General features: G+C 39.2%; 2 protein-coding genes and 1 pseudogene across 3 annotated transcripts; all 3 read left to right on the top strand.

Moving 5' to 3' along the window:
• The first annotated feature begins 8,418 nt into the window (after window positions 1-8,418).
• On the top strand, window positions 8,419-12,063 carry LOC122671722 (uncharacterized protein At3g27210-like). 2 transcript variants are annotated; one of them, XM_043869109.1, is made up of 3 exons: window positions 8,419-8,715; window positions 10,959-11,039; window positions 11,451-12,063. In XM_043869109.1, exons 1-3 carry the CDS (start codon window positions 8,532-8,534, stop codon window positions 11,915-11,917), a joined length of 732 nt encoding a protein of 243 aa, XP_043725044.1. In that variant the 5' UTR covers window positions 8,419-8,531; the 3' UTR covers window positions 11,918-12,063. The 2 variants fall into 2 exon arrangements, with proteins under 2 accessions (XP_043725044.1, XP_043725043.1); XM_043869108.1 differs by having other exon boundaries at window positions 10,956-11,039.
• Window positions 12,064-15,518: 3,455 nt separating this feature from the next.
• Window positions 15,519-31,962, top strand: LOC122671167 (triacylglycerol lipase 2-like). Its single transcript, XM_043868269.1, has 6 exons — window positions 15,519-15,728; window positions 29,775-29,891; window positions 30,455-30,595; window positions 30,681-30,791; window positions 30,883-31,026; window positions 31,885-31,962. The coding sequence occupies exons 1-6, from the start codon at window positions 15,519-15,521 to the stop codon at window positions 31,960-31,962; spliced, it is 801 nt and encodes a 266-aa protein (XP_043724204.1).
• A 15,781-nt stretch (window positions 31,963-47,743) lies between these two features.
• LOC122671721 lies at window positions 47,744-51,992 on the top strand (annotated as a pseudogene).
• Window positions 51,993-54,464: the final 2,472 nt, after the last annotated feature.

Genomic DNA, 54,464 nt, shown 5'->3' with positions numbered 1-54,464 from the left:
AAAATAATTTGTGTGAGAAGAAACTCCACATTGGCATCATGACAATTTTTTCCCCATATATTATATACACATACAAGCATACGGCTTCGACCAGCCTTATCAATTGGTCTAGTAGGTTTCGACCTTTTTTGGTTTCAATCCGATTAGTTCAACCAATCCAGCCTCATTTTTAGCATTCCTAAACAGGTATACGAAGGAAGACATACCCAAGATCCTGGACAACCGGTGTGGAGATATAACTTTAAAGGGAAAAAGAACTTTGTTCGCGAGTGTGGCCTATACCAATAGTCCCACAAGTCTATCTCTCTCCTCCTCATATAAAAAGACACCTCTACCCCACTGTTTTGAGGAGGAGAGATATAGACACATGGAAGTGCTGGTGTAGACCACACTCCTGGACAGAAAACCGCTTTCCAACTTTAAAACTCCTATCAACCCAAAAGAAGAGGGTTCTTGACCTGATAGCGTAGCTTCTGTGCCAGTGCATGGACCAATCACAGCACGCACTGGAGTATCCACAAGAACGGAATTTTTTTATTTCATGAGTGGCATAGTGGTCATCAATGGGGAGGGGATTTTGTTTTTTTTTTTGCTTCTTTCTTTCCTAATTTCAATTTCTATAGATTCCAGCCAATTCTGATCAGAATCACTGGAAACTGATGTACCTCTGATTCCAAATTTATAAACCTCACGTGAGACCACCTCTTAGAGGCATCATTGATAATTTAATCTCTACTGCAGTTGTACTGTTGCTGAAAGACAGAAGGGAAGTGCAGACACTGGACCGACCATCCATTAAAGCTAGCCTTGTTACAGTTGTTAGAGATCCGTGGCTGAACAGGAACTCTTCCTTTTTATGATGTAACTTTTAAATTGAATTCAAATGGGGTTACAGGTTTTAGGTTTAGTTTCCCTTCAAATCTTGAAGATTTCAATCTCCATTCATTGCTCTTTGCTTGCTGGGATTTGGTATCCTCTTTGTCCTCTTCACAACATCATCATACTTGCAAAGATTTCACAAGGAAAAAAAATAAATAAATAAATGAACTTGCAAAATTTAGAGAAAATGTTATGATAACTTTGCCCAAGTAGATTTGGTACTTAGAACTTTTTTTAAATGGTAAAATCTCCTTTATATAAAAGCTTTAGTAAGCTATTCATTTTTTTATCCAAAAAACAAAAAAATGAATTAATCATTTTCAATGCATGTGGATTTTTTATTTTTATTTTTATGTTTTATGTGTGATAATCACGAATTTTTTGGAAAATTGATTGAATTGTTATCTCAATCATATGACTCACTATTTAAAAAACCCTGGTAAAGACATTGGATTATTGTGGTGAAGTTTTGGAATTGAATCTTGTTTTACCGTTTTTTAGGACTGTAAACGTATCGGATTCGGCTCGGATAGTGTTATATCCACATTCGCATCTGATTAGCTATCGGACAGATTCAGATAGTGCTAAATGGGTACATATACGGATTGAAGATTTTATCCGTTTACATGTAAATATAGCTTTTTCGGATAGCTATAGCCTACCCGTATCCGCATCCGTTTAGCTTTTGGACGGATTCGGATAGTGCAAAACAGATACGGACATGGATACGGAAACGAATTTCGGCTATTCATTTACACCCCTACCGTTTTTTCCCCCTTCATTCCTCCACCGCATATTTCTCTAAAAAAAAGCATAGAGGTGATATATTGCCACTATTTGAAGTGTGTTCATCAAATCCATTTTATGTGTTTTAATTCTTATTGATTTGCATCTTATCATGGGTGGTCGTAGTTCATATGTTTTAACTTTTAACATAAGAGTGTTTGCAACTAGGATAGAATTGGTCATTCTATTCTAAGGATTGTCACATTGTATATTTTTGAAATGTGATTTCAAAATATAAATATAAGCATTCATATTGTATGTATGTCTTACGCTCAGAGTCGTGTATGGATTACCATCAATTTTTTGCAACGACACTTTATGATAGGTTTTTTTATCTCCAAACCTGAAAGGTCCTTATCGTAATAGTTGGACATTGTGGTGTACCAAAAATTGATATCTGTATTGACTATATATCAGTGCGTTGGATTTAAATTATTCTCCTGTTAATGGAAATGATGCTCAACATGAGATCCACCTATTGATCAAGGAGAATATCTTGAAAGCGGGCAGTTTCATATAAGGTTCGAGAGTTGATTCCTTCAACTAATGGTCCCTCGGAATCTATTTGCAGCTAGAGCTACTAACCGACTGTTATAGCAGTTATCTTCATAGTTGCACCCAATTTGACTTGTACCCTTTCTCTGATTATGTTATATAAAACTTTGAAGTTACCCAATCATATCCTTCATCATTTGCTCTATGGACCTACATATATTGATAAAAGAATTAATCAAATATTCCTTTTATTTTATTGATGAATAAATAAACGTGTTTATACTTAAGGAGCAAGGGTTGGTCACGCCTTCACCTGGTGGTAGAATAACACGGATCTTTATCCCCTCTAGTACCCTGTCTAGCCCAGTTCATCAGTTCCTCTAACATGGGAGATGGAATGACCACCCTATCCTTGCCCGAACACTCTATCTAGGTGGGGTCTGCCACCCTCCTATTAGAGGAACTGGGGAAGTGGGCCGGACAGAGAACTGGAGGAGATAATTTTCCAGAATAACACCCTCTAAGAACTGCTACTTTTTGGACTTCATACAACAAGAGGCGGGAGTTAATGATGAAACTCACTGCCCAAGATTCCAATTATAAGGTCACATTATGAATAAAAAAATGTATTTATATTTAAGAAAAAAATTTCCCACAATGTCATGATACAATTTCTCTTTTACATGTATTTTTTTAATAAAGTTTCCTACTCTGAATAAGTGAGTCCCATGTGAAAGATACTTTTTTATTTTTTTTTATTTTCAGAACAACCATTGGTGTGACATTCAAATTCCTTCTTACATTGGTACCGTGGGAATATTTATGAGTTTAAGATAAGATATCTAATAAGTTGCAGAGTACAAGTTATTACTAAACCTCTAATGAGCACCATTTCTTGCTTATGTTGCACGCCATCCTATTAGTACACCACAAAATCCTCACATTCCGAACTTGTAATCTTTTTCGAGAATTTTTCTCAATTCATTTGCTTAAGGTACACGAATTTTTTCTCATGTAAAATGTATCTATTTTTTTGATCCCTTTTTTCCATTGTATGTTAAAACAAAATTGAAAAATCCTATTTTACAAGGAAACAAATGAGCATTAAAGTTTCATTTCTGGATAAAGCAAAACTTAAAAAAAATTTCAACCAATTGAAGGCATCTAGCATATTTTTTCACAGGATTGCTATATTATCATAGGCATTTTGGATGGTATATGAGGTAGGAAAACTTTGATATATGAGCTTTCTATATTAGATACTTAACCCAATTTGAAAATTTCAAGAATATTGACCAAATTGAAATAAAAATATCTAAAAAATTCATATTTTTAAATTGAAAATGTTTTCACAAGATAGATATTTTGATTTTTTAGTTGAAACTCAAAAAAATTGATTCGAACAAAACAAAATTACAACTTAGGCTCGACTACTTTTTCTATCATATGCTCACAATTTTCTTAGATTGTTACACACAAACACATTCTAAGAAAGATTTCAATTCAAGTTATCATCCTTGTTTTCACTATCACCAATATGTAAGGCGTGTAACTTACTTTACTTCCCCACACTATTCCAAACAACTAAATAGATTAAGTTCGGGTAAACAAAAGGGAGAAGGATTTTTTTTTTTTTTTTTTTTTTTTTTAAATCTTAATATTTTATTTTATAATTGATTTTTAATAATAAAAAAAAAACAAATTAAAAAAAATAGAAAAATATTTACAATATTCATCACTACTGTATCTTACCTGCATTGAATCCTAACCCTAATTGCTAACTTATAAGTTACAGAAATCCATTGTTGATCCTTTTTAATAGTAGTTATAGCCCCAAACGTAGTCATAATGTTATGAATATCATACAATAAAGAGAACATATCTCAAGGCCATCCTGCTTTAGTACCATGCAGTAACCAAGTCACCAGTTTTTCAGTATCTGTCCAGAGTCAAGGCCTTTATTTTTTCCCATCCTTGCTCCTTGACCCTTTGCAAGTCGTACGAAATGTCCCCACCCTACAAGTCATGAGCACATCCTGTAATTCCAAAGTTCAAATTTGCATGCTTATTTCATCAAAAAAAAAAATTTTCATGAAAAAACTCAGAGTTAAATAAGACAACAGATCCCCAACCAACCTCTCATAATCTAGGTTTGAAATCGCCAATTACATATAATTCTATGTCAATCCACGTATGAGAGTCTCTGGTATGCATTACAGGGAAGAAATGGGAGAAGCAAAAAAAAAAAAAAACTGGGTCATTGAGCTCGGCACCATTGGATTTAACTTCTTTCACGTGTCAAGCTCTCGATTGAGCTCGGCACCATGGATTTAACTTCTTCCACGTGTCGAGTTCTCAACCCTGAACTGCGATTTTTAATCTGAATGTCTTACGTGTTTTTTTTATTGTTTGGCCGAAGTGATAAAGAGTGCCCAGGCACATTCAGATTAAAAAACTTAGCTATTCGAACTTTAGTTGCAAGGCCCCAATTATATAGTTTAAATTTCTGAAGAATTTTGAGACCCCAAACTCTTTTCCAAAATTTTATATTAGAAGCTCACTCAAGCAACTCCCCTTGAGAGGTAAGTAAAACTTTGCAGCCACATTAGTAGTTAGATTCTCATTTAGTTAAAAGGAAAAATCCAAATCAATAAAAAAAGAACTCCTACTTAAGGCAGTACTGGTACTAGTAATAGCTTTCACAACTGAATAGAGGAAAACAGAAAAAAACAACAGCACAATTCCAGTCACCCACATGAATTAGCTCACTAACATTAAAAAATAAAGTATAATTAGAAACAAACAAAGGTATATGATAGTTATCGAGAGAAAGAATCCACAGATACTTCCAAATGGATGTACTTTTGCCATCATCAACTTTTCAAAGTAAAACTTTAGGGAAACTATTCTAAATTAAATAATTGATTTATATATGTTTGTCCTGCTCAAATAGGCAATGATCCTTGTGAAGTGGTATTTCACCCATAAAAATAAAAAAAAAAACCTTGTGAAGTGGGCAACTTGGTGGTGTTTCCTATACCCTCTCATAGGGTACCATGAGATGACCCCTCTGTCCCTTGGGTAGATACCCAGACGCTTGTGTAGAGACCATGAAATCAAGTAGAGATCTCTTGCCCTAACTTTTATATGAGAAAAGGATGGGCATGTTGCTCACAATACACACTGCTCACAATGAGATATATTTTTTCGTTTTTCTCCTTAATAATCATGTGGGTTATCCTGTATGATGAATCGACATCTACCAAAATAGACACATTTTTTTTTTTAAAATCTCTCATTGGCTTAATGTGCAAAATGCCAATGCAGTCTACCCATGTAATGATCCCACCCTTTAGGGACGACATTCATACTATCCGTCAAAGATATGAACATTATCGTAACTTTAGAACTGGGTAGTTGTCCCCATCTTCTGTGACTTGTAATTCTCTAACATGGTTTTAGTATATGGTATCGACATCGGTATCGATTCCACTGATACCAATACCCATATGTTTCACCGGTATCAATTCAATATAGAATCAAAAGCTCATTTATTTTTTTTTACTTAAAATTTAAGGTTCATAGTCATTTCACCAATACTTAGGGGTGTCAAAATTTGGCTCGTACCATGCAGTAGGCCCTGAATCAACTTGTTGAAGCTCAAGACCGGCTCAATTGATTACTAAATGTATCGGGCTCAAGCACCGACTGATTAATAATCGGGCATTTCTGGTGCCAGGTAGTGGTCTGGTGGTCTGCCGACTAGATATTGTGATCGATCGATAATCGACCATTTAAGCACATTTAGCCCGTTTATGGTCTGTTTTGAGGACAATTTATAGCCCAATTATTCAACTATTTAAAGTCGGATTATAACTTGAACGCCCAATTATGGATCGATAACCGATCAATCGAAGGGAAACATGTCCTTACCGTAGTCTATGAGGTTTGAAAAATAATTATCACCTCCAATTCGTGGGCACCTCCAATTCCTCCAATTCCTCTAATAGGGGGAGTAGACCCCATCTTGGACAGTGTTTTCGGGAAGGGGATAGGGTGGTCATTTCCACCCTATGTGAGGAATTGGAGGAATTGGAAGGGGCAGCGAATTGGAGGGGATAACGATTCAGGTTTGATTACCTAATCGGATAGAGGCAATGTGTGGCCTTAAATTGGTAGGGATAGATTAGGCTCGATCGAAATTGACCAAGCTTGACTGATTGACTCCCCTATACGATCTAGTAATTGTATCGGTTGGACCGATATGGCCAATACAATATCGATAACTAAAACTGAGTTCTCTAAGGGAGGTAACAAAAATAAAAATAAAAAAATTCAATATAGGTTTTGTAATTTTAAATTGTAATAAACAACTCAAAATCTGGCTGACTAGATGAGTGATAGTATGAGTACCTGGCCATGGGATCTTTTTACTATACTATTGGATATTAAATCTGTAATTTTAAATTATTTTCTAAAATTTGTGTGGTTAAATAAAATAGGGATTTAAAAAATCTTTTATTCTTTTTCTCTTCTTGGTATTTCCCTGTTCGCGCAGGAGATCACAGCCCAATTGCATGGCCTTGCACCAATGTGTGACCAATAAGAACCCATGCAAGAGCATCAACATATATGAGATTTTTTATTCCACGGGATTGGGGTGTGATGGTAATTTCTCATGCTCCTATGTCTGAAAGTTGCTCTTATTTGATGGATGTGTCTAAGTCGAAAGAAGCGGTTCTACAAGGGTCGAAGTGATCGGACAACCTTTTTAGGAGAAATGTTTCTTGTGGAGGGAGTGTAGCGCCCACGACTAGACACATGGGGTGAAATGACTGTCTAATAACCCATGAAAGATGAAAATGCTGTCCTATTAATGCCTTCACATGCTCCCACTAACCGGAACCCGTGTGTGTAGGGATCATGCTCGGTGCTCCCATGGTTTTAGTGCACGGTATCGGATCAGGTATCAGACACCTACAAAACCATATAGTATCTGCACACGGCACAGATAAGATTAGACAAATTTGCCCATGATTTCCCTTGAAAGTGGTTTTTTTGACTGTCTTACCCCATTGTCCATACTGTATCATTGGAGACCAACAAAACCAATATGGACAATACGATATCGATACCGATACCTCAAACCATGCATGCTCCTTGTTAAGCATATGGTAGGAAGATATGCAATATTGAATTGAATGGAAACTTGTGTGTATCTTCCATTGATATGAGGGGTAAATATATACATGATTACAAGGGATCAATCATCCCAAATTAGAGACTAGTTACTTTCTAAGATAGCACTGGTTATAATGGAAAGAATCAAAGCAGGATCAATCAAGATCAATTATCCTAGGCAATATATGTACAATATATGAAAACTCATATGATAAGGCTCCCCATAGAAAAACTTTTCCAAAAAACTTTGTAAGAAACAAGTGAGACTTGAGAGCATGGTTCTAAGTATCAGTATTGTATCACCCGTATTGGACGATACGTATTGATTTTGCTAGTCATTGATACCGATATCGTGTCGATAGCATGGTACGGACAATGAGTTAAATGGTCAAAAAACTCATTTTTTAAGGAAATTCAGAAGCATTTATGTCTGATACAGCCGATCCATGCTGATATCATATCAATATCATATTGATTTTGCGGGTCACCGATACCCGGTCCGATACCGTGCACTAAAAGTCTAAAACCATGCTTGAGAGTGAATTACCAGGATAAAAAAAAGCCTCGAGAAGGAATTAGGGAAATGTAGACAGCAGAGTTGTAGAGCGGAAATAGGAAACGCCAAATAAAAGCGAAAGCCACAGCCGCCTTGCGCATGAGAGCGCAGAGCCAACCCCAAAAAAGCTGCTTTTCCTCCTACTGTTTCCTCAAGTCAAAAAATTTACATATCTTTTTTAGTGTAATTGCCACCTAATCATAAAGTTTAATCAAACAAAAGATACTCTATTAGTCTATAATCCCAAAATGAAAACAAAAAATCATAGATTACCTCCTTTTAAAGAGAACGACCCTAGTAGGTATTATAAATGTTTGTTGGGTTTAATTGATAATATTTTCTTCACCGAGCCCCACTTTCCTTAAATACTATAAGAGATATATGACTTCGCTTTCAAGGCCAATCTCCAATCCGTGCCCAGATTTTCTTTGAAGCGATTCTCTTCGTTTTCCAGCTCATAAATCCTGAAATCCTAATAATAAAAAGAACCCCTCGTCCCCTGTTCTTCTTCTTCTTCTTCTGCTCCCAGTTCACTCCTGTGTGCGTCTGCGTGTGAGTGAGATGCTCTGTACTAAACAGCAGAGAGGTCCTCGCCTTCGACTTCAGGTTTGATAAGAAAGGTTTCTGCTTCAACATGGGTTCTTGTGCTTCAACCCATAAGAACCCAGATTCTACCATGAAACTTTTCTCGATTACTTCTAAGGCTGATAAGATATTGATCCCTTCATCTACCGAGGAGAAACCCGTAAACGGCGAACTGGGTTTCAAGTCGCAGTCTTCACCGCGCCAGCCCTCCTTGACGAGTTTTAGGGATTTTGGTATGATCTAATTCTGCTAATTTATAGTAGCTGGATGCATTTAGTTTCTTCGAATTAGTATTTTATGTTATATAAAATTGTTCTTTGTACGTTTAGTTTGATCTTCTAGTATCATTAAAATAAACCTTGAGAAGGGTCTTTCATTTTTGTGTTTATGGTTGACAGCTTCCTTTTCTTTTTTTAATTTATGGGGGTCCCCATTGATTTTATAATCCTTGTTTCTTACGATGCTATTATTATTTTTTCCCATTTTGAAGTTTTGATGATGATCAAATTTTTGTTTCCTGTTTCCCTGCATATTCACTGGACTTGTTTGTATTTCTTTCATTATACGCATCTAACGTAACTGCAAAGTTTCATTAGCAGTATTCTGGTATGATGAGCTGAATCTATTCAATCTCAAGAAAGTATCCCTGAATAACAGACGTCATGAATCATTTATTGATTGAATTTTATTGCCTTTTCGTTGTTAAGGTCTTTGATTTACCATCAAAATTTTGCAGTTTGATTTGGGTCTTCTAGGTGAGGATTTTAGAATAGAAATTACGGCTCTATTTTCGCAGATAATAATTTAACTTCATTGGAAAATGAAGATTGTGTTTATTGTCCGAGAATTCATCTAATTTTTAAGGAAAAAACATTTCCTTCAACGGTGGCAAAGGTGCCCTCATTGTGTCCTTTTACTCGTGGCTACACCTGCTACGTCGAGGTTTTGGTTTTATTGTTCTGACCATTCCATAGATTGTGTATCCTCCCCTAAATTTTCACTTTCCTAAGAAATGAACTTTTCAACCAAATTTCAAACGTTATCTTCTGATATATCATAAATGGTGACTTGGGTTGAAACTTATCGCATCTCTAGAGGGTGACATGGACAATTGTCCAGGAAGTTTTTGCGCCAGAACTGCCAGCCTCATTTTAATTGCTTTTCTTATGGATTGGATGAGTTGACGAAACACAGTTTCTGCAGCAACACAGTTAGTTGAGATTCTACCCAAATGTGATCAGTCTGGGTATTCCTCATTTTTCCTTTTCCAAACCCTGCCCACAATTGTTAAGCCTAATCTGTTCTTAAGTATTGTTTGTTCTAATATTTTTAGCTCACTATATTTTGGAAAATCAAATTAAGAAATGCCTCTCTGGATTTCTGATTACAATTCAGGCTTGATCGCCATCTTTTGATTTTGCAATCAAATATATATTTTGATTTCTTTTGCACAAGTATAGGGGTTACATTTTTCTGTTTTGGGGAAAAAGATAGACTCAGGTTTACTTTTTTCTAGCTTCATGGCCTAAGTTTTCTTTAAGGCTCGTGAAGATTCAATGGCTTTGCTAAGTCTTACTTGGGAAATGGAGACCAATTTGTGGGTTTATGTGAATTCTTTGGAATTCTGTCCTTTATAAAAATATCAAATCTCACTGTCACTACACCTCATTGAGGTTTTCTTTTATGTAAGCAGTAGCAAAAAGTTGGTCTGAATTTCTCCATGAATTCCAGTTATTACTTCACTGTACCACAATTACCAGGCTGGAGATGAAAGGAACACCCTTTTGTCGAAGAGAGATGAATTGCAGAAAATGTGAAGTTGATTTGGGGGTTACTATTATGAGCTATCAGGAAATATGGAAATGAAAAATATCATGTTTTGGTTTTGAAAGTCCCCGGCTCCTTGCAATTACACTGTCAAATGCCTAGTAGTATATATCGTGAATCTGGCACAGAGTAAACCTACATTTGATGTTGCAGAATGTAATTATGGTTCTATTTGGCATATAAGGACAACTGATTCCCATGCAGGACTTCAGAACTCACTTTTTGATAGTTATTGTGACTTTTGCAACATGATATGCTCCATGTGGCGTAGTTTATTATTCATGGTAATCACCACAAAGGGTGATCGGGGATTCAAGATATGGCAATTCGGCCTACAGTAGAATATCTGTTGGTGTGATTGTCTGTAATGGTTTTCATGTCCAATTTCTGAATTCTTTCCACGAGAAACTGAGGTTTGCTCCTTGAACTGGGATCTTCAATATGTAGCAGTCCCTTTAAACATCTGCATCATCAGATTCTATCCTTAGTTTTTAATTCTTATCCTTTTCCTATTCCTTATCCTGCAAAAGACATCATCTGCATCCTATGTGAAGTGATTCATGCTATCAATGCCTTAATGTTTTCTTATTCTTTCTCTTTGATCATGTGTGGTTCTTCCATTTGAAGTATATCCTTTTTCTTGTAGCAGGTAGTAAAGAGGAAAACTTTTTTGATTCCCAACCTTGGTTAGAGTCAGATTGTGAAGATGACTACTTCAGTGTTAATGGTGGTAAGATGGTGATGATTTGAACTTTTTTTTTGCTTCTTTCATTTTGTTGTCTTGCATGGAGTTATATTTTGCGAGGTATCAGCAACGAAATAAATTTTCTGTCTCTTTATTTTCAAACTGTAAAAGAAATGCCCCAAGAATCAATTAAGACCATTTATTGGCCGGCCTCCTTTTTAATGGCCTTTTTGGCTGGGAAGGGTACCAGTCAGATGAGCTTAACTGTCTCACCTGGAGCTAAACTTGGACAGATGGAAATGTTTATCTGGACGGTTGTAATTGTTTGATAGCTATGGCTTTTGCCAAGGGATTGTCCAAGTCCAAGTTACGGGAAAATGTGTTTGTTTACCATTCTTTAATCTTTTTGCTGGGATTTCAAATCAGTTTTATACAAGGTATTTTGATTCTATGCAGATACCCCATCTCGTGGTAATACTCCAAAGCATCAGAGCGGCTTCGTAGGAGCACAACTACTAAATAAACCCATTTCTATGGATGGAGCTGCTGGAACCAGAACTGAAACATCTCCAACTGACAAGAAAAAGAAACTAGCTGAGCTCTTTCGTGAGAGTTTTTCGGATGATCAGGATGCTGTCAACCAAAGTATATCTAATGGAATACTAAAATCTAAACCAATCATCTTGGATCTCCCTCCCAGATCTTCTAATGGAACCCCAGATGTGTCTGGATTGAATTCGGTTGGCAGTAGTGAGAGAACTCCAGATAAAGATTTTAAACTTGATAAGGAGAAATCGGCCAGGGTTGCACAGTGTTGCCTCCCAAGTTTTGTTCGGAGCCGTAGCTTTAGTGATAGGAAGAAGACATTGAGCCCTGGACCCAATGGTGGAGGGCAACAAAAGATTTCCTCTAAATCCTGCTGAAGTATTCACTTTCTATTCTATGTAAATGGACAAAGCTATCAGGAATCTCCAGATTTACAAACCTATGTATGCTTCCTTTTGGCAGAGTTTCACCCTAATGCATGAAAAGCATGGTATTTGTCAGCAATTTCTGTGAGCCCTCAAGAGATGTAAACTGAGAAAAAGAAGCGGGGTGGGTTTGCTCTGTGCTATATTCTCTCCATTGAAAATGCTAGTCATTACAGTTTTTTGGGTGAAGCTGTTGTATCTTTTGAAATTGATGTGTATTTACCCTGTCAACATACTATTGAGGTACTTGTAATGTAGGCAGATGCAAGTATGACAAACAACTATATATACGGGAAGTATGCAAATTCTCAAATACATGCTTTTCCATGATTTGAACCTTTAGTAGAACATATAATTATACTAGGCTTCAGTGTGTGTGTGTGTTTTGATTCTTAATGGAATGCAACATATGGTTTTGTTTTTGTCAGTGTGTCAGGTTGTATATTGTACTTCATGTTTTTTTGGATCATAGATGAAAATTCTTGTTTCTGATCCAAATTGCTGACTCTGTAACTTCATCACCATTATCCCATTTGTGTGCCGTGTATTGTTAGGAAGTAGCACAAAGCTTTGTGGTGTGGCAGAGCAACAGTCAAGAGAGATGCTAATCACTTATTTGAGTTGCTGCTGCTCCTGTTCTCCCAACTATAATCTTATGAATGAAACTGCTTACCTTTCTGTCTGTTAAGCAATGGTTGTGTCTCCTCTAGGGCCATGAAGGAGAATTTGGTATCATAAGCTTTGATCATTCATCACAAGAACTGCTTTGGTTGCTTGTCCTCTAGGACCATGTAGAGGGATTTGCCATCGAGAGTTTTGATCATTCATCACAAGAGCTGCCTTCACTCATGGGAGGATATGATGGTATTGACAATGCCAACTGAAATCGAAGAATATGGTGTGATAAACTAGAGAGGAAAGACAAAGGAGAAACCCTAAATAACATTAGGGGGAAAATTTTATTCACTGTGGGTTAAGATAATCTAGCCATTGGGTTGTCATTACTCAGTACTCCTTTGTCCTCCTATTCTACGATGTCTAAAATGCCCTTGACACTATTCCAGAAGTCTCATCCAACCACCAGAACCTATGGATTAAGAGTATCTCTATTCATCGTGGGTGAAGGAAAACTCGGTCCAACATGGGCAGCTTAATTTTTTCTATTTTGATCAGTCTGAGACCTTCCATATAAGGTGGAATTTCATTTCGAACGGTTGCCGGAGACCTTACCACCAGGCCAAGTGTGGCATGGCACCTCATGTAACACCTTAGTTGGCTCTCAAATATTTTGGCATTTTTTTCATCGTTTGACTCACTACACTGAGGCCTCACCATTGGGCTTTTTGTGTAGGCAGTTCATGGACCGGCCCATGAAATTTCTTACATAAATCCAAATTTCACTGGGCTAGGAGTAAGACTGTGCTTGGAATATATAGTAGAAACTGGTTTTTTGGAGAAATTACTATTTACCTGAACTTACAATCTATTTTACAATAAGCTTGAGGCATTCTTTCATTTTGAGAAGTCTCTGTCTAGTTCTAGTGTCTACTGTATTTTCTTTGTGGAAGAGGGTTCTCACTTCTCACGCTGTCACTATAGAATGAATTTCCCACACCACCAATGACAGTGCATAGAACAGTATCGTCCATATAGGGCTCACAATGGTCAGAGAGCACAAAGAAAATGAATAAAAAAAAGTCTCGGAGAGGCATAAATGCATAATACCTTAGGAAGATAGCGTGGGAATCTTTCGCCCTTTATTACTTGTCATAAAATTGGTTGTTTTTTCTTTTTTGGGGGTGTGGGCACTGGGTTGGTTTAGGAAAATTATCTTCTGCGATACTCTGTCTGGTACAATTCTCTAGTGTCTCTAATAAGAGGGGGGGGGGGGGTGTGAACCCCACTCAGCCAGTGTGTTCAGGCAATTGATCGATTCCGACCAATCTGAATCAGAATTGGCCGAAGCTGATTCTGATTCCGATTCAGACCTGTCATCCTATACGGAAACTGAGGTTGTGGTGTTTTTCAGCCAATATCCACCGATTCTAGACCGATTCCAACAATTTCCTATGTACCAATCCAATTGGCATCCCCACATGAATATTGTCAAATTGATCATGTTGTCCACTATTATAAATTTAATTTGAACTTCTGAAAAATATTCAATTTTTTTAAAAGTATATACTTGATTTCTCTCTCTCTCTCTCTCTCTCTATTTTATTTTATTTTTTTAAAAGTTTTCTCGCTAGTGATCAGGTGGTAAGCTTTATAATGGATCAAGTGGCAACTTTGATAGAAAAGAGAGGAAGGATAAATAGTGAGGGTGGAATTGATACGTTGGCTATTTTTGGGAGACTACTTCTATAAAAAGGTGATTAGTGTGATTTTGAAACAATAGGACTGAGTTTTCCTTCAGCATGGTGAAAAGAAAATCTCTTAATCCATGGTATACACTTTGATTAGAAGAAAAAGGATTTTGGAGTGATGAGAGTTAATGATGACATTTATTATTCAAGGATTACAATCAAAGCGTCAAAACACCAAGACTGAAATGATTCTCTCTTCATCTAGGGTCATGGTTCAAAGTATCAGTATTGAATCGGCTGTATTGATCAATTTGTATCGATATCAGTTGTGATCGATTTGTAATTTTGTGAGCCCTATATGGACAGATATAGGACGGTGATCAATTTTTTATTTCATAGGGGGCGGGGTGATAATTTTGTGGGTCAATCCAATATTACCCCACAGTAGGCACCTAGACACAAGATCCCACAAAATTACGGATCTGGCTCCTCTCCAGGGAGCTCGACGCCCAAGGAGTGCCCAGGAGGCATCCAAGGGTTGGGCTGTGCCGCACACATCTCGGTGCATGCCTAGGGATGTATACGGCACAACCCAACAGCTGGATGCTCCCTAGGCGTGTTGGGCTCCCTGGATAAGAGCTCAATCCCAAAATTACTACCCTGCTCCTATAAAATAAAAAATCCCGTCCATGTTGATGCCCTGCACCCACTTTCATTGGCCCCTGTGTTGATGCAAGGGCCACACGACCAGTCAGCGATCTTTTGCCTTGGATCAGGTTCTCGCACGAGAATCATTTTCGTGCGCCAGATCTGCACAGATGGATTAATCAAAGAGAGTGGGCGGTTAGAGAAAGATACTGACCTTGAAACTGATCCATTTACCTTTTCCTTGGGAGGTTTTAGTTTTTACTTCATACCCATTTTGGGAGATTCCCAGAAACATAGCTTTGAACTAATCAGAGACGCTATATATATCCATTTCTTCTTTTTTTCTTAGTCAACGTGGTTACTTATTATAAGCAAGAAGAAAAAAAATTAAAACCATTTTATTCATTCTTAAATTCCTCTCCTTTCATTTGCCGCAGGCACCGGCCACCCATGAAAGCTAGAGAATACTGTGCCTCCCCTCCCTTCCTTATAAAAGAAGAACAAACCAAGAGAGTCTCTCAGTTCTGCTTTCCTCCCATCAAGAAATTACTTACAGTAATATTAAAAAAAAACAGAAAAAGAAAAACAAATAGAAATTAATGGGTTCATTCATGTTGATCAGATGGGTTGCTTTGAGGGTTTGTTTCATAGTTCTTGTGGTACTGGAGCTTCACTTGGCCTTGGGAGGGGCAGATCAACAGCCCTCCAATTTCCTCGGTGGTGGTGTATCACTGGATAAGCCGCCTGTGTGGGAAGGATTATGCAAAGCTACCGTCATTCCACATGGTTATAAATGCGAGGAGTTCCATGTACGTACTCTTTTAGATTGTCTTTGGTATGCATTCTCAGAATAGATTTTGAGTCTAAAATGTATTTTGAAAATAAATAAATAAATAAAGAAGAATTGGATTTCAGAATGCATTTTCAAGAACCAAAATCTATTATGAGAATGCATATAAACCAGAGTCTTAGGCAGTGTTTGGTATGCATTCCAAGTCAATTTTGCATTCTCAAGAGTTATTTTTATCATCCGAGAACGTGAAATCGATCTATAATGCATACCAAACATAGCCCAAATTAATTAAACCCATTCATTCTCATGCATGAAGACATCTTCATAATTAAAACATAATATGTGTTTAGGTAACAGGCAGAGATGGATACATTATTGGGCTTCAAAGGGTGCCAGAGGGTAATTCAGGCAGTGGTGGTGTTTCAAAGAATAAACCACCTGTTATAGTACAGCATGGTGTATGTCTGGTATGTCAAATCTTCATTAATTTTACTTGTGTCATTCCTCCTTAATTAATTTCTTTTCGTTTCTTTTCTTCTTTAATTTCCTTCTTTATCTGCAGATGAGTTGAAGGCTGTGTTTGGTATATGCATTCTTAGAATGGTTTTTGGGTTTAGACCACATTCTAACCCAAAAAAAAAAAAAGAAAAAAAAAAAGAAAGAGAAAAATCAGGTTTCAGAATACAATCTAGCTAGACCCAGAATCTATTCCTAAAATGGATTCTAGATCCGGACTCCCGGTGTACGGAGAATGCCGCCGATTCAGATTAAGGATTTGGATCACCTAGTTGTATGAGTATGCTGGACGTATGGTTAGGTGATCGATGATGTTCATGCATGCGGTATATGTGGAGTGTAACGACTCTTCATGTACAATTTCGTGACATCATCTATGTTCTTGCATGCAACATTCGCGGAGTGTAACGACTCTTCATGTTCGGTTTCAAGTTGTCACGAAACCTTTTTCCTTCACGTAGAGACCCACAACCCTCTTTTTATTGAGCCTTTTCCTTCACTTTGTATTCAATCATGATCAATCAACATCATGGTCCTCTACTAAAAGGTGTACCCTATGCACAAGCTCCAGCCATTGCGGGTTTAGAGAGGATCATAGTGTATGCAGCCTTACCCCTACTTTGCAGAGAGGCTATTTTTTGAAACTGATTACTGATGAAGCTAATTACCAAAGTTGTGAACAGCCACTAGTTCAGTTGGCTGGAGGCTTACCGCTTTAAGTTCATGCCCCCCCCAGGAGGTCATGGGTTCGACTCTCCTAGTCACATTTGTGTCATATTAAGATCCCATTTCTCCTCCCCTCCCCCCTTGGTGGTTGTACACTTGTACATCTGTTGGCCCTTGATTAGGGTAGTCCAGAAATTTTTTTTTTAACCAGAATCCACGCATAAGCCAAGCATGTGAGTTTAAACCAATGATCAAATTGACATGTGGCAAAAAAAGACCTAAGGACCCCACCCACTACCTACAGATTTTTCTCCAGTGAGGTGGGGTTGCTGAGGTCATCAAATCCTGATCTAGAGAGAGAGAGAGAGAGGAGATTAATATATATATATATATATATATTCCTTGCTTTTTCTCGGCTACAATTAAGTTAATGTATCATTTAATTTGGTAACAGGATGGGATGTCATGGATGATAGGCTCAACTGAACAATCCTTGGTGTTTTTATTAGCTGATAGCGGGTTTGACGTATGGATCACTAACACAAGAGGGACTAGATTTAGCAAGGGCCATATATCTCTTAATGAAAGGCAACCGGTTTGTAACACTTCCATCTCTATCTCTCCCTTTTCTTCTAAACTACTTGAATTAATTTCTGCAAATATTCCTGTTTTGATGATCTTAATTAATGAAAACTCACAGGAGTACTGGAATTGGTCATGGGATGATGTTGCCAACAATGATATTCCTGCTATAGTTGACTTCGTAAACCAACAAACAGGCCAGAAGCCCCATTATATTGGCCATTCCATGGTAATAATTAATAATTAATAATTAATAATTAATAAGAAGAATGTTCTTTGTGTCAGGCACATGAGCCTGTCACTCAGGGGGCAGGGTGATCATTGCGCCCACCCCCATGTACCCAGGCACAGCCTGTGCTGCGGCACAGAGAACATCACCCCTAATTAATAATTCCTTCTTCTTCTTCTTCTAATGAATGGGTTAATATTGGTCTTTATTGATAGGGAACTACAGTTGCAATGGTGGCCTTATCAGAAGGGAAGTTGGTGGACAAGTTGAGCTCAGTTTCCTTGCTTTGTCCCATTGGTTACTTAAACCGTATGACCACTCCAATTGGCATAGTCGGTGCCGAAACCTTCTTGGGAGAGGTAACATGATTAAACCCAAAATTTCCTTATCCATGCCCTTCAGTGATGCCATTAAGAGTGTTTAGAGAGGCATTTTAAAAAAAAAAAAAATAGTGTACATAAAGGTTGTTCCATTGTGATCAAGTGGTCATAGGTTCGAGTCTGGAAACAGCCTAGACCCCGCAGTGGCTGGAGCCTCGTGCATTGGTATGCCCTAATAGCCACGAAAACAATGTCACAAGTAGATGATTCTATTTCTTCTAATTTTCCTTTGCCTGGCTTCTAACCAAACAGGGCCTCAGGCTTACCAACGAGCTATAATATTCGACTGCAAAAAAATTTTGTGGACAAATAGATCCCTAAGATCCCCTATCCAATTAAGTTCCATGTAGTTGGCCACATGGTAAAGCAAAGCATTGAATAAGTCCAAGAGGGCACAAGGGACTATGAGGTGCATGGACGTACTTGGAAGAATATTTGCGTTTAGACAGGAGGCTGTTTGATTGAATTTGAGATTGAAATTTGATATATGGTCAATCTAGACTAGGGTTCAAAAATCCGGATCGTATGAAAGTTGTTAGAATTGGCTAGGAACAGACAGAGCCCGGCCAGAAAACTGTACAGAGAGACCAATTTGAATTGGTGGGAATCGATATTGGTCACGAACGATTCAACCGGTCCAATTCTGATTTTTAAATCTATGATCCAGACCATTCCCCTAACATCTAATTGTTGAAATAGCCATACATTTTTCACCGTGTTTGTGTGGCAAAATTAGGGGCATCATGTGGAGAATCTCTCCATCATGCCCATTTAGGAAAATAGTTGCAAAAAAGGATAAAAAAAGAGAGGGGTTTCATAAAAAAAAAGCTTTATACATTAATAGCTAATTGATTCTATTAGCTGGAGATAGATGCTCTGGGCAGATCCTGTTTTAGGATTTGCTATTAATTTTTAGTGTTTGGCGGGTCGTTTTTCCTGTTGATGGCCATGCTGTAGGTGAGAATTTTGACTTTGCTTCTTGTTTATATTTATTTTTTGATTCCCTGTTTCTTATCTTCTGTTTGTATAATTGTTTTTAATTTTTTCTTAATACAAGAAATCTTTTAGCGAAAATAAAAAACGTTAATTGATTCTATTATATGTTTTTAACTTGGGCAGTTAAGTGAAAAGCTGGGATTAAAGGAGTTCGATCCAGGCGCAGTGCTAACTTTTGGAAAGTTTTCGCCCTACGGGTATTAAGACTACCCTGAACTTCTACTAAATAGTACTAAAAAAAGATGGTTAAGTTATTTCTTTCTTGTTATTTTTCGTCTCTTATTGTTTTTTCACTTGGTGTGAAACAGGGAATTTGCTGCTGCAGTCTATATAAGAGTGGCCAGACGTTTTGGGATTGATTTGCCTGCTTTACAGGCGAAATTTATTGGTACTAATTCTCATTTTGTATATATATATATATATATATATATTTGATATGTATTCTTAGAATAAATTTTGGGTCTAGAATAAGGGTTTTAAACTTAGAAATGAGGATCTTATCAATCATTACTTATTCCGAATCGGTCTCAAAATCCTAGAATTGGTTCACAGTTATGAAAACCCAACGATCCAATCCCAAAAAACTCTAAAACCAATTGAAACGGCTAGAATCGAGATTCAATCATGGCCGATTTTGATCCAAGTTAGCCCCCCAAACCCTAGAGTAGACCCTTAGATTTGAAAACCCAACGATACTGTCAACCCTCCCCCCTCCCCCCCCCCCAAAAAAAAAAAAAAACCCTTAAAATCTGACATTCCAGAATGGCCAGAGCCGGGATCGGTCATAACCGATTCCGATCCGAGTCAGTCCCCAAAAGCATAGAATCAGCCCAATTCCGATTTTTGAAATAGTGGTCTAAAACGTATTTTGAAACGATAGAATAGACAAGAATTGGGTTCAAAATGCTTTCCAAACCCAAACTATACCACAACCTAATTAGTTATAAAGGAAGAATATTGTAAATTATAGTGCCCTACTATTGCTGATGAAATATATAATTTTATAGTTGTGATTTCATGTGTGATCTGCCAGCCAAACATTGTTGTCTCAACTCTACTTCACTTCAGTTTCTGTTATATCATGGGCTTCAACCAACCGCGATGAAGAACATGGTACATTTTGCTCAAAGTAAGTAGTTCCCCCCTGTATATGATATCTTTAATATCTTCACTAATGCTTCTTGAAGAGCAAACATTTCTATACCAAATTTTGGATTTTATAATTTTTTTTTGTTATTAAGAATCGTCTATTGAGAAGCGTGTGTGGGACACGTGGAAGGGGGGGAATACAATTTTCCGAAATTTGATCATACTGTCAGTATAATACATTGACAGGGCCTTCTGGCATCGATGAATTGTCGGATCTCTTAAACCAATAACTTTGCGGTCTTTAAAATGGCATACCTTACTCAAGAACAACTAGTGAAATTTTTAAGGGAGAAAGTTTTCGGTCTGGGAGTGGGAGTGTGGCTTACGCTAGAACTCTCATGAGTCTATCTCTCTCTCTTTTCTATATGAAAAGACATCTCTGCCCCCTTGATATGTCAAACTTGGCTTAGATCAATGATGGAATCCCAAAATTGCTGTCTTGATCTTTGTCTTTGATTATGTGGATTCTAAGAAAACAATTTAGAAAAATTATCTCCTCCAGTTCCCTGCCCGGCCGAATTCTCCAATGCCACTAATAAAGAGGGTGTGGACCCCACCAGGGCAGGGGGTGGAATGGTCATTAATTGGCACAAAATTGATTTATTTGTATGATGATTGCAGCATTCAGAAATGGGGTGGTGACAAAGTATGATTATAGGAATCCTGAACTGAACATGAAGTATTATGGGAAAGCAGAGGCGCCGGGATATGACCTGAAAAACATATCGAGAAGCTTACCGTTGTTCATCGGCTCTGGAGGGAACGACGATCTCGCCGACGTGAACGACGTCATGCATTTACTGGAAGATCTCAAGAGCCACGACAGAGACAAGTTGACAACTCTGTTCGTGGATGAGTATGCACATATGGATTTTGTTATAGCCACTAATGTGAAGGAGAAGGTCTACGATACCTTGATCGACTTCCTCAGACGTCATAATACACTTCCAGAAATTCATGGAGTAGAGCAGAAGGAGGAGCAATGTCCAGCGCCAACCATTCCTCCACCTCTTAATTAACAATAGTAATTTAACTAAGCCTAGTTTTTGCTAGCTAGCTACAAGCTAGAATATATAGGGGCACTGTTCTCTATGCTGTGTCCAAGCACATGGGAGTGGGCATAATGACCATCCTGTCTCCCTGAGGAGCAGACCCATGTGCCTGACGCAGCCCTGCGCTGCGGCACAGAGAACATTCTCCCGTATATATATTACTACTAGTTTCGATTCCATCCATATCTACCCATCAATGGATTATTGGTTTGGAGAATTTTGTCCAGACGAAAGCGTGTATATGTAAGAGCGTGCACTGGCCATGGTGGGTGTGAATTGCTATGATGATGAGTTTTTTTTTTTTATTTTATTTTTTTGTAATTTTTCATGTGAAAGGGATGAATCTGCTTTGTGATTCATAGGAAGAGAATAGCCTTGGTTGTAACTATTATTAATGATGTTATAATATAATTAAGCCTTTCTTCTTCCTTAATTTTATAAAAAGCTAATAATATATTACAAGGTTTTCCCACCCTAACATGAGATTTTCAAGAGCGTATATGTATACGATCAGAAAATAGTTTTTTTTTTTTTTTTTTAAAAAAAAATAAAAATAAATTGGAATCAACCCGATACAAACCGATGTGGTTGATCTTTAGTAGTATCGGTATCGATATCAATGGCGGCAACTAATACCTGATACCGTGAACGTAAACCTTAACCCATACAACAGCTCTATATATGTGCTCGAATGACACAGATCGATGTTATTTTCTCATTTCTAATTTGACCATGTAGGTCTTATGTGGATGATAATGTTATCTGAGCTCGGATCAAGTCCAATGACATATCTGAACTCATTTGGAATCATTGGGCCCAACAGGTCGGCTCAAGATTTGAAATGTTCCCAAGGACAGTACATGTCATTGGACTTGATTCGAACTCTGGCCACATGACATCATGGGAAACCCTCTTCCCTGTCATAGTTATACAATTGTTGATTGAAGGGCTATGCAAATTCAACCTTGGTTCCCTTTAGCTCAGTCTATGCTTGGCATGGCTTGAGGTTGTGCTGGAATATCTTAGTCCATGCTAAGCCTCGCCGGGATCAGCTCAACTCAGCTCAGCCCAGTTCAACACTGAAAGCCCGAGATCTAGGTTGGATTTATTTAATATTAAATTAGTGTAAATAAATCTATCTTGATACATAATCAAAATGGCTCTTATCTTAGCATAGATTTCATATGCATACTATATGTAAGGGTATTAAACGGTATGATTTCAGTTTGAATGATTCGATTCGGGTTAAACGGTTCGAATTTGTGAAACCGAAGTCATTTATTAAATGCTTTTGGTTTCCCGGTTTGTAAAGGGTTTTAGTTTGATGGTTTTAGACGTTTCGGTCTCCATTTTGTTACTGGTTTGAAGTAACAGATTCATAAACGATCTTTAAACGATTTGTTAATAGTTCTTAAATAGTTTCTATCCTACTTTTTGTAACTTTGGATCTCGAAGAAACAAAGACAAAAGGAAGAGGTAATAGGTTCATAAACGGCCCTTAAAAGTTTACTAAAGAATTCGATTTAATAGTTCAAAAACTGCATCAAACCATTTAATAAATGGTTTAATTTTTTTTTAAAAATTAGAACCAAACCATTTATTAGGTGATTCTATTATAAATGTTTTGATTCAATTTCGATAAACGGTTTTGTTGGATTCGACACCCTTACGAATATGTTTGTAGTTGCATACGCATAAGACCAGGCTTGAAAACCTCCACCCTAGCCTAGTTAGCCAATGAAAAAATAGACTCAAGCCTTGAGTTTTTTCAGTGGACTCAGGCTAGGCGGGCCAAACTTGCACCTTTAGTAGTTCTCTACTGTACGTGGTGGAACACTTGGGGCGTTGGGCAACGTGTCCTTACCCCCTTCATCCCAAAACGGCAAAACCTTTAATGAACTAATAATAATAATATGGGTAAGAGATCTCTATTAGGTTGCATGGTCGCTATACAGGTGGTTAGACCAATGAGTGAACACGCTTGAATATCTACTCAGGGGCAGAGGCATCATCTCACGGTGTCCTATGAGAGGGCGTTGGAAACACCACCAAGTAGAGATCTTTTTATAATAATAATAATAAGAGTAAAAAGTCACGGCGCGACTGGTAAAGTAGCTTAAACGCACCACTAAACGCACCCCTTAAATCTCAGCCGTTGAGATTTAATCAATCAATCTTAACAGTTGAGTTTTTAACCTGCAACCGGCTCCAAAACCCATCTCCGGAGACAATCCTCTGCAACCCCTTTTCCGGAGAAGACGCCTGAGATTCAATCGATTGCCACAGAACTCTCCATCCCCTTAGCCGGAGAAGACGCCTCTATTCTTCTTCTTCGATCTGAGCCTTATTCCTCCCTTCTCATTTTTCTCATCCTTGATTTTCTCTCTGTTTTGATTTTTTTTCTTCTCAAAACCCTCTTTATTCCATTTTTTCTTTCTCAAAACCCTGTTCTTCTCCGTTCACGGTGGCCCCCATCGCTCCTCTTACCTCTGCCCTCCCTGTGTATTGTCGGCGGGAAGATGGAAGGTTTTTTATTTTTTATATTTTATATTTATGAAAGGGAAAATGGAGTTTAGGTTAGCCGCCTTCTTCTTCTTCTCTGTTCACAGTGGCCACCTTTGCTCCTCTCACCTCCGCCCTCCCTGTGTGTTGTCACCTCAGCTACTGATCTGCAACCCAAAACCCATCTTCAGAGACATCCATACGTCTCTTATGGAAAACCGCACCGTTTCGCACACTGATCGCCGTGACAAACTCGGATTATGCCGGCCGACTAGCTTCCACAGTCCAACAAAAGAAAAAGGTTTTTTCTACCATTTAACAAAAAAAGGAACAAAAAAAAAAATGGTAACAACATAGCACACATGAAGAGAAATCATCAAATGTTTCATTAGAACAAAAATTAGAAATTATCAGTGAAAAGGTTACAATGGCTGTAGTAACGAACAACATGGAGAAACTTCTGATTTCTCAGTTGCAAAAAAAACCAGCGTTGGATTAAAAAAAAAAAAAAACATTTACATACAATTCCGCTCTCGGTTTTTTGTTCAAAACCGAAGGAGCGAGAAATAAAATTTTTTTTTTTTTTGGGGAAAAAAGTCCCATCTGAACCGGCGACGCCCAAATTGAGGTATCAAACAACTTCCGGCGCAGGGGGGAGATTCAGGTCAAAATCGAATCTCCAAGGAGAACTCTGTGGGTGGTGGCTGAAATCGACGACCGAGGACGAGTCGGAATCGCTCTGGAGCCCACCACCACCGCAAGCACCAAAAGAAGCCTGGAAATCAGCAGCAGCTGGGTCCAACCTCAGACGGTGAAGGTTCATGCCCATGTTCTCCGACCGAACAAACGCGTCAAAAAAGAAAAGCGGATGCGCTGTCGGCAATACTCCAGCGGCAACAGCTTGCTGTTGTTGTTGATGTGGAAGAGAATGGTGATGGATCGGAAACCTCATGGCAATCCCAGCACCAGCGCCACCACCACCACCGCCACCGCGGTATAGTAGATCTAAGTCCAAGGAAGAGGGAGGTGCGATCGGTGCCGGAGAAAACCCCTCCGGGCAGGAAGACTCAACGGAGAAGAAGACTGAAGAAGAAGAATAGACAAAAGAAGAAACCTGCTTTGAGGGTGAACCGGTTAATGGCTTTTTTTATTCAACGGCTGCAATTAAAAATTAAAAAAAATTAACGATTCAGATTCAGGCGTTGCACTTAGTGTCGCGCCGCTACCACCTCCTCTAATAATATTAATTCTTTAGGGAAGTATACTGCCCATGCCTTAGACACAAAGGGGGGCAAAATGAATGCCCCCTTCCCATGAAAGGTAGAAATCTCATTCCCCATGATATCAATATGCGTGCTTTCATTGGCTCCCATACACACACTCCCTCACAAATAACAAAGACCCATAATATATAATAATAAGGGTAATTTACACATATCACCCTTGAGGTTTGACGAAAGGATGATTTTACCCCCCAGTTTTAAAAAATTCTGGGTACCCTTGATGTTTACAAACGGTAACAAATAAACCCATTCTGTCAGTTTATGACTAACACTGTTAAAATCAAAAGGTAAAATGACAAAAATACCCCTTCAAGAAAAAAAACAAAAAAAAAAAAATCCTGCCCGAAGATGAGTTACAGGTATCCCCATCGAGCTTCCGGTATTAAACGCCTTCTTGTATCTCTGTCTTCTTTCGTTTCTTTAGCTTGATTTTTAGCATATTTCCAATGATTTCTTGCAGGCTGGGTCGAAATTGAAGGCTAGATGGGGGATCAGACGGTTGATATGATATGATATATGATACCATGAGAACCAGGTACTCTCCTCCTCCATTCTCCAACTCACATGGAATTCGTTCTTCTAATCTTCTTTATATAATCTTATCAAAAAAAAAATCTTCTTTATATAAACAATGCTTCAGTTTAGAAGCTCCTCTAAACTACCCAATACAAATCTTCAATTAATCCACTGTTCGAGAGTAGCTCCACCAGAAATAATGGCAGATTCCGGTAACATTCAAACCCATCCTCACATAGCTTTACTCCCAAGTTCCGGCATGGGTCATCTCGTACCCTTCGTACGCCTCGCTGCTACCCTTGCCGCCCAAAACTGCCGAGTCACTTTCATCACCACTCACCCAACCGTCTCCCACTCTGAGTCACGCCTCGTCGCTCGCTTACTGTCGGCTTTCCCTCATGCGGTCACTCCAAAAGAGTTCCATCTCCTCCAACTCGACCCATCTACCGCCAACTCCAAAGACCCTTTCTTCCTTCAATTCGAAGCCACCCGCCGCTCCGCCCACCTCCTCTCTCGTCTCCTCACTTCCTCTGCTCAATCTGATCCCCCTCTCTCTGCTCTCGTCACCGACGTCACCTTAGCCTCAGCCGTCATCCCAATCACCCACGATCTTGATATCACTAATTACATCCTTTTCACTTCCTCCGCCAAAATGTTCTGTGTCTTTGCCTATTTTCCTGCCCTAGTTGGAGATACTCTTAGTGATGAAATCAACATTCCCGGCATACCGCCTCTACCCAAAACATGGCTCTCACCGCTTCTTCTAGATCAGAGTAATCTCTTCACTATCCAGTTCATTGAAAACAGTGAAGCACTCGTGAAATCAGAAGGGATTCTCATCAATACGTTCGAGTTTCTGGAGCCTGAGACGGTGGCGACGCTGAACGAGGGCAAGGTAATAAATGGGCTACCGCCGGTGATACCGATCGGTCCACTGGTCCCGTGCGAGTGCGAGCCAGAGCGAGGTGAATCATCACTAGTAGAATGGCTGGATGGGAGGGAGAAGGGTTCGGTCGTGTTCGTGAGCTTTGGGAGTAGGACGGCGATGTCAAGGGAGCAGATCCGAATCGTGATCTTAGAACCTTCCTGTGTGAAACCCAAAACCTCCTTATCCAGGTTTAAGCAGCGCTTTCTGTGCTCCGTCCACCGAAGCTTTCCGTCGCTAGAGAGCGACACCGGCGTCAGCTTCCCATTGACGCGAACCTGCTCGAATAGGGTGACGCTCTCTTCTTCGTTTCCCTCCATCTCCATCTTTGGTCGTCAGACGTTTCCACTCACCCAAACTGTTGTTTGATGGCACCGAGGAATAAATCATTGGAAATATGCTAAAAACCAACAAAACCTTAGTTTCGTTAATCCAAATTAACACTGGAAGCTCACTGGAGATGTTCTATTAGAAGCCATGAATGGAGCAATCGATGTGGATACCTGTAACTCATCTTCCCCAATCGATTTGGGGAAGATGAGTTGTAGGGTTTTTTTTTTTTTTTTCTTTGGAGGGGCATTTTTGTCACTTGATCTTTTGATTTTAACAGTGTTAGTCATAAACTGACGGAATGGGTTTATTTGTTACCGTTTGTAAACCTCAAGAGGGGGTACGTAGAATTTTCCAAAACTGAGGGGTAAAATCATCTTTTCGTCAAACCTCAGGGGTGGTATGTGTAAATTATCCTAATAATAATAATAATAATTCATTCCTCAAAAAGTTGTACTAGGGCCTATTGGCCTGTTCCATCGATGGTTTAGCTATCCCAAGAAACCACACTCACATCAAATTTTTATCTATTGCTGTAACTGCAGCGCTGCTGTGCGCATCGTGCGGTGCAACAACGGCCATGTGTGCACAGCGGGCCCCACTGTGCACACATGGTCGCTGCTACGCCGCATGATGCGCACAGCAGCGCTACTGTAACTGCAATGGATATAGGTACCACTCACACCCCCTATGGACTAGGGGTGTCAATCGGTCAGGCTCAGTCGGTCTTGGTCAGGCCTAGCCGTGCCTCACCAATTTTACAGGCTGCACCGTGTTCTACCGTTTAGGCATTCGGGCTTGCCTTGGGCGGACATGGTACGGTTTCATTTCGGTCGGTCGGTGTTCGATCTTTAATCGGGGCAATCTTATTTGGGTTAAACGGGCCTAAATCGGGCTCAAAACGGGCTAATGAGCCGTTTAACTCTAAACGGTCTCTTAACGGTGTGGGTTTACTAATTGACATGCAACCAAAATTTTAAGTTTAAACCATCACACTGTTGGGCAGTCACGATACACCTCAACTGAAAGTCAAATAAAGCTTATCTCAACTAAAATAGTAGCACAAAACCGAATAGAAGCACATCTAACAAAGTAAGTAGAGGAGAAAAAAATAGCAGCACAACATCGAATAGAAGGCACATCTAACAAAGTAAGTAGAGGGAAAAAAAAAATTTGCAGCACAACAGCAAATAGAAACACATCTAGCAAAGTAAGATTTAAAAACTAAAAACTAAGGTTCATTTCACCTACGTTAGTGTATCTAACCAATAAATGTCAAAGACCAACAAAGAAACAAACAAAAACAAGAAATTTGGAGGGAAGGGGAGGGGAAGTTTATAAGTTAAAGGGTCGGGCAGGGTCGGGCTGTAACCAGTCGGTCTAGGTTGGGCACTTGGGCCTGGAATAGGTCGGTCCGATCGGACGCCCGACGGGTTAGGACCTCACACCGGGACCACCCAATTACTAAACGTGTCGGGCCTAGGCCCGACACGTTTAGTAATCGGCCCGGGTCGGGTTGGGCTTTAATCGGGCGGGCTCGATCGGGACTACCCGACCGGGCCTGGAATTGACACCCCTACCATGGACAAAGTCAAACTACCCACCATTTTTGTCATTTGGCAGTACCAATGCCCATGGGAGAAGGAATTTCTCCTATTCCTTCGCCATGGATGAAGGGAAACTCAGTCATTTTTTTCTTTTCTAAAGTTGCTAGGATAGGGCTCAAATGTTAAACTTGCTTAGCAATCAAGTATCGATGGGCTTCGAGAGGGGGTCAATCGGTTAGTGTAAAGGAAAGGTAGCGCAAATGCAAGAGAGTGGACAAAAGTTATGTCATGACGGATAACTATGAGTAACTTATAGTGAGAGAACAAAATTTATTTAAGACTAATCAATTAAGAAAGCAATTCGTCGCCTTGGATAGAGAACTCCAATTATGAACGTACTCAATTGAACTGCAAAATATATATCAATACCGTTGTCATTCTAAGCCCAGATCCTCTTCAATGACATTTAACCATCAGAATCCATCTCCGACCATCCATGGGGTGTGACGATCCCACATGAACTCCACCAGGCAGAGTGTAGGACGGTAATTTCATCCCTACGTACGGACATTATCTCTTACTTCTTTCACCCTTTCTTTCACCCAAACACGCAGTACTGGAGACTGAAGAGCCGCAATGCAGCGAAAGAAGAGGCTGGGGCATCGAAATAGGGGTTGACATCCTCGAGAGAGAATGGGTTTCCGTAAAATTCTTAGCCATTTTTATCTATTCTTAAATAGAATTCTCTCCTCTCATTTGCCGAAGGCACCGGCCACCCATGAAAGAGAGAGAAGACTGGGCCTCCCCTCCCTTCCTTTTAAAAAGAAGAACAAACCAAGAGAGTCTCTCAGATCTTCTTTCTTGATCCCACGAAGAAATTACTTACAGTAAAATACCGACAAAAAAAAAAAAAAACAAGAAAAGAAATTAATGGGTTCATTCATGTTGATTAGATGGGTTGCTTTGAGGGTTTGTTTCATAGTTCTTGTGGTACTTGAGCTTCACTTGGCTCTGGGTAGTCATTCCATAAACCCATTACTCCGTGGTGGTGAAGCTGATGCGCCGCCTTTTTGGGAGGGATTATGCAAAGCTTCCATCATTCCACATGGTTATAAATGCGAGGAGTTCAACGTACGTATTCTTTTTTCAGTACACCTTTAAAATGCATCGAACGGTACACCTCCCTTTTGTTTTTGTTATGCATACTTAGAATAGATTTTGGGTCTAGAATGTATTCTGAAACAAAAAAATAAAGAAGAATCGAATTTCAAAATACATTCTCCAGAACCCATAATCTATTATGAGAATGCATATAAAAAAAAAAAAAACAAGAGTATCTCTCTAAGCATCAGCTTAATTGTAATTTGATATGATCTGATATGTGTTTAGGCAACAAGTGAAGATGGATACATTACGGGGCTTCAAAGAATCCCAGAGGGTCTTTCAAGCAGTGGTGGTGTTTCAAAGAATAAGCCACCTGTTGTAGTACAGCATGGTGTATTGACGGTAATCTGAAATCTTCCCTCATTTTACCTCCTCTCTTGTTTCTCCTTATTTCTTTTCTTCTTTGATTTCCTTCATTCTTCGCAGATGTGTTGAAGGCTTTGTTTGGTATGTCCACTCTCATAATGGATTTTGGCTTTAGAACACATTTTAAAGCAACAAAATAGACAAAAATCAGGTTTCAAAATGGATTCTAGATCCGGACTCCTGGTGTTTATGTGTATGCTACACATATGGTTAAGTGATGACATCACCTAATGTTCATGCAACATACCTGGAGTGTAACGACTCTTCACATATGATTTCGTGATAACATGTGTCATTTTTTTTTTAACACAAAGGTTCATCTAAACACGAGTTTGGATCAACTACCCACATGGGGTACATGGATTCTTGCCTTTCAATTATCCTTATCCCAACTAAATGGGATCGACTACATGGATTCTTTTCTTCCAATCAACTCTATTCGAGATCATACTTGATACATGACCTAAATTATGCATGTCTTTCCTCACCATTTCTCCTAAGGTCATTTTAAGCCTGCCCTTTAACTCTTTCAATTACAGGATGGGATATCATGGATGATGGGCTCAACTGAACAATCCTTGGTGTTTACATTAGCTGATAGTGGATTTGATGTATGGATAGCTAATACAAGAGGGACTAGATTTAGTAAGGGACATGTATCTCTTGATGAAAGCCAAACGGTTTGTACAATAATTCTCTAAACTTGAATTAATTTCTGCAAAAATTCTTGTGTTGATTGATCACCTTATATATACATACTCACAGCAATACTGGGATTGGTCATGGGATGAGGTCGCTCTCAATGATCTTCCTGCTATAGTTGACTTCGTATACAATCAAACAGGCCAGAAGCTCCATTTTGTTGGCCACTCCATGGTCAGAATCCTTGAACCCCTTCTTCTTCTTCTTATTCTTCAATCTCCAGTTGTAATTAATGGTTTAATAGTATTGGTCTTTTAATTGATAGGGAACTACAACTCCAATGGCAGCCTTATCACAAGGGAAGTTAGCAGACAAGTTGAACTCAGTGGTCCTGCTTAGTCCCATTGCCTACTTGAACAAAATGACCACCGTGGGTGGCATACTAGCTTCCGATGGCTTTTTAGGAGAGGTAACATTTTCAAACCACTAAATACATGGGAGAGGCAACCACTTCTCTTATTTTTTCCATTTACAAGGGGAAAAGGGGTATTTATGAAAACAAAATAAACATGTGATTGACTTTAAGATGTACGTTCATCTGCACTGCACATACGTGCAGATGATCCATTCTCATTATATATATGTTGGTGATCTGAATCTTTATTTGATTTTACCCAAAAAACAAAAAAAAAAACTTTACGAGCCTAAGGCTTGGATCCAACTCCTCTCCAGGGAGTACCCAGGAGGCATCCAAGGGTTGGGTTGGGTTGGGTTGGGCCGCATACATCCCAATGCATGTCTAGTCAACAAACAGGATGTGTGCGACACAACCCCGCCCTTGGATGCTCCCCTGGGCGTTGGGCTTTCTGGAGAGGAGCTCAATCCCCTATACCAACTAACTACAGTGGGACTGTACTGCTGAAAATTTACTTTTGTCCAAGTAAAATTAAATGAGGCTAAACTTTTGTAGACAGGTAGCTAGTTGGTCACATGGTAAAATAAAGAAATGGTAATTTGAATTGGTAGGAATCGTAATCCATCATGGGATTTAAAAACCCTGATTCAATTTAGAAGTTCCCAAGATTAGCTAGGAACAGGTAGAAGAACCCTAAAAGGAAAAAAAAAAAAAATACAATGAGAAAAATAGCCACATCTTTCTCCATGTGTGTGGCAAAATAAGGGCCTTCATATGGGGAGAATCTTTCCAAACATGCCTATTTAGGAAAATAATTGTAAAGAAGAGAAAAGTAAAATAAAATAGGTTTCATCAAAAAGCTTTATTTAGTAGTAGCTATTTGATTCTATTATAAATTTTTTACTTGGGCAGTTAGCCGAATTGGCGGGTATATATCACATTGACCCAGGCAAAATTCTAGCTACTGTAAAGCTTATGCCTTACGGGTAAGACTAAGACTCGTTGAACTCCTACTAAATAATATTGAAAAGGATGGTCGAATTATTTCTTTCTTTCTTGTTATTTTTCTTCTCTTATTTTTTGTTTTTTACTTTGTATGAAACAGGCAGTTTGCTACCGATTTAACCAACAGAGTAGCCACGCGTTTGGGGATTGATGTGCCTAATCTAGAGGCAAAACTTTCCAGTACTAGTTCTTATTTTTTTTTTTTATATATATATTTGATATGTATTCTCGGAATAGATTCTCGGACTAGAATAAGGGTTTTAAACTAAGAATCGGGATTGAATTAATCACTATCGATTGGAATCGGTTCTAAAAACCCTAGAATCGACCCACATGTATGAAAACCCCATAACTCAGTCTCAAAAAACCCTAGAACTAGTTGAAATTGGAATTGGTCATGGCCGATTCCGATCCAAGTCGGCCCACAAAACCCTTCAATTCACCCTCAGATACGAAACCCAACAATACAGTCTCAAAAAAACCCTATAATCGATCATTTAGGAACTACCAGAACTAGGATCGATCATAGTTGATTCTGATCCGAGTCGGTCCCCAAAAACCTTGAATCGGATATCATATCTGAATACCAAATGATCTAGTCCCAGTAGTACCGACTATTCCAGAGTGGCCAAAATCAAGATCGTTCATAGGCGATTCCGATCCAAATCGGCCGACTGGACCAATCCAATTTCGATTTTTGAAACAGTGATCTAGAATGTATTTTGAAACATGAGAAAATAGACAAGAATCAGGTTCAAAATATTTTCTAGACCCAGAAAATTAATATCAAACACAACCTAATTAGTTAGAAAGGAAGATTGTAAACTATAGTACCCTACTATTGGTGATGAAATGTATTAATTTTAAAGTTGTGATTTCATGTCTGATCTGCCAGGCCAAAATTGCTGTCTCAACTCTACTGCATTTGAGTTTTATATAAATTATGGTTTTCAGCCATCCTCGATGAAGACTTTGATTCAATTTAGTCAGGGTAAGCAATTCTCTCTTATGATAACTTTAATGTAAGACTTATGTTTCTTGATGAGCTGTTTTACATGACAGATTAGATGAGACCCAAATTTTGAATAGTTAAATTCACAGTTTAAACTAAACCAGAATTGATCAATTTAGAGCAATCTATTCATGTTGGGTTTGTAAGGTTCAAGCCAATTCCCTGACCGATTCAAGTTGAATCAGAATCAAAATCAGCTGGATTTGATTCGGATCTTGATTCCGAGCTTTAAAACCCTGGGAAATCCGTCGGTCCCCAGTACTATGAGAGAATGCACACACAAGTGGTACTATTATCCATTCATACTATGATCTGTATTGCCACATGGCTCAAATCACTAGACCATTTCCCCTTATTAACAGTGTTTCAAGAATCGGGATCTGATCGGTTGAGGCTGATCCTGATTCCAGCCAATCTGGCTCATTCCATTCTTTTACTGAAAACCCTAAAGGGCCTTAAAACACCGATTTTGAGGTTGATTTCAATCCGATGCGGATCAAAATTGGAATTGGGTTTGGCTCGCACCAATCTGGATCCCAATTCTGTGCTTTTTTTTAAACCCTTATTACTATCCGTTTCAAAAATGATGTTTGGTCGTGTAACTCCTGCGCCTAGACACATAGACATGCAAAATTACCATCCAAGCCTTCTTGAAATAAATAAAAAAATCTCATTCGTGTTGATGCAGGGGTTACACAACCAAGCAACGATCTCTTGCCCTAATTATTATTATGGGTTCCCTCTTATGCCCAAGTACTAATTCAGACGAATATAGGGTTTTGAAGAAAGAGAGAGAGAGGATCCGGTTCCTCTCTTGGGAGCCCAATGCCCAGTGAGGCATCCAATAGCTGGGCTGCTGGGCGTGCATTGGGGGATTGAGCTCCTCTCCAAGGAGCCCAACCCCCAGGGAGTGCCCAGGGGTTGGGTTGTGCTGCACACATCTCGATGGTTGAGTGGGCATGCACCAAGATTTGTGCAGCACAGCCCAACCCTAAGATGCCTCTTGGGCACTCCCTAGGCGTTGGGCTCCCTGGAGAGGAGCCGGATACGGAAGATGCATGTCGAGCCCCACACAAGCACACATCCCTGTGAGCACCCAGCAATTAACCCAGCCGTTGGATGCCTCACTCGGTACTCCCTGAGCAATGGGCTCACAGGAAAGAGAGAGAGAGAGAGGGTGGGGCCCACAAAGACAACATGAGGAGGGATCTTTTGCCCTTATTAATGAATGAATGATGGGTTAAACAAGTTTGATATATAAATATTTTTGTGTGGTTGTTGTTGCAGCATTCAGAGATGGGGTGGTGAAAAAGTATGACTATGGGAGTCCTGATCTGAACATGAAGTATTATGGGAAACCAGAGGCACCGGTATACAACCTGAGTAACATACCGACAAACCTACCGTTGTTCATTAGCTTTGGAGGGAACGACGATCTCTCAGACCCTAACGATGTGCAACATTTACTGGAAGATCTCAAAAGCCACGACAAAGACAAGATCACAACTCACTTCGTGGATGAGTATGCACATCTTGATTTTGTTTTCGCCACTAATGTCAAGGAGAAGGTCTACCTTACCATGATCGATTTCCTCAATCGCCATAACACACTACTACCTGCACCAGCACAAATCCTTAATTAACAACAACAACAACGACAATAACAAAGGAGTAGCAGGAGGAAGAGGAAGAACACTAATAGTTAACTAAGTAATTAACTGGTAGTAAATAATATTTACTACTAGTTTCGATCCAAACCAACCCATCAATGGATAATTAATGGATTGGAGAGCATTGGTGGGTGTGAGTTGTGATGAGCTTTATTTTGTTTTTGTTTTTGTTTTTTACCATTTTTGGTTTTTTTGAGGGGAAGCTAGGGATTAACCTGGTTCGTGATAGGAAGAGACCCCACCAGGTCTGAACAAATAGCCTGCAGGGTTTTAAGTATTGTTCATGATATTGTAAATAAAATTAAGCTTTCCTTCTTACTTAAGTTTTAAAAGCTAAATATAGTATTAAGGTAATATGTATCGGTAAATACAAGTTTGTTGTTGCCCTGTTCTATTGTTCTCGCTTGGGTCCCTGGGCCAACTCCCATGAAGCCACAACGAGTATCCATGGGCGCTGAGAGGAGGGTTTGCTATTCCGGTAGGCTTGCCCGGGCTGGGCTGACTACAAAAGTTATTTCAAGACGCCTGCAAGCCCATCCTTCCCCTATCCATTCATGATCCAAAGGGCCCAAAAAAACCCAAAAGCAAAGCAAATACAGCTAACCCATTGGGGTGCCAAACTGATCGGACCGATAGATATTGGTCCGGTTTTGGCCTGTCATCGGTCCCGTCTTTGAGTAAACTCTGATCAATTCAATGGTTTGCTTTTTAACTCCCCCTACTGACCCAGCAGGCTAGTACTTCCCCTCAGAGCGAATGAGCTTATATGGTTACATATAGGGGTGTCAATACCCAACCCGAACGAGCCCGGACCACACCGAACCGATCTCTTATTGGTTCAGGTTCGGTTTGTGGATCCAGGGAGTAGTCGGTTTCGGTTCGGTTTGATCTAGCCCGACGGTGCACCAGTGACCCTAACCCAAACCGAACCGACCCAACCCGATAAATGGGTAAATGAAAATCAGTAAATGCCTAATGCGTAATGTCCCATTGCCCCTTAAATGCCCTAATCACTTTCACTTTCACTCTCTCGTCTCAAGTTCTCGACTCTCACTCTCTCAGCAGCGGCAGCGGCCTCACTCCTCAGCCCTTACTCTATAGCCACTCAACGACACTTCAAGAGTTCATTGTTCAAGGCATAGGCCATCGGACATAGGATGGAAAGATGCATTGTATTTGAAATATTTTATGTAGTTAAAAGAGAAAGAGAAGAAAAATAAGCACTAACCGGACCTTACTAGTTATATAAAACCGGTATCGAATCGAATCCAAACCGATATCAACCCGTTATCATAAATCGAAACCGATGCGAAACCAAACCGCACCGAAACCAAACATTTCTTAATGGTTTGGTTTCGATTTCTATAAAGTCACACCGAAACCAAAAAACCCGAACCAACCCGTTGACACCCCTAGTTACATATTTTACATCATTTACATGGCATGTAAGTGTCGTTGTATTACATGTAGCCACAAACATAAGAGTTCGGTTTGGTTCCACTTGGTTTTATTCCGTATAAACTCTGCAACTGCTTCAACAATTAGGACTAGTTTCAACGGTGGGAACAAAATTATAAGTATCGATATCAGTCACCATTCACCACCGATATCTATATATATATATATATATATATATATATATATATATATATATATCGATATCAATATGATATGGATTGAACTGTATTAGGCCCATATTGGGTATAACTTTAAAATAACAATTTTTAACCGATACTCCCAATCCAGATATATCGGATATGTATTGACTGATATGGCCCGACCCCGATACCAGCCTAAAATCATAATTTTTTTTTTGGTAAATAGAACTTTATTGAGGATAAGAATATGCAAAAACTCATGGGGGAAGTGAGGAATAACACTCACTCAACCATGGAGTGGATAGGGGTCAATCAGTCGTGCATGTTACCGACAAAGCCCTCCTAGCCAAGGAGTCAGCAATGCTGTTAATCTCCCATGGAATACAAACAAAATTACAAGAAACAAAGGATGAGGCAAGATGAATAATGTCATCCACTAGCGCCCGAATGTGTAGGGGAGAAGCACAGCCACCATTCAAAATATAGTTAATCAGACAACTATTATCAGACTCAATCACCGCCCTTTCATAGCCAACAGCAATCATCTCCATCATCGCTAGTCGAACTGCAAGAGTTTCACCAACCAAAATATCTGTAAATGAAGATGGACAAGAGGTAGCCTTGAGTACCGTACCCTCATGATCCCTACAAACAAATCCAACACCAGCTTTGCACAAAGATGCTGAATAACTAGCATTGCAATTGCACTTCACCGTTCCAACCTGAGGTACGGTCCAATGGGCAGAAGAACCAATAGACACTGAAGAGGTGGTCTGAACTGTTGTAAGTGTAGCACTATACTCATTGTACGCCTTCATTGCTGCTGCAATAACATCAACTGGCTGCCATAACTTGCGCCCAAACACCGCATCATTCCTAGATAACCATATGTGCCAACAGAAAAAACTACATAGGGTTATCAAGGATCTAGACTCCTTCTTACCCAAAGAGGAGAAAGAACTCCATGCCGATAACCAGTCCGAAAAATTAAGGTTCGCATCCAAAAGGTAATTAGAGCCCTAAGGACTACCAAACCACACCGCACGTGCAAAAGAACACCCCAAGGGAACATGAGTAACAGTCTCCTGTTCACCACATCGGCAACATAGAGGATCCACACGGACATTTCGACGCCTACGAGTCTCTCCAGTCGCAAGTCCAGAAGCACAAGCCCGCCATAAAAAACGTTGGACCTTTGGCAAAGATTGACATCTCCAAATAGTCTTCCACACAGCCGAAGGAACAGTGCTCCACAAGTGTAATGTAGATGACGAAGGAAGTGTCAATCGATTAGCAGCAGCTTTATTAGAAAGAAGGTGATAGGCACTGCGAACTGAGAAGACACCATCTTCACTACCAATCCACACCAATCTATCAGGCCGATCAGAAATGGAGAGGTTGAGGGTGAGGTTGAGATAATCGTGGGTGGGTCCCATCAACCCTCGATGCTAAGCTCTACCCTACACCAGTTGCCCAACAATAGGAAATAAAAGTTCTATTTTTCCCACTAGCTTTATTGAACCGGTACCCTTTAAATCTATTCTTTACTTCTTCGTTTTTTCTGTCACTGTTACCCAAAAACTCTAAAAAAGGAGCAAGAACAGACCAAGAGAGATTCATCTCCTGCGGCTTCACACGACGACTGCAACTCCGGTTCTCCTTCTCGTCTCGGTCGCTTCACGGGACGAGACGGGGGTGAGGTTGAGATAACCGTGTGAATGAGGCAAGAGAGAGAAAGATTTGGGGAAAACGAGAATAGGGTTGTGCGTTTGAATTTGAATCAACCATGGTTTAGGGGTTGGTTTGGTTACATTAACCTGGGTTAAGCTCTGGGTTGGTGTAACCAGGGTTAATTCTTAGTTAAAATTAAGAGATTGAATTATGGCCGTTAGATTTACTTATGCCATGGGTCGCATTTTCAGGGGAGAAATAACAAGAAAAAACAGATGGGGAAATGGAGACGATTAAAATCCAAAAAATTCATGTTATCAAAGGAAACAGGGTAAATCAGTCCAATCCTGATCGGTAAATCTGACCAAGGAACCTCTACTTACTCCATTTCAGGTTTTGTTTTTGCCAAAACCACTTTAGATCCCTTCGACTTAGGTTTTAAAAATCGAGACATAAAAAACAAAAGTTTTAAAAATCGGGATCAGATTGATTGATTCTTATCAAAACCGATAGAAGTTGTCCTGATTCTGGCTGATCCAGCTCAGTTGATCCCTGCACGGAAATCTTGGGGTAGTTCTATATTGATTCAGGCCAATCTAGCTTCCGCTTCCAATCTTTAGAACCTTGCTTCAACTACAACTTTCATCTGTCAGTCATCCTTATCTTTGCATGGCCCGAGTAAGAAGGGGATTCATCGATGGCCCTTTTTTTTTTTTTTTTATAATTGGGCCCCAAGGGGAGTTGAACTCATGACTTCTTCTTTGCGAGGTGTTGGTCTTTACCAACTGAGCAATCCTCTTGGGGTTTTCATCGATAGCCCATTGATTTTTAATTTCAATATAACATATAATATCGAGTTTTCCATCACCCATGATGGAAAGATAATTTCTTCACCCATAGGTTCTGACGATGAAGGAGGTATTCCTTCACCTAAATAACAAATAATTTTGGAATGGAGGCAGTTTTGAGTGAAGGAGTAAGAGCTACTAGAAAGCAAATGTTTTAGATATCTAGGATCAATCATTAACAAAAAGGATGATATAGAAGATGATGTTTCCTACAAAATTAAAGTAGAATGGATGAAGTAGAGAGATGCATCGAGAGTGTTATGTGACAAACGCATGCCTGTTAAAGCTTTAAGGGAACATTTTTATAGGACAGTAATAAGACCATCTATGACATATAGGGTGAAATGTTGAGCAGTTAAGAAGAGTAATTTAGATAAAATAAATGTAATAGAGATAAAGATCTTGAGGAGAATGTGTGGCAAGATCATGAGAAATAGAATAAGGAATGATTGTATTAGAACCGATATGGGAGTTGCATCAATGCAAGAGAAGCTCCATGAGAGCTGCTTGAAGTGGTATGGTCATGTCTAACAGAAACCCATAGATGCAACAATAAGGAAGATTGGCTAGATTCAGTTTGACAGAGTTAAAAGAGTAAACGGCAAACCTAAAATGACTATTGGAGAAATGGTAAGAAAGGATATACATGTGGTAATTAGCAAAAACGAGAACCCAAAAAAAAGTCTTACAGTACAAGTTTTAAACGGTGTAAAAGTGCAAACGGACGTTAAATTAGAACGGTAAAAAAACAAAGAACGGTTAAAAACAAGAAAATGGACAGTACGGGTTTTAAACGTTTATATATATTTTTTTAAAATAAGGATAAAAAAAAAAGTCATTATTCTCATATAAATTGAAAATTTTTTATTTGAAATATATGCTTCTAATTTCGGTGTTCGTGCATTGACCTTGAGTTTAAGGTTATATCATGAAAAATATAAATCTTCGAGTCATCTTTACGTCGATAAAAGAATCAAGTCGATCGAAGTTTGGGAGAGACAGATATGGTCAGTTAAGAAAGTCATTGTTCAACAAGTCCAAGGTCTTAAAAAATGCTAAAAAAAAAAGGAACGTATTTAAATTTTTTAAGCGTGTTTTAAATGCGTTTAAAACGAAAATGTTTGTCATTTGTCGTTTTTTCCCATATCATTAGGAAATATACAGAAAAAATGCATTTTTGCTAACAAAGGTAGGGCTCGACCCTAGTATAAGCGTAAATAAAATTGTTTGAAGGACAAGGACTCATGTAATCAACCGCTTGTAAAGGGATGTTCATAACATGCTACTTAGACTATTGCTTTGATCTTTTCCTTTACTTATTTTCTTTTTTGCTTTCTTTTACTACTTTTTAGTGACTTTTACTTCTCTTATTTTTATTACTGCCTTAGTTTCTATCGGATCCATGTAGCCAACCCCATTTAATTGAGAGAAGATAATAGTTGTTTTTGTTTTGGGTGAGTGTTCCTTAGTGAATACCCATTAATGTCATGGTATGGGTGTCAAAAAGTAGAGAAGGGTATTTCAGACCTTCAATTATAGGGGGAGTGATAAAAGACCCTAGGATTTTGAGTCAACCGTCAATTCACCGTGGGCATGGTAAAACTTTCTCCAGTAAGTTTCTGTACATTTATAAAGATCCTCTCCAGCGCCCTCATCTGCTAGTGAAGGCTCTGGAGGTGGACATTTAGACCTGGATCTAACTGGACCCACTCGAACAGGCATAAACACACCAGAGCCCGCCCCCTTCTCTTGAGACCAAACAACCAAATTTTTTGGTTTATTAACCCCAAGGGGTTAGCACAGTTGGCTTGGAGGGGACATGAAACTCCGCCTCAGGAAGCGAGGTCTCGTGATCAAAACTTTGCCGCTGCATAATTTCTTGGGGCCACCCGCTTGAGGCTCACTAGGACCCAGAAGCTCCCGGTTCATGCGTGTGGCGCGGGGTTCATGTACAAGCCATGCCCCTCCTGTCTCCCAAAAAAACAAAGAACAAAAAAAAAACTTTTGGTTTATTTCAACAAAACTAATACAGTAATTGTACATTAGCGTCAAATTTACAAATGAGTATCAGCAGGAATCTAACTGGATCATTGTTAAACTAATAGCCTTCAGGATTGATCATTACTCAACTTCCCAGCGACGCAACCCTTTTTAAAGACTCTCGAGTTCTCTTAGTATATCCCTATAAAATTAAACAAGATTAGAAGCTTCTGTCCAAAAGAAAACAAGAATTTTCCATGAATGCTGCAGCCTATACTTACTGTAGTTGTAAAACAGCAACTTTGATGATAGATATCCCTCTATTCAATATCTGCCGAGAATTTTGAGGGTCTTGAGGCATCGTTTCAGACAGAGGATGATGTGTCTCTGAAAAATGATAGGATCAGGCATGGTCTGGTCTTTTCTTTTAGAAAAACTAATTAAAGGTCTGACATTGGGCCAGGCACTACGATCATTCAGATCGACTGCCAGACCCAATCAGTGTAACACCTGGTCATAATATTTACCTCTGGATTCAGAGTTATTTGGTACTTTGGGGGCATACCCAACTTTCGGATTCTTGACCCTCCTAATTCAAAATAATGAATAGCAATTAATATCATAAACATGAAACTAAGTTATAATAATAATAATAATGCAAAACATTACATTCGGATCTCCCTCGATCCCTTGCTTGTAATTGACTTCATCCGTCAGCATCATATCAGTTACTATCTCATGATGTTCAACCAGTTTCTCACGCAGAAAGATTCTGAAGCCATGTGGAAGCTTGAGATAGAGAATTGATGCATAACTCTGAAGACATTGAAATTTAAATAATATGATTAAAGCCCACAAGAAATAAATTGCTAATCAAACATGTAAAATGATAAGAAAATGATTTCTACTGTTAGATGTTGTAAACCTGAACATAAAAATGCCTAAAAATACATGAATTTATGTACAGAGAGGGTGGACCTCATCACAATGGCAACGCTGCTCCATTGCGACCTAGTGTCGTGGGTTCGAGTTGGGAAACAGCCTCTCCGCGAAGCGGGGGTAGGACGGCAACCCTAGTTTTAAACGCTCTGAGCTCCTTGCCCATTAGGACAACTTCTCCAGCAATTGTGTACATTATGACCTTCCCCAAACCCAGCAGTGGCGGGAGCCTTATGCATTAGGTACGCCCTTTTACAATAATAATGTACAGATAAGGTCAAGAACCCAGAGAGGGACTGGGTTGTACACATGAATCCTCTATAATTAATGCATCAAGAACAAGCTTCTCAAAAGACCAAAAATAGAACTTTTGGGTTCCTGATGCAGGGAGATAATAAATCTGCAGGTAATGGGTGTAGGAACCTGAAACCTAATCACAATGCAAGAAAGAAAAACGAACAGAAAGAAAACAATCACACAATGCAACACAAAGATTTACATGGTTCAACAAGATTGCCTACGTCCACGATGAGAAGAGAACTGTTTTACTAACAATGGAGAATAGAGTTATAGCCACTCATCCTCACGCCTTCTCAGATTACAGAGAACGCCTCGCTACAAATCCATAGCAAACATATATAGGTACAGTTTTACTGAAGTACCCATGCAACAGAATACAAGACATTGTACCCCCAACAATGAGCCCAACTAAAACGATGAAAGAATAGTAGCAAATCAAAGTAGAAAGACAAGGGATAAATAAGGGGTTGTTCAACATTAAGAAAGCTATGATCGACCATGAAACCACTTGGAAGAGAGCCATTCTGATGCAACACCGAGTTCCAAAACCCTGATTACAAATCTAAGGGTCTGAGGAAAATCTGTAAATAAATGGAAGTTCTGGACCCCTTTTGGGAAAGATAACAAAATTAAGGACCAAATGGTAGATAAATTTTAACGAAAGGGACTTTTCTGGAACTTAAAAGAGGAACGGAAAACATAGAGTGATTGAAACTATAAAGAAACTGCAGTCATCATAAGTATGGATATTGATGTTTGGAAGCGAGTATTCTCATAAACAGCAGTAGATAGATAGAAGGATGCCCTAGTTTAATTTCATATAATCAATAACTAGGAATCGTTAACAGTTCCTTGCTACAACCTAGGATGGGGGGGGCAACAGAAAATAGGCATAGGAAGTTAGTTTTGACATATTTGGTTGATGATCAGAAAACCCCAAAAAAAAAAAAAAATCCAGAAGGAAAATTGCAAAAGGCGTAGAATGTTTGCTTATAGAAGAAATCCCTGCAATCAGGGTAGAAATGATAATTCTGGTAGAGATAGATACTGATGCCAGACTTCCAAAGATTGAGGTGTGCAAGTTTATAGACATATGGCACAGCTCACCAGTCAAGAGATACCAACATAGAATTCCAATAAAACAATATGGAATAAGGTTTGAGAATCAAAGAGAATAATAGAGGTGCCATTAAAAGACACAAAAGAAAGAGTAAGAAAATAAGATACCCTCAATGAATGTCGATATGTGAGACAAAACTTGGAACTTGTGCAAGGGTATTGAACTATTGATATGGTGCAAAACCACTGTCTATCCATTCACACAATGTGCTGAGTGCTGACACAAAGTCACAAACTATTTGAAACTACACAAAAATATCAAAAACCAAATAATCACTTACATTAATTTCATGTATTAAGAAGGATCTTTTAATGAAAAATTCAGGAAAAGAGTAAAAGGCAAGGCGTACCCAGTGTACGAGGCTCCCGCGACTACAGGGTCTAGGGAGGGTCACAATGTACGCAGCCTTACCCCTGCTTTCGCAGAGGTTGTTTCCAGACTTGAACCTATGACCACTTGGTCACAATGAAACAACCTTACTGTTGCACCAAGGCCCGCTCTCAAAATTCAGGAAAAGAGTCAAAACAATTTTTTTTCCAGATTAATTAGGTTATATTTTTCTTAGAAGTATATTTTATGTTTTAACTTTTGTATGTGTAGCAAAGTTCTAAATCTTAGGATTGGATTGAGCATACTGGCCAGTTCTTGGCATCAGATAACACCAATCAACATAAACCTGGCCAATCAGTGTTGTAAGATGTCATCCAATATAGGGCAATCCTTGGCAATATCCCGCCATTCCCATCATTCCAGTCCTAAAAGTCGAATAACTTTTTGGGATTGGTGTGTGGTTTGTGTGATTACACTTTCATATATATGTATATATATATATATATATATATATACACACACACACACACACACATATATATATATAGGGCAATATCAGCCAATATATCTTGAGTTGGTGGTGCCGATCTTGTTCCTATATACCGAAACTTTGGTGTGTAGCATTTACGGCCCCTTGGTTAAATTTTTTTTTTTTTGTCTTACCCACCCAAAGGAATTTGCGTTGACTTCTATAAACATTTGCAAACTAATCCCACCTCCATGGAAAAAATGTAACTGATGGAAGATTTGAAACCAAGGTTTTAAGTATCAGTATCGGGTATCATATCAGAGGGTGATTTTAAGAGACGTATCATATCGGAGAGACACAAGATACACATGGATATGGTCAAGATATGCATGGAAATACACTTTCAGAGTATAAAACACTATAAATAAGTAATATACAACATGTATTATGTATAAACAATAAAAAGGAGAACAATGTATAACGAGACAAGTGCATTCAATTGAAATTATATAAAGGATGGGGTTTCTTACAATAGTCTAATACCACATTGAGTTTCAGGCTGGTTCAAAAGCAGAGGTGGAAATCATTCTCATTCATTAGATGTAGTTCTCAAAGTCAATTATCCCTTTATATTTTTAATTTTCATATTGTTTTGTTTGTTTTATCTAAATCTACTCAACAACAACTCAGCCTTATCCCAACTAATGGGGTCGGCAACATGGATCCTTGCCCTACAATAAGCCCTATTCGAGGTCATACTTGATATAAGGCCTAAGCTATGCATGTTTTTCCTCACCACTTCTCCTAAGGTCATTTTAGGTCTGCCCCTGGCTCTTTTAGTTCCTTCAATTTGAATCAAATCACTCCTCCATACTGGAGCATCCGAAGGCCTCTGTTGAACATGGCAATGCCACCTCAAACGACTTTCTCGTAGCTTATGAGCTTATCATGTATCAGAGCTACTCCCAAACCAGCTTAATGTAGTCCTAGATAGACAAAGGATCTACTAGGAACCAAGTAACTAGGACCTTTCAACTTCTGGCCGAATGGGTAGATTTGAGGATTTAGGTCAAAACTAGGGTTAGGTTTAGGATAACGGAAGTGAGGCTTATATGGTAATGCTAGGCAGATTTTTAGGAGTCTAATGATATAGGTTTAGTGAAGTTTGAGTGAGAAATTAAAAATCAGAAAATTAGGCTTTTGGGTTTTGGGAAAGAAGGGGGTGATGGAATTAGGGTTTAGATGTGGATTCAGAATTAGGGCTTTAGATCAATTCTCAAAAGCCAGTAAGGTTATGAAAAGAATTGGTTTAGATTCGGTATGTTCTAATGGCAAGAATAATGGGGAGCGCATCTGGATATTTTGGAGAAGTTCGTTCAATATTTGATGTGGTCGAAGAGCATCAACAATTTGTTACTTTGGAGTGCTTGGACTCCACCATGGCTACGAGGTTTTTAGTAACCTTTGTATATGGTTTTTGCTCGTTGGCAGATAGGAGATGTATGTGGGGGTGCTTGGAGCGGTTTTCTCATTCTGCCACGCTTCCTTAAGCAATTGGGGGAGACTTCAATGCCATTTTGTCCCCTTCAGAGAAGGTGGGTGGATGTCCTGCGTGTTCCTTGTCTCTTGAGGAGTTTGGAAAATTTGTTAATAATGCTGCCCTTCTTGATGCGGGGTATGGGGGTAACGCTTTCACTTGGACAAATAACCAAGTTGGAGCATGTAAAGTCATGGCTCGTTTGGATTGGTTTCTGATAAACAATGCATGGGTGGCAGCTTTTCCTTCAAGTTAGGTAAGTCATTTAAATAGAGCTTGTTTTGATCACACTCCATTATGGCTCAATGTCTCTCTGTCTTGTACTCCCTATATCCCCTCCTTCAAGTTCCAACCGATGTGGTTACTTCACCCGAGTTTTCATGCCTTTATTAAGGACCAGTGGGTTCGACCTTTTTATGGCTCTCCGCTCTATGAGAAATTGAAGCACTTGCGTAGTGGCCTTCGTATTTGGAACAGGAGGTTTTTGCAATATAAATCAGAATGTCAAGAATGTTGAGGATGAGGTTAGTAGGGCTGAGGTGGCCTATGACCAGCTCCTTAATTCTCAAGCAAAAGATTTATTGGCAGTGGCGAAGGAAAACCTGCAGAGTGTCCTTCTGCAAGAGGAGATCTGTTGGCGACAAAAGTCAAGGGTCACTTAGCTAAAGGAGGGAGACCGGAATACGAAATTTTTTCATGCGATGGTAAATGTTAGAAGGAAAAGAGCCGGTAAATAAAATAAAATTTGTTGAGGGCGAGTGGATAAAGGAATCCGATGGGGTGAAGGCAGAAGCGGTATGTCACTTCTCTGGTATTGTTTGCTTCTGAAGGTTGCATTGTGAACGAGGATTTGCTTGATTGTATTTCCCAATTGGTGACTAACGAAGATAATGTTGCTCTCATGCTCTCCCCTACTACGGAGGAGGTGAAAGAAGTGGTTTTCTCGCTCTCTAGTGACAGTGCGCCGGGTCCTGATGGGTTTTTAGGGTATTTCTTTACTTCATGTTGGGAGATTGTTGGATGCGATGTTTGGGCAGCGGTCAAGGATTTTTTCTCTGGAGGATTTCTTCCTAAAAGCTACACTTCGGCTAATTTAGTGTTCATTCCAAAGAAAGAGAACCCTGAGGTAATGTTTGACTTTCGCCCCATTAGTCTTGTAACTTCTTTTATGAGATTATTGCTAAGATTATCTCTACTAGATTAGCTGTTCTTTTACCTTCCTTGATTGCGGAGGAACAGGGACCTTTTGTTCAAGGAAGATGCATCCATGATAATATTGCTATAGTCCAAGAAGTGGTTCAGGACTTAAATAGAAAAACCAGAGGTGGTAACGTGATCCTAGAGCTGGATATGGCAAAGGCCTATGACTGTTTGGAATGGAACTTTCTCTACTTGGTGTTGTCCAAATTTGGTTTTGCGGATGCTTGGATTGAGTTAATTAAAAAGACCATGGAAAAGTTTTTAAGGAGGGCAAGGGCCATGAGGATGTGTTCTTGTTTCAATGTGCGTATCATGCGTCTGCATTCAGACCTACCCCAACTCCCCGAATAATTGACTGAATCATTGAGGACACAAGAAAATGGTTGGTGGTATTAATGGTGGTGGGTGGCGGTGATGCTGGAGGTGGGGCATCACGGTGGTGATGGTGTTAATGGTGGGTGGGGGTGGTGGTGGTGTTGGGTATGTAAAAGAAGATAATGATTTGGGGAAGATGAGGGCATTTTGGTATTTTCAAATTTTAGCAAATAGGTCAGGGCAATTAGGGCTTTTCAAAATTTTAGAAAAGATAGAAAAGGGTAGTTTGATCATTTTTTAGCATTTAACGTATGGTGTGGACTTAAATGGCATTAGGGGGGTAAAGTAGGAGTGGTACGTGGAATATTGAGGAGTGGTATGTGGACTTATGAGGAGCTTAGCGGGGTACGAGGAATATTGGGTGTATTACAGGGGTTCGTGTACTTTACCCAAAAAAAAATTATGTAAATCACATTTGGGTACTGTAATTGTGAGAATGCCCTTAGATGGTTTTTCTGCTCATCGAATTGGTTGGGTTCAACCAAAGAGTTCACATCGTCTACAGTTCCTGACTGGTGCGGTTCCCACGGAGGAGGGTGGATCCCACCACAGAGTGTTGGGTCAGGTATCCTGGGTGGGTCCTATCCCCTCTTGTGAGAGGCACTAGGGAACCGCACCGTTCGAAGAACCGTACATGAAAAAATTCTGACCCAAATGAGTAGTCGGCAGCACGGTTCCGAAAACAAAAAGGCACCGAGTGTATCTACTCCGTCATGGACTCATGGCAGCACTAATAAGCCTGAAACAACCTCTGCTTTCATCGGTTTGGATCTCCGATTTCCATTTTTATTCTTCGCTACGTCCGAAACCTTCCACGGTGAAACTCAGATTTCGAAGCTCTGCTACGAAGATGGCGATGGTTGGGTCTGAGAGGGTATTTCATCCCAAAATCATCGATTCTCATTTGCATGTCTGGGCTTCCCCTGAAGAGGTGAAAATATCCAAATTTGAAGAAACCCCAGCTCTGCTTAATTTTATTTGTCTCGTTCTTTTTTTCACCATTTTTGTTTCTCTTTCTGGGTAGGCTGCCGACAAATACCCTTATTTCCCAGGCCAAGAACCGTCATTACCAGGAAGCGTTGATTTCTTGCTTAAGGTGCGTGCGGCTCTCTCTTATATGCATTTCCTCGTCTTATTTTTATTGGCGTTTGTTTCCCTGTCTAATTTTCTTCCCCCCACTTTAAACTGTCTGGTATCTGAAGATGCAGAATAAATTCCATTGCTTCAAGGAAGTAATGAAGTTTGTGTTCCAAATTCTAATTTACAAAATAATTTCAAATTTGTTTGGTTTTGGAAATGCACTTTGAGTTGTTTTTCATTTTCAGTTCTGGTGAACTGAGTTGGAGATCAATTTAGTGGATTCACCTGTGATTGTCTTCTAGTACATGAACTCTTAAATGAGGTCATTGAGTCTGCTTCTGATTGCTTCTACTTCTACCAACTCATTTTTGAGATCATTGTGATTTGTCCTTGCAACAGCTCTTCCTTTCTGGTCATATCTGTATTATAGAGTGGATAATTCCATTTACTGAGTGTATAACATAAATTTTGGATTTTGTCCATTCTCTGTCACTGATAAGGTTTAATTCAATTTAATTTTAGTCCTCGACTTTTGGGGTCTTTAAAGATACGATTTTCAACTTCTGCTATATCATAGAAATGCATTAAGAGAAGTAAATTGTAGCTTATTCACTTTCATTGTACAAAATGTGTGGTGGTTACTTAAAACTAGAGGACATTAGATTTTCTGCACATCCTTGACTCGACTTTTTTGGTTCATTATAAATTTGGATAGTTATAAAAGAATTATGCAGTAGGATATTGCAAGTTGGATAATTCTATAACTTCTATATTGAGATACCATTAATTTCATTATCCATTTTGTTTCATTAATGTTACATGTAATGTAATCTTGGTAAATCTGGGTGAATGCACTTAGGACCAAGGGTTGAGTCCCGACTTCAACTACATCCAATATTTGATGCGGTGCTTTTGTTCCTATGGGGCCTGCAAAAAGAAAGGGAGGGGATCTATACTAGCTAAATCACTGTTTTGGCAGATGTGTTTGCAACGAGTGGAATGAATGGAAAGGAAATGCCTAACTGGCCTGGGGTGCAAGTTTGACATATCCTGGCCTCACTTTATGGCTGGTGTTTTGTTCTCTCTCCTATTATATTCCCTCATCAATAAGATATCATTATGACCAATTGGGGGCAGGGTATTCTGTATATTTAGTTGAAGTGCACAAAAGTGATACTTATGTGGTCATTGATTTTCCTTTGCTTGCTACTACAGTGCATGGGAGAAGCAGGAGTAGATGGTGCTCTAATTGTCCAACCTATCAATCATAAATTTGATCATTCTCTAGTAACAAGGTCAGTAAACTCTAAACCCACTCCTTCCTTCCTTCTGCCAGGCTAGCAAGTGGCTGAAGATGAATTTTGAATCCAAGTCTAATATCAGCACCTGCATACATCTGCTATTCTACCTATCTGTTCATTTATTCCTTGCTGAATTAGTAGACCATTTATTGGATGATATCACCACCCATCAGACTGAACAAAATGTTTTCCTTAAAAAAATTCAGCACTTCATGCATCTTGTTTAGAATGTGGTCTTTCAATTGAATTACAAGTGCTGCAGATGATTCAAGTCATCTAAATATGCTGGCATAGGTATGATAACAGTTCTTGTGCTAATTATTTTTCAATGTTGATGCTTTATTAATTTTCAAAACCCAATAAACAACTGTCATTACCTTACTCAAAGCTTTATGCTGACATAGTGTCCTAAAGAAGTACCTGTCCAAATTTGTTGGTTGTTGCCTTGCGAACCCTTCAGAAGATGGAAATGGGATTAACCAGCTTGAGCATCTCATTTTGAAGGTCATTGTCATAACATAACTTCATCAGACTGCAACTTATTTCTTTCCCCTATTTTGATCTTGGGAAACTCACTCTTTGAATCCTGTTGTAGAATAGGATGGGTATCGTGCTGTTTGCTTCAATCCATATCTTTGGCCTTCTGGTCAGCTGGTATTTTTTCGTCTTAACCCTGGCCTATTTCCTACTCAAAATGGATTTGTTAAAGATGTAAAATAAATTTGAAAATATTGTAGACATTTGCAACTCTTGAAGCTTTTTGTTAGAACCTAAACTTGTTGCATTTCAGATTCTAGAATCCACCTTCTCTCTTTCTCTCTGTCATATATTTTTATTTCCAATGTTGTGAGAGGAATACTATCCAGAATGGCATGTAGTTAAGCTGCTTTCTTGCGTGGTGATTGCCATCCACTGACCAGTAATGGAATCCCACATTATAGTCCACAAAGAGGGATTGATAGTCCTAAAATGGAATATATCCCTGGAAGATCCATGTAATCAAGGTTTCTGATCCCCTTTGTATGTACAGCAGATGTATGGAATAAAAGGCTCTTCCAATTGTTTATCATGATGCAAGTATTTATGTTTGTTTTAATTCATCCATGCAGATGACAAATGAAATTGGCAGAGCAATGTTTTCTAAGGCTGGAGAACTCGGAGCGCCCGTGGGTTTCATGTGTATGAAGGTATTTCAATTAAATGATGTTTCTGTAGATGAAATCTATAGCTTTATGTTCTGGTGAACAAATGATAGCTTATGTTATTTAGCTTGTACTTGGTAGCATGTCTATTTATTCCAGTAGATTTTACTATTACTGTTATTGTTAATTTTCTTTTTGTTTTTTCCTGCTGAGGTGGATTACTAATCTCCCAAATTTTCCAATACAATGAGTACTAGAAGCTTTATAATTAAGTAGTTACTTGGAGATTATTCTCTGCAGGGGCTCAATCTTCATATTGCAGAAATTGAGGAGCTTTGCTCAGCTTTCCCTTCAACAGTTGTGTACTTGATCGTTTGGCTTTCTGCAAACCACCCATGTCTGTTCATTGTTGTATAGTTGCTTTCTTGCTGTGGCTTCTTTTTGACATTTAGCTCATAATTGAGAGTGATAACCATTCTTATGCATCACAGAAATGGTGAGGAAGAGAAGGCCTTTTCTGCTCTTCTAAAGCTGTCTCGATTCCCACAGGTATGACTCTATCTCAATACTATTGACTACAAATTAAGTCGTTAGGTATCTTAATATTTTATTACCTTAAAGACTACCTAATGTGTCCAATTTAAGAAGTTGCTTTCTTTTTTTTTGTTGGGAGACGCGGGGGGGAGGAGGAGAGGGATTTTCAATCAAGCCACTGGTTCAAAATGAGTCGACATACCCTGGATATCTATGAAAAGTTTCTTCTTTCCAGTCATTATCCTCTAATCTCAGGATCTTTTTACTTGCATGTGACTACATGGTCAGTCAATGTTATTTTCATCTACTTCGCCCCATACAATGGTCTTTGAGGCTTTATTTCTTTAATGGTTACTATGAAGCTATTCATCAATGAGTATTGTCCAGAGATCTGCTAAATAAGCCAGTACAAAATCTTATATGTTATACTGAGCCATAATTCTTTAAGACCAACATTCTGTTTTAAGTATAGAAATGAGCTATTATTTGACCAGGTCTACGTGAAGTTCAGTGCTTTGTTCCGGGTGTCATGGAAGTCATTTCCATATGAAGATACATGCCACCTTCTTTCACAAATTGTGTCAAGCTACGGTGCGATCCGTGTCATGTGGGGCAGGTAATTTTATCACTTTTTGTCATTTGGGGGGGTCAATAGTTGGGGGAAGAACAGGGGAAAAACATCTTACCTCTTTCTCCTGTTGTAAATGAACTGTGGCAGTGATTTCCCATTCGTTGTGCCAGAATGTGGTTATGAAGAAGCAAAAGAAGCTGTCACTTATTGCCAGTCAAGTACCATTACCGACTACTGACTTGGAGTGGATAATGGGGAGAACGGCGATGCGGGTCTTCCAAAAATCGTGGATTGGTTCATAAGCACCTCATCAATAGTATTATCAAGTGACCGTTACAATGGGCTCTGTAATTGTAAGCTTTTCCGTTGGAACATAGATTCAGAACCTTTGCACAATTTTTTTCTACTGCGTGGATGGGGAGAATCTAGTCATTGGGGTGCCATTATTCTCTCTACCTTCTATTGTATGGTCGATATGTCCTTACACTATTCTAAGAGTCCTATCTAACCACGAAAACCCGTAGATTAAGAGATTCTCTCTTCCCAATGGGTGGAATCAAATTTGGTCCTTGTTTTTATTAGGGCTGTGGGAGCTTTGGTTTCAATGACAATGATAACCGAAGCATTCTGTTCAGGAGATCTCTAGATTCATGCTCATCTTGTCTCGGTCATGTAATTTTACATTGGAAACTTTCATAGCAAAATAGAACCAAAGGATCATGATGATTGGCATCGAGTAAACGCCTGGCACATGCTAGGGACAAAGCCCACCTACTATACTGCCTTTAAAATAAATCACCCTCAAACTGGGGAAGCACCAGAAACCATTAGCCGAATGAGCAAACCCCAAAAGGAGATTAAGAACCTATTATTGGGAGTAGTATCAATATAGGGATTTTGGAAGGCTGCTTGCATCTTACCCTATAAGCCATATACTTGGAAACTATTCTCCATAACATAACATAAAATATGTACTAAATCCAGTACTGCATACTAATTGGTCGCGAGGTTCTTATGCCTAGACATAGGACATTAGGGCGGCATGAAATTGTCCCATTCAGTCCCCTGTGAACTAAAATATTTCCTCGTAAGTCAATTAAATGCTCCTGTACGCGCTCTTACTCTCTGGTCCAATCGTTACACTACCAGGCAGACAACAACGACGTCTTGTCATTAATAAACAAAAAAACAAAAAAAAAAAAAAGAAGAAAAAATAGTAAACCACTCTATAGTCTATATGAATACCACCATTATTAAAAAATAATAATAATAATAATAATAATTTGAATATTATTCATAATCAAGCTCTAAATTCTATTACGAAAAGTTCTAATGATGCGTCGGCAAATACGGCAAGTGGAGTTTCGTTTCAGCCATTGGGTGATACAGGCAATGTGAAACCGATGATGACAGCGAAGCTTCTTTATCAGACGTTCATCCTTTAATACTTTCAGACATATCGGACATGCGTTTTTGCCGTCGTCGTCTTCTTCTTTTTCTTCTTCTTTGTCTTCAACATCTTCAACATCTTCATCATCTTCTTTTCCCTCCTCTTCTTCGTCTATCTCCCTTACCAGCTCGTCTCCGATAGCATCTAACCTGGCCATTGCCCTGTCATACTCTCTTCTGGACAATCTCCGTCTTTCAGCGTATAACTCCCCGCGCGGTATAACGACGGTTTCTAGGAACCTTTTGGTCCATCGATTGTGATCCATTGGATTATATGTTATGGGTAGAAAGAACAATTCAAGAAGCTAGCTCGGGCGAGACAACTACTGGGTTGGGTGTTGCCTGGTGTTCCCTTCTTTTTCCTATGCGATGATCCTCTCACAGTCCCACCCCCACATTCTATATATAATAAACTCTTCAAGCAGAGGCGTTTCCTAATTTTTCTCCTCCCTTTCCACCCACACCCTCACAGCCTCACTCTAGAGGTTGGTTCCTAATTAGGAGGCTTATTTGGTTTCCCTTTCCCTTGCATAATAGGACTTTCTTACCCCCAACCTTGAGAACCCTACACTACTTACTCAACTTAATTTCAAGATCCACTATTTCTTGTTATTCTTGTTATTATCCCCTCCTCATATGGCGGACTTAAATCTAATGGTTCTAAATTATTCTTTCAATTTCAATAATAAACTAACCATAATTTACCATTTTATCCCAACCTAGAGTCTAACCCGGGTCAAATTTAACCAAACCAATGTTAGACCATGGCTAACTCAAACCGATAGATTCAACCCTAATCTCTACTTCGTCTCCCTCTTTCTTCTATTGAGAAGCTGCCGCCAGAAGTCAGGAGCTGCAACTTCGCCGGAACCCACCTTTTCTTGCCGCTCTCGAGACCGAATCTTCATTAATCTCATCGCCTCTCTCTTCTATCGCCCTCACTGTGAGACGAAGCCCAACCGAGGAGGAGAAGCTGCCGCTGCAACTTCAGGCGACGAGCTGCAACTTCGCCGCTGCCACCTACTTCTCGCCTCTGAGACTTCAGGCGACGGAGCAACGAACTTCTTCAGGTAACTTCAGGCAATGTCGTCGTTTTTTTTTTTATGAACGCAAGTTTTAAAAAACAGAGATCTATTGAATTTGTACAATCAAAGGAAAAAATAGAGAAATTTTCCAAGTTTTAAAAATCAGTTTTTGATCTCTGATTTTTTGGTTCAAAATCATTAAAAAAATTGCTTCTGTTCAATAGTTGACAGATCCGAAACTTCACTGGAAGTCTCAGAATGAGAATCTGATGCTTCAGCAGGCTCATGCTCAATTCCATTTGGATTACTTCGTTGCGTTTTCAATCTGTTTTTTAC

The sequence above is a fragment of the Telopea speciosissima genome, chromosome 8 (assembly GCF_018873765.1).
Source record: "Telopea speciosissima isolate NSW1024214 ecotype Mountain lineage chromosome 8, Tspe_v1, whole genome shotgun sequence".
NCBI classification, from domain to species: domain Eukaryota; kingdom Viridiplantae; phylum Streptophyta; class Magnoliopsida; order Proteales; family Proteaceae; genus Telopea; species Telopea speciosissima.
Note: the sequence above shows the minus strand (reverse complement) of the source record. Positions and strands in the feature narration are given on the sequence as shown.

What these genes read in the sequence shown, in the direction of transcription:
- LOC122671722 (XM_043869108.1), top strand. Translation starts at nt 8,532, where the DNA reads ATGGGTTCTTGTGCTTCAACCCATAAGAACCCAGATTCTACCATGAAA. An exon ending in GACGAGTTTTAGGGATTTTG is followed by an intron (nt 8,716 to 10,955) that starts GTATGATCTAAT and finishes TTTTTCTTGTAG; the next exon opens with CAGGTAGTAAAGAGGAAAAC. An exon ending in CTACTTCAGTGTTAATGGTG is followed by an intron (nt 11,040 to 11,450) that starts GTAAGATGGTGA and finishes GATTCTATGCAG; the next exon opens with ATACCCCATCTCGTGGTAAT.
- LOC122671167 (XM_043868269.1), top strand. Translation starts at nt 15,519, where the DNA reads ATGGGTTCATTCATGTTGATCAGATGGGTTGCTTTGAGGGTTTGTTTC. An exon ending in TACAGCATGGTGTATTGACG is followed by an intron (nt 29,892 to 30,454) that starts GTAATCTGAAAT and finishes TTTCAATTACAG; the next exon opens with GATGGGATATCATGGATGAT. An exon ending in CCGATGGCTTTTTAGGAGAG is followed by an intron (nt 31,027 to 31,884) that starts GTAACATTTTCA and finishes TTACTTGGGCAG; the next exon opens with TTAGCCGAATTGGCGGGTAT.